Source organism: Lactuca serriola, chromosome 3, assembly GCF_051521515.1.
Source record: "Lactuca serriola cultivar US96UC23 chromosome 3, Lser_US96UC23_V15, whole genome shotgun sequence".
NCBI lineage: Eukaryota > Viridiplantae > Streptophyta > Magnoliopsida > Asterales > Asteraceae > Lactuca > Lactuca serriola.
The window spans coordinates 58,681,770-58,753,858 of NC_136410.1; the positions used below are offsets into that span (position 1 = coordinate 58,681,770).

General features: G+C 34.3%; 1 protein-coding gene and 2 long non-coding RNA genes across 3 annotated transcripts; 2 read left to right on the top strand and 1 right to left on the bottom strand.

The window, feature by feature from the left end:
• Positions 1-20,270: 20,270 nt before the first annotated feature.
• On the bottom strand, positions 20,271-21,435 carry LOC145092377 (uclacyanin 1-like). Its single transcript, XM_079030306.1, has 2 exons — positions 21,205-21,435; positions 20,271-20,952 (listed from the first exon to the last, which is right to left on the bottom strand). Exons 1-2 carry the CDS (start codon positions 21,377-21,379, stop codon positions 20,480-20,482), a joined length of 648 nt encoding a protein of 215 aa, XP_078886432.1. The 5' UTR covers positions 21,380-21,435; the 3' UTR covers positions 20,271-20,479.
• Positions 21,436-25,938: 4,503 nt separating this feature from the next.
• On the top strand, positions 25,939-27,355 carry LOC145094455 (uncharacterized). The gene is made up of 5 exons (XR_013703357.1): positions 25,939-26,214; positions 26,469-26,592; positions 26,682-26,737; positions 26,806-26,889; positions 26,994-27,355. It is a non-coding gene; the product is annotated as an uncharacterized LOC145094455 (long non-coding RNA).
• A 4,108-nt stretch (positions 27,356-31,463) lies between these two features.
• LOC145092378 (uncharacterized) lies at positions 31,464-33,205 on the top strand. Its single transcript, XR_013702506.1, has 3 exons — positions 31,464-32,016; positions 32,342-32,568; positions 32,988-33,205. It is a non-coding gene; the product is annotated as an uncharacterized LOC145092378 (long non-coding RNA).
• The last annotated feature ends 38,884 nt before the right edge of the window (positions 33,206-72,089 follow it).

Below are 72,089 nucleotides of genomic sequence, written 5' to 3' on the forward strand. Positions count from 1 at the left end.
TCAAAGTCGAATGCTAGAGAGGAGAGAAACCAAAACCAAAAAAGTAGTCAAAACCTAATTACTTAAAACAAGTAAAACAGAAATAACCCATGTCTCACCCACACTTGGGGGCCTTTCCTCGTCAAGTGGAAACCACATTCTTTGTTGCTTTGGAAATGCCCACGCCTTGAGCCAAATCTTGATGTGCCACATATTATTCTTCCCCATAAACATTATGTTCGCACTTTCAATGTTATTAAATAAAAAGACCGTTGCAACTTTTTTTTTTGTATCAAACATCTTAATATACACTCGTATGATCTACTATCTTTTTCTTCAACGCCCATTTCTTGATCAATCAAAATTTGTGAAAACCTTGATTGATCTAACACTTGATCACTTCTAGTTTGCCTTTTTGCTTAATCCAAGGAAATTGCCACCTCAAATTCACTCCTTAATCGATCACACTTAAATGTCAGTCAACTATTTGGTCGGGAACCTCAAGAATACCAGGTCGACCTCTTGGAAATTTTTTATCAAATGTGACACCCAAAAATTTGCCCCCGTACAAACAAAAATCAATGAAAGAATCCTAAACGAGTTGTTGCACCCAAAACTTCACCCCCTTTGAATTTATATTATTTTAACTCGTGAACTTACTAAACTTTAAGTTTACACTTTATCATACACATTCCAATAGGGTTAAATGAACTCCATAAAATGATATAAATGCAGATAGATGACATACCATTTGATTATACATAAGTTTAGTAAATTCGTCTACATGTTTATATATATATATATATATATATATATATATATATATATATATATATATATATATATATATATATATATATATATATATAATGATTTGATTTATGACATGACTATGAATTTATAGTGAGAGTCTTCATGCCAAAATCTTTTTCAAAATTTGATGTTACAATTATATAAATGTCGCAAATTATATGTACTTTTTGGAAAATTAGACTCCAACAATTTTGATTGTCACGGTGTCACGGGGGGCTAACCGATGCCTCCACCGAGAAAACCTAAATTGGCTTCACGTGCTAACACTAAAGCCAGCACACCACCCTTTTTAGCAATCATAATTTGTCTGTAACCAAATTTCCAAATCCAAACCACCATTCTTTCGAATCATGTACAATACGCATTAATAACTGTACTTTCTTCTGAACTTATCAATTTCAACCTTGGAATAAATCCCACCATTCAAGCCATGAGTGATAACAAGCCGAATTCCGCCATTTTTATTTCTTCCGAGTTTCTGCAAATTCAGTAGAGAGTGAAAAAAGTAATAATGTGTTATGTAGGTAAAGCAACGAAGATCTTCATCTTCTTCATTGCCGTAATAGTTGTCTCTGGTCTCGTCATCGGATTCGGCATCGTGGGCCACAATACCCATCCCAAATCTCATAAATGCTCCGGCGAGTCTTGCTCGCTGTCGGAGTACTCTCCACCGCCACCGTTACAACTTCCTTTCCCTTCCTTACCTAATCCTAGTACATCCAATCCATCCGATCCTACCGTTAATTCCAACGCATCACCTCCACCGCCACCACCGGAAACCTCTCTGCAACCACCATCGCCACCGGAAACCTCTCTGCAACCACCATCTCCACCGGAAACCTCTCTGCCACCACCATCGCCACCGGATACCTCTCTGTCACAACCGCCATCTGCAGCGGTTAGTAATCCATCGCCGCAGCTTCCTCCACCAGTTTCTGTAGTTACTCCTCCTGCTGCAGTTACGGCTGCGCCTCCGCAGGCATTTAGTCCACCGAGTCCAGTTCAGGTGTCTCCAGGTCCAATGAATTCGTCTTAATTGTCTCCATCTTCATATGAATTATTCGTTTATTTTTATTATTTATTTTTAGAAATCTTACATTGATATTGATCATGAAATTCAGAAATTCTAATTCTCTTGCTTATTTTAACGATTTGACTTTGAAATGTTGATGAATTTGTTCTTTGGTTAAGCGATTGGATAATCAGATTTTTTGTTTCGAATTTGTGTATAGAGAAATCAGAAATCGCATTACATTGGAATTATCACCGTTGTTGTTGATGAGAATTTACTCCATCCACTTCAATGCAAAATATGTTCGACTATAATGACTGATGCATCATTAAATTCTTACTGATGTGATTGATTAAATTCTTATTTCTAACATATAATTAAAAATAATCTGAAAATATAATAAGCGCCACTTTAATAAAATTTCCATTTCCATAAAATATTTATTTTGGTTTAGCATAGTATCTATTTTGAAAACACCGAATGATATTAGATTATTTTATTTGACTTGGTGTTTACCTCCGTAGAATTTTATTTATGAAAAAAGTGATTGAATTCATCATTTATGGTTGACAATATAAAAACAATCTTGTAAAGCAAAAGTAATTAATGATGGCGTGCATTTGAAATTTAATAACTCATTTCTTTTACCAATTTATATATGTAAGGTTAATAGAAAATAAAAAATAAAAAAATCTATCACATAATGAAATATCTCCCCCTCGAAATGCCTTTTGGAACAAATATCTTTCAAGGTCAAATGATTGAACGGATATGAATTATCTTCAAACAAATTTGTAAAAAAAATAATAGTAATAAAAAATTCATAGATCATCCTTTGAGTGATACCAAACTTGTGCATAGCAACCATAAGATATTACAAGATGTGTACATGTCTTTGTTGTGGAGGTGAGTGACAAACATTATCAATAATAAATTGCATTTGTCTAAGTGTAATCTAGAACGATCAAAGGCAAACAAATAACCCAACCTACTAAGAAGAATAAATCAAGCATAACAAATCCTCGTTGCTCCGAATCCATTAAAGAATTTTTATTTACCATCGACAAACAAACAACCAAGGAATGCAACCTCGGGTATCACCTAATGACAATCCTACAAAGGTTTAGCAAAAATTTAGAAGGCGAAAAAGAAAATATCTATCAGTTGGAAAGGCAAATTCAAGAGGACCCATCAAATCACAAAAAAAAAATCTAATAAACACCAAGATTCAACATATAAACTAGAGTTTCAATCCTAACAAATATACATGAACTTGATAGCGAGACCAACAACTTGTGTCAAAAATCAAAATTATGTTCAAAGCAACACCACAAAACATGCTAATATATGTGTTAAGTGTTAAAACTTTTACTCCAAAATTGTGGGCGTTAAAATTGAAGATAAAAAATATTTATTGCCAACAACATCATCTCAGACAAGTCGTGTACTTTATCGAACACTTGACATGTGTTAGACTGGAGCAAACCCTTGATGATCCCCAACTACACTCCAACAAAACCTTGATGATCAAATAGTCCTTATTAGTAAGGGTACTCAAAACCAAATATTCAAGTTATTGGATATCCAAAAGGGTTAGTAACATAAAAACCACTATATTTTGATATCTTTTCAATTTTAACCATCCGATTTTATTTAGTTCTAAAAAAATCACCCAATTATATATATATATATATATATATATATATATATATATATATATATATATATATATATATATATATATATATATATAATAACCACTATTACCTACTAATGTTGGCCATATAAGTAATGCCTAATTTCTTGTTATGCAAAAACCACTCTTATTTTCAAAAAATCTCATCGTAATCACTATCCGTTTTTTGTTAATATATTAAAATTTATAATCTGTTGTCCATCACATATATACTATATCGATATATGTTGACGCTAAATCGTAAAGTTCGTTTTTTCGTTTTTTGTTTAAAAACCAATTGATTTTGGTTTCTATGATTTAGTTTAGAAAAATTCAATCTAAAAAAAGTTCAACTAATTATAGTAACATACACCGAATGGTTTTTCAAAAAAAAAAAAAAAAAAAGACTTTAAGGTTTGACATCAACATATATCGATATAGTTGTTCTTTTATAGAGACAAAAGATTATAATTTTGATATAATAATTTTTTCGATAAAAATAAGCACAAAAAAACCATAATGGTTGCAGGTTGCGATAAAATTATTTGAAAGTATGGATGATTCTTATAGAACAAAAAAGGGACGACATTATCTGACCAACATTTAGATATCATAGTGATTTCAGATAGAGTTTTTATCTAAAAATGGATGAGTTTTTAATACAAATAAAATTTGGATGGTTAAACCGGAAAATGACAAAATATAGTGTTTTTATGTTATTAATCCTATTAAAAAAATTCAGATAATGGATATTGATGCATAGATTAGTATTTGAAATTTCAAACATCCTAAAATAACAAAAAAAATATTATTTAATCATTTTATAGCTATATAACAATATTATTCTCTTCATTTAAATAAACACTCTAAATCACAATATTTTTCCTTTATATTGACTAATAATTTACAATTGAAGTGAAATACATCACCTTTCTCCTAATGAAAAACATAAACCAAAATATAGAGAGTTTATTGATATATTTTTTTTCTTAAGTCGACCAATTTCTCTTTCTTTTTCCCTAAATTAACTACTAAGCAAATATACTTAATATGAAACGAAAAAAATCAATATCTTTAATACATAAAAGGTCGACACTAAATGAATGCCTTTAATACATGAAAAGGTTCACACCATATTCCTTTTTGAATGTGGTTATTTGTTTAAAATCTAAATCAACTCACACTACTACGTTGTTGTCTAAGGGCTTGTTTGATAGACTTTCTACTGGGTCTAGTAAGAGGTCATCTTTGATCCGGTCCAATAAGTGTGTTTGATATCATCCATTTTGCCTCTTACTCAGTCCACAATCAGTGCACAAGGCTCTTATTCGATCCACTAAAATAAAACGTTGATTGGGAAATCGTCCATATGTGTCCTTCTCCATTTTTGCGACTTCCTTCTCCTTACCCCCATAGACGATTTCTTCTAGAAGCTCCTCTCACCTCCGACATCTACACCGACTCTCCCATCTCCGACCTATGCATTATCCCCCTTTCTTGAGCTCTGGCCTCCATCCACTGGTAAGAAACACTCTCTCCATTTCCTTCATTTTCAGCTCGACTTTTCTGTATGTATTTTTTAGTTCGATTTTTCTGCCATGTATTTTAGATTCAAATCATTTTATTTCTCAAAATCTTGATTTTGGTATTCGATTTTAAATTTTTATTAAGTCCAAAAGATTATTTCTCAATAATGAAAGTCAAATATTTGATTGCTTTTATGATGTGATGAGCACTAATGAGGATCTTTTACATTCATTTGCTTACTTGAGTACATATAATTGTTGAATGTGATGTATTTCCAACAAGATGCAAAGCAAGAGAGGTTTTCTGCTCATAAATTCAGAAGTTATTTGGAATAAAGGAAACAAGCATAATCATCAATAAACGGGTAGACTTGGGGAAAACAAAACTTTACACAACATCAAAAATTAATGAAAATGTTATTTCTTTGAAATGATTCTTGAAACGGATGAAAAAACATTGAGAATAAAGGAAACAATATCCTTGATGATGTGGCTTAAGTAACATTGTGACAACATGAAACGAATTCGAAAAACTATGATATGTTTCTCCTAGATTTTCTAGAAAGTTTCAGACAAAGGATAATTTTGTAAAAGATTGTAAATATATGTATTTGTTTTATAAAGGATATTATTGTCATTGTTAATTATATATATTCTATTCCTTTGTATACCATTTTATAAATATATAATTTGTTATAAAAGGGTATTTTTGGCTATTTTATCAATTGAATGATACAAAAAATGAATAAAAGTATAAAATGGTCATATTGAACGTTTAACAGACTTGGTTAGAGGCGTAATCAAACAATATCGTTTCAATTTGAGACATAATCAGTCAGAGCTTCAGATTTAATTATATTTCTACTCAGTCAGATCTAACTCAGTCAGCAACTATCAAACACTATAACCAAGTTCCAACTCACCCATTTATTTCATATATATATATATATATATATATATATATATATATATATATATATATATATATATATATATATATATCTTTCAAATCTCATTAAAAAATTATGGTCCTTGGATACAAATAGTAACTTTTTGAATATTTCGGATTTACGATATCTAATATATATTACTTTCTAATATATATATATATATATATATATATATATATATATATATATATATATATGAAATAAATGGGTGAGTTGGAACTTGGTTATAGTGTTTGATAGTTGCTGACTGAGTTAGATCTGACTGAGTAGAAATATAATTAAATCTGAAGCTCTGACTGATTATGTCTCAAATTGAAATAATTTTTTGAATATTTCGGATTTACGATATCTAATATATATTACTTTCTAATATATATATATATATATATATATATATATATATATATATATATATATATATTAGAAAGTAATATATATTAGATATCGTAAATCCGAAATATTCAAAAAATTACTATTTGTATCCAAGGACCATAATTTTCTAATGAGATTTGAAAGATCTTGTATGCTTAATAATCATATTAGAATGATATTGTTAATTAACATATAATCATAAAGGGTTACACTTGTTGGATTAGTGTCTAAGTCCATAACTATTTTGGTATGTACTTGACCCGATGGTGCATGGTCCTTTTGGGTTGCCTTCACCAAAGCAACTTGATAGGATGAATTATGGAGAGAAAGGATTAAATATGATTTATTAATATATTATGAGAATAATATATTAAAGGAGAAATCATATTGTTTAATTAATATTAGTCAAGAATTAATTGGTAATTAGTTTTGTGACTAAAAGAGATTAATTAAACTTAAGGGACTGGAATTGTAATTATAAGATAATTGCAATTTGGGCTATGGATTGCCTTATATTAAGGAGTGGACGAATTCTATGGGGAAACCCATTAGAAATCGTCCAAGGCCTTTAAGGAAAGGAGTCCATGGGTTGCTTAGGGCTTAAGCATCCAAATTAGGGTTTCCTTGTTAGATAACCCTAATAGCCTCACTATATATAGAGCCCTTATGCCCCAAAAAACGTGGATAAGCTTTCTTCTAGGGTTTCCACACGTTTTGGGCAGCCTCCTTCTCTCCTCCTCTTCATCCTCTTGCTCTTGGTGTTTGTGAACCATTAGAGGAGTGCATTTGTGACTCTAAGCTTTCTAAAGTCAATACAAGGAGGATTTGAGCTTGTTATTGCTACATAACAATCAAGGTATGATCTAAACCCTAATTATATGTTATATTGATTATCATATGCTAGATTTAGGGTTTATAGTCTTGGATAAATTGCATGTACAATAGAGAAACCTAGATCCAAGCATTAGGGTTTGTATGAGCACATAGGATGTTCTTATAGCCAAAAAACCCATCAGTGGTATCAGAGCCTTGATTGGTTTCTATTGTATTGATGCCTTGTATGTTTGTTCAAGTTGAAAAAATTCGTTTTTTTGTGAAACTACCTGATGAACTCGGCGAGTCAGCCCTACTCGGCGAGTTCCAGAGTGTGACTCGGTGAGTCGGAGCGTCAGACAGAGGAAACTTTGGATTTTGTTGCTGTTTTGCTTAAGGATTATTACCATATTCGTTTTGAACCCATAAAATACGAATTTTATTATCCTTGCCAAAACACAAGATAATTACCAATTAATTAGATAATAACTTCCTTATATGATTAAAGTTGATTATTTGTATTAATTGGGTAACTTATTTTGCAAGAAATTGAAATTAGGTCAAATATAGATAATGACAAAATTAATTTGTTAATTTATATTATTTGTTATTTGATCATTGTGTTATGAAAAGTTTCAATTTTCCCCCTTTAGGTTTTATAGTTTAAATTTGAACTCAAAAGTTTAGTTTTGAAATTTAAATAGTTGAAACCCTAATGTTTTGAAAAAGTTTCAAAACTTGCCCTCAAGTTTTGGAATTTAAAAGTTGATTAAAAGGTTTAATTTAGGAATGTTAAATTCTAAAACCCTAGTATTGTTTTGAAAATTTCAAATCACACCCTTATGGTTTTATTAATTAATTAAGGTGTATAATTAAAAGAGGTTTAATAAATCCATAAAAGTTTAGGTTTACAATTTAATTGAATTAAATGTATAATTGTTAAATTTGACATCCTAGTATTTTAAAAGTGTAAAATACACCCTATACTATATATAACATTAAAAGTCTAATATTATATATATATATATATATATATATATATATATATATATATATATATATATGTGTGTGTGTGTGTGTATGTATGAGTAAAAGTCAGTCTTACCATTAGTAGGCCTCATTCACGAAGCTGGTCTATAAGGGGTGTTTAAGGAAATTGCCTATAAAATGGCGCTTGAATGGGTATCCACTCTTACCCACCGCACTCTTGACTAGTGGAGGGTCGTTAGCCGAACGGGTAGGATAGGACAAAACCTTCCATTATAAGTATAATGAAGTACAAAAGTAACTAAATGTTTTACAAATTCCCAATCTTAGTTACTTAGGCAAAAATGAATTGATGCAATTCCATGAAATTACACTTTGTGCCCTTGCGAAGACGTTAGTGGAGCGTGTGTGGTTAACTGGCACACTAAATGGTTCTAAGAAAAGGTAGCAAAGGGTGACTCAATGTTTGTCATAGTTCGGTGGAGCGTGTGTGGTTTACCGGCACATCGAATAGGTGACTGTAACATGTGAGGGCACCATGTAAGTTTGCATGGTTATTCACACCCGCTTTGTGATCCTCGGCATCCCAGTCACAAACTAGAGGGGCATATCGAGATTTAAACATGCCATTGAAAAGTTCAATGAATCTCAAAGGATCTAGGAGTTTTCATAGATTTAAAACTTAAATTTCTTTTTCGTTTTTAATGGTGGAAATTAGTGAATCGTCATTCACTTACCTTCAAATATTCTGCAACTAGATTACGGCATCCCTTTTCTAGGTTGTAGCATATTGTGTTGGGTCCTAGCCTTAGTATCTCATTTGGGTGATTTACTAAGGACTCAATCAATCAACTAACTTGAATTCGTTTTCTCCCGTTTTGTAGATGTCAAAGTACGACAACTATGGTCTTCCCACATCCCGTGGAACAAACATTCCACATGAAGATGATATTCCACGATTCGATCGAGGAACAAGAGATCATGCTTCACTTCCTCCACCTCCTCCAATTATTCTCCCTAACCCACAAGTTCGAAGGCTTGAAAGGTTCAAGCTCACTCAAGCCCTTTTGGCAAGTAAACATAAAGAAGGAAAGTCGGTGTGTGCACACGTCCTAGGGATGAAGTCACACATTGATAAGTTAAGGATGTTGGAATCCGTTGTCTGTAAGGAGATGGCTGTTGACTGGGTTCTTCAGTCACTTCCTAACTCGTATAGTGAGTTCGTAAGAGAGTACTATATGATGAACCACGACGTGACCCATATAGATCTCACCTATATGCTTATTATTGCTGAATCAACAATGGTTTGGCGCAATAGAAAAGCAAAGTCGATTGGTGAATCTGCCTTCAAGACCTCTATGGATATAGACAATTGCAACGAAAGACATGCTATGATCGAAAAGTTTGATCATAAGAGAAAGGCAATGTCTGAACTAGTTGCATGTCCTGTTCCAAAAGAGTCAATTTGCTTTTATTGCCAAGAGAAGGGGCATTGGAGACGAAGCTGTCCTATTTACCTAAGAGATCTAAGAGATGGGAGAGTCAAAACGTATGGCTTTTCTTTAGGTAAAATCCATTGACTAACTCTTTTAAGCTCCTATTCTAGATTCTTAATACATAATGTGATAAGATTACAATTGATGTTTTGTAGGATCGAAGAAAAGAGAGGAAGCTTAAGGGAAGAAGTGAGCAGAATCTAACCGTGAAGAAATGGATTTCGATCGCATTACTTGAAGATTAGATTCTTGAGCTACTACTTAGAGTTGGAATTAGATTGCTAAGAAATATGTATTAGCATAGTTTTTCAATGAATTGCGTTGTCAGGACAAATTTTTTTTTTCTGCAATAAAATAAATTTTGATTTTATATTATTTATTTATCCTTGCAATGGCATGTATGAAAAATTGATGTTTGAATGTTTCTAATATTAGCAATAATGGATTTGATTCTTAATTAGGTTGTTTGTGGAAATGTCGAGAATTTATCAAATAGGGAAAGTTTCTCATCGCTCAAGTTTCAATTGGACAGAAACTTGGAATCATGCAACTTGGTTGCACGATGAATGAGAAATTTCATATTTGGAAATTAGACTAATTCATTGACAAAGTGTCAAGTGAAGGACTAGGAGATCGAGTACACAAAGTTGCGTGTTGATCAAGTCCACCATAAGAGTAACAAAGATATTCGTCATGATTTACTAAAGGTTTAGTAAATATGATTATACTTATAAGATTAAGTGTAATTCTGAATTGATTGAAAGAGTTTAAATCAATAGCAGAGCGAATAAGAAGAATCAAGAAGGCAGAAAGATAAAGTTTCTCTATTCTAAGAAGAAGGGAGAGTACCTTTTATGCTTTATGATAAGTCTTAATGATTAAGAACCATATCTCAATTGACCCTCTAAGTGAGTCTTAGTACAATTGCATGTCTAAGAAGAGGAATCAAGAATTGAAGAAATGGTTAAATCAAGAAGTCAATCATACTTCGTTCCAAAACAAGTCTTAGAGTTAAGATTGTGACATTGAGTGATAAGTATTAAGAAGGTTTATAACATTCATCAAATGTGGAAAGTTGTGATGTCTTGGATAAGACAAAGACCAACTAGGACCAATTTATGAAGTGTTTTGATAAAAACTACACTAACTCTTGAATATTTGTTTGTCAAGAAATGTTTATTGACAAGAGAATCTTATATGTCAAGGAGTCAGTGGGAGTCTTAATGGTCTTGAAAGGTTTCAAGAACAATTCAAAATAAACCTTATCGATCATCACTAGCACACGAGTTGAGGTTTACAACCTATCGTGTTAACACTATTTTGTTTCTGTGCCGTTCCAATTGAGTTAATTATGCATGTGAGTTCTATGAGTTCTCACTTGAACGCATAAAAGGTAGGCACCTTGATCAATGAAAAGTACATTGATAGGAAAAGGTGAGCTGCTTAACTACTTGGAAGACATGGTGGGCAATTGTACTACCATAAGGCAAGAAATCAAGATTAAGAAAGTTCGGTCCATATGAGTTTGAATTTGTCGTAAACTTTGGTTTTGACAAATTCACATGGATAGGAACACATACACCATTAAAATATAAGTGTCATAAGATTCCATCCTTCATGAAAGTGACTGTGAAGAAATGCTTTCACTAAGAAAGATTTTAAAAAAGATAGTGATTGTGAAATTGTATTCTCGAATTCGATTATGGTTACGGTATCCCTTTCCATGATTCGAATTGTGAGATTTGGCAATTAGTCTAAATTGTTTAGACACACATATGAGCTATCTAAGGGAAAGGTGTATAAGCGTAGATAAAGGATTATCAAAGCATTAGGTATTAGAAACATGAACTTAAGAAATTCAATAAGTATTGTTTTTCTTCTGGAAGTTAAGCTGGTTTCTGAATACATGTCAAAGCTAGTGGGAGCATAAGTGTTATGTTTATAATAATCATCATGATAGTGGGAGTATAAATGTTATGATTGTATGATTATTATGGAAAGTATTGCAAATTAGCAATATTAATTATAGAAAAACAAGAGTTATACCTTGCAAAATCACAAGGGTTGTAAAGTTGTTTTGCTATAATTAAGGGAGAGAATATTATGCTTCATTTCAAATCTAAAGGCTTAGGTTGTGGAATGTTAATAATTTAGTCAAGGAAACATAGTGTGTTCTCAAATTTCGATTATGATTACGACATTCCTCTTCATAGTTCGAATTTTGAGAACGTAGCACATAAAATATTACGGTAGAAGATTGATAAAGTATCAAATCTTTATGTAAGACATTATGCGTCGTGTCCCATACGCTTCGGGTATAGGATCGATTGCAAATGCTATAATATTTGACCATTCTAAAATTTTCCAAATGTCTAGCGCATGTAGAGGGAAAAAGGACAAGAATCGGTTTTGACTAAGATAATTAAACAACTATCAAAGGACAATCCAAAGTTTGCCTAGGATTGGTCGCTTGTGAGTAGTTGGAAGTATAGTATTGAATGGACCATATCAACATTATTATGAATAGATAAGATTCTATTAAGAATGAGTTGTCGTATGGAAAATATGGAAACATGTCCATATTGGGAATTGAATATTGAAAATCTAAGTCTAGATTAGAAATTTTATGCAAAAGGATGTTCAAAGGAATGTACTTTGAGTGAGAGACATCATATCTAAGGAATTGTCTTGTAACAATCTCTGATAGAGGACTTTGTAATTTCATTGGCAATAGTCATTGTGACTTTTGTGCTATGACATTACAAAATGATCGTTGCATAAAATGTTAGAATCTAACATATTCTATAAGTGGCAAGAATTTGATATTCTTTCACTTATGAAAAAGGATTTGGAGTTGTGAAATGAGTATGATTGGAAATGTGTTCGTTTGATCTATTTCACAAAGTAAGAACCATAGGTAAACATTGTGTACATGCTAAGAGCATGGGACAAGTGTAGTATTAATTCAAGTAAGAAGTTGATTACCCGAAACAAAAAATAATGACTAATCAAAATGGTGATAAATAAAAGGTGTTTTATTTATACTCAAAGGTTTGAGGCCATATGGGATTAGTATTATCCTTGTGTTTCACTTTGCATGTTTTGACTTCCTGAATAATTTAATTGGTTTAGAACAGTCAAATTATTCGAACGGGCCACGGTTGTTTATATGTTGGAAGTAGGTATGAATAAAGACTGTCGTGAATTGGTGTGTGGATTGTCTAAAGAGTATTAGACATAAGCAAATGTTTGCTGCAACGTTCATGAGTGCTTATGAATATGATTTGAGCATTGGATTAAACCCACGCTCACTTGGATCACTCCATGAATTGTATCATAAGTGATTGGTGAGACGATAACATCTTATATTCTTGAAACCGAGATGTGTGAATTGTATCTTGCAAATCGGTTGCACATTGATAATATGTAAACGCACCAGCAACTTGGTGTTATAAAACATATTGTTGTGTGTGATTCGGTGAGTAAGTGCAAGCGAGCATTGAATCAAAGTTTATCCGTTCCTTTTATCCAAAGTAGGATAAAAGCGATATCTTTGGGCCCCTCGATGATTTAGTGATGACAAACGTAAATGCTCGGCCGGGCTAGGGCTAATTTGATTTGTTCAATTAGTCAGTCGTCATAAATCGGAAGTCGAGAAATAGTACAGAGAGAATTATTAGAAATCATGTCTTACGATATCTAGAATGGAGGAATATATGATCCCTGATCTAAAGGACACGCGTATCTGATAGGATCAGAGTTGATAGCGGCTTTGGAAAGCTACGATTGCAGATCAGGATCTGAAGTCATACGCAAAATAGTTATTAGACTTATCCAAGTGGGAGACTGTTGGATTAGTGTCTAAGTCCATAACTATTTTGGTATGTACTTGACCCGATGGTGCATGGTCCTTTTGGGTTGCCTTCACCAAAGCAACTTGATAGGATGAATTATGGAGAGAAAGGATTAAATATGATTTATTAATATATTATGAGAATAATATATTAAAGGAGAAATCATATTGTTTAATTAATATTAGTCAAGAATTAATTGGTAATTAGTTTTGTGACTAAAAGAGATTAATTAAACTTAAGGGACTGGAATTGTAATTATAAGATAATTGCAATTTGGGCTATGGATTGCCTTATATTAAGGAGTGGACGAATTCTATGGGGAAACCCATTAGAAATCGTCCAAGGCCTTTAAGGAAAGGAGTCCATGGGTTGCTTAGGGCTTAAGCATCCAAATTAGGGTTTCCTTGTTAGATAACCCTAATAGCCTCACTATATATAGAGCCCTTATGCCCCAAAAAACGTGGATAAGCTTTCTTCTAGGGTTTCCACACGTTTTGGGCAGCCTCCTTCTCTCCTCCTCTTCATCCTCTTGCTCTTGGTGTTTGTGAACCATTAGAGGAGTGCATTTGTGACTCTAAGCTTTCTAAAGTCAATACAAGGAGGATTTGAGCTTGTTATTGCTACATAACAATCAAGGTATGATCTAAACCCTAATTATATGTTATATTGATTATCATATGCTAGATTTAGGGTTTATAGTCTTGGATAAATTGCATGTACAATAGAGAAACCTAGATCCAAGCATTAGGGTTTGTATGAGCACATAGGATGTTCTTATAGCCAAAAAACCCATCAACACTAACAACAATTTGATACAACTGATTATTTATTAGAATTTGATTTTAAAAAATATTCATTAACTCGTATAATTAACTGGAAATTATTTATTTTGTGGAGATAATAATTTTCAATGGCAAATAACATAATATATCATATGATATGATTTGTTAAGTCATATACAACATTTTGGATTAGAAAAACTTTTTTGTCTTTTACTAAAATGTTAAGGTTTATATTTTATAAAAGGCTTTATAAAGTCTACAAAGAATGCTTTTTTTCCCTTGGTAAAACCATAGGTAGACAAGGATGAAGGAGGATGGACTTTTAAATTGTTTAATCAAAAGAATGTAACAGCCCGGAATTCCAAATATTGATATAATTATGATTTTGGGGGTGTTTTAAGAGGGGACTCGGCGAGTTGGAGCCTAGAATCGCCGAGTAGGATCGCAGACCGGGTCGCGGGTTCGCGACTGGACTCGACGAGTCCAGATATGGACTCGGCGAGTCTACGCTGTTTAGCGAAAACCCTAACCGTTCAGGTTTGGGACGTATAAAAAGGACTCATTGGCCGTCATTGTTCAGTTTAGCCTTCTGAGAAGAACCCTAAATCGATTGTGTGCATCTGGAGCAAGGATTATAGGCCATTGTTGATTATAGAAGAGTGGTTGTGCAAGGAAGAGAAGGGATTGGCTAAAGGAGCAGCAAGGGAGTCACATTCTGAGGATTGGGGACACAGAGAATACATCATCCAGGTAAGAATTCGAGTATACTCTGCTATGTTGATGTGTTTATGGAATTAGGGTTTGTGGAACCCTTTTGTGATTAGATTGAATGCTACCCTAGTCCCCCAAACGATTGTGACTCTGTATTGGGACCTTTGGAGGTCCAGAATGTCCCATGCCTGTACATTTCAGGAATTGATGAAGGTTTTGGATTGGAATCCTTATGCCTTAGGTCAATATGTATGTTATGAATCATGGGGTGTATCATGAGCACCAAAATGAGGACCTTACGTGGTGGATCAGTCTAGGAAGGCCAGACTTATGAATGGTCGGAGCAGTTCTGACCTTAGAAGGCGGTTTGAGCGGTTGCATGGCATGGACTCGCCGAGTCCGATGAACAGACTCGGCGAGTAGCTTGAAGAATAACTGGGACTCGTCGAGTTGTTCTTCAGACTCGGCGAGTTGAGTCGGGGTGGCCCCGCGATTCTTCCAGGAGAAACTCGTCAAGTAAAAAGGGGATACTCGACGTGTAGGAAGGGAATCTTAAGGGATCGGTGAGTTAAGGGCGAGTGGACTCAGGGTGGTCGAACTCGGCGAGTCTTGGGGTGACTCGGCGAGTTAGGTCGCGGGTTGAGTGAAGTTCTGAGTATGGGGACTCGGCGAGTCATAGGGTTGACTCGGCGAGTAGGGTCAGTCAGGGGTTGACTTTGACCTTGTCTTTGACCAAGGATTTACCAGTGGTTCCAGGGGTATTTTGGTAATTGTTGTTATTGTTTGAGTTCAGTGCATTGGTGACTGTCCAGAGGTGGAGATCGTATCAGTGATCGGAGCAGCTTGAGCTATCTGTTCAGTCGGCAGTTTCGAGGTGAGTTATCCTCACTATATCGCTAGGGTTTATGGCACCAATGCCAACCCTTTTATCGGATGGAAATCCGGGTAGTTGTCAGTTGTTATATGTTATGGGCCGGAAGGCAATACATGTTATGGGCCGGAAGGCATTACTATGTGGACCGGAAGGTCATGGCCTGGAAAGGCGTATGTATGCATTTAGTATGTTGACTGATTCATAGGGTAATGTTATGATAGTGACCGGCTAGACCGGTATCTTGTTAGAGTAATGCTATGATATGTAATCTGTTGATCGATTGTTGTCTATGAACTGCTATATGATTATTCGTTATGTTGTATATGCATTTTATGCTTATGGGCCGGAAGGCAATATATGTTATGGGCCGGAAGGCAATATGTCATGGGCCGGAAGGCAATATGTTATGGGCCGGAAGGCGATTATGTTGTGTGATGGACCGGAAGGTCGGCGTGGGTAGGACCGGAAGGTTTACCCAGCAGGGACGGAAGTCCCCTGAGACACATGGACCGGAAGGTCAGGGCCTGGAAAGGCGTATATGTGGTTGGTATTCTGGGGGTATCTCACTAAGCTTTCGGGCTTACAGTTGTGGTTTTATGTTTCAGGTTTTCAAGAGTCTGTGGCAAGGCAAAGGCGTGATCGTACCGTTCCACGCGTTGGTGTTTTATGATATGAACCTGGGAAATTACTCTGTTTAATAATGTATTGAAAACCTTTTGCAACAATGTTAATAAAATGGGTGATTTTGAAAAGTTTTAATTGTTGTGAAATTTTGGATGTTACAAAGAACATGGCTCTTGGAATCATGCTTAAACCACATGATGAAGCATAACACAATAGAGACATGGTTGTTCTTAAAGTGCTAAAGCCTTACTGTTAAATAGCTTGACTTTAAGACTATGCATGAGGCTTTCAATATTGCATTCTTTCCAAGAAAAAGTCATAACTCTCTTCTTTCATTCTCCCATCTTCATGCAAAAGTGTTAGAACCATACTTCTCTTGAAGATACAACTTGGGTTTTATCTTTAAGCTTAACAGCTTCACAAGGCTAACATCCTACATCAAGTTGGCTTTTTGTTGGTGTCCATCTAAGGAATGGATTTTATTCACATTCTTCTACAACTTCTAAGTCTCTCGGTGAAGAACCAAATGCTACAAAGGTTGTTATTTTTCTCTCCATTTCTTACAAGATGATACTTTTCAATTTTAACCATCCAATTTTATTCAGTTTTAAAAATATTACCCAATTTTTGATAAAAAAAATCTATGGTAACCACTATGACCTGCAAATGTCAGCCAAACAAGTAATTCTTTCTTGTTTTGCAAAAACCACCCATATTTTCAAAAAAATTCATCGTAATCATTATTCGTTTTTTTGTTAATATATTAAAAAAAATTATCTTTTTCATCTATAAACAGATAGCTATATTAATATATGATGATGCTAAATCATAAAGCTCGTTTGTTTTTTTTTTTTTTTTTTTTTTTTTTTTTTTTTTTGTTGAAAAATCATTTGATTTTAATTTATATGATTTAATTTAGAAAAATTCAGCCTAAAAAATTAAACTAATTATAACAACCGAAACTGAATGATTTAAAAAAAAGTGAAGTTTGCAGTTTGATATCGACATATATCAATATGGTTGTTATTTTTATAAAGAACAAAAGATTAATAGTTTTATATAGTAATTTTTTTCGATATAAATAATCATTACAAAACAAAAAACAATAATGATTGCTATTGAATAATTTGAAAATATTGATGATTTTTGTAGAACAAATAAGGGGGCATTATCTGTTTGATTTGCAGGGTGGTTGCGATAGAATTTTTATTCAAATATGGATGAGTGTTTTTAATTCAAATAAAAATATAATGGTTAAGTTGGAAAATGACAAAATATCATGGTTTTTATGCTATTAACCATATTAAAAAAATTCAGATAATAAATATTGATACATGAATTAGTATATAAAATTTCAGACATCCTAAAATTACAAAACAAAAGTTATTTAATTATTTTAAAGCTATATAACAAGTATTATTCTATTCATTTAATCAAAATAAACACCATAAATCAAAATATTTTTCCTTTATATCGACTAAATATCAAATGAAGTGAAATACATCAACTTACTAGTTATTCCTAATGAAAAACATAAACCAAAATATATCGAGTTTATTGATATTTTTTCTCTTAAGTCGACTAATTTCTAATTCTTTTTCCTTAAATTAACTATTAAACGAATATAGTTAAGATGAAAAAAAACAATATCTTTAATACATAAAAGGTTGACATTAAATGAATGCCTTTAATACATGAAAAGGTTCACACTATATTCCTTTTTGAACGTGTCACGCTTTATAACATATCACTACTTTAAATAACTAGATAAAACATAAAGTTAAATTAGTAGTATCGGACTTAAAAAATGAATAAAAAGGCCCAATTTTAGTTAATAAACTATACCCAACTCCCAACTCCCATTTATTCCATTTTGAAAAAAAAAAATATATTAGGAAGTAATATATATCATATATCGTATATCCGAAATACCTAAAAATTTAGAAAACTGCTATTCGTATCCAGGGACCATGATCTTCAGATGAGGCTTAGATTGTAATCATAGACATAACACAAACATTAGAACTACTGAACTAAGAGGGCGAAACTAAAACTTCAAAGCATTCCCAAAGAGATGATCGCTGTTTTATTTCTTATCGTGTTTTGGTAACATGAACACTACACGTAAGGGTATTTTTTTTATTGAAAACAATCTCACTGGGATCTTTGAAGAACTTCTATGTTTAGCAACCCAAAATAATGATTGACAAATAGGTTTTGTCAAACAACAAAATATTTGGACAAATTATAAGGTAAAAAAACAAAATAAATATAATAACATAAATTTATAATTTATAATTTTACAATCAAAAAGTGTTATAATAACACTTATTTTTATTTTACAAATGACAAATAATTATTGAGAAAACAATATAAAGAAACAAAACCAATAAGAGTAAAACCAAATAAAATAAAGACAATAAAAATGAACTTAGTACTAGTAGGTTAGCTTTTGTTTCCCAATTAAATTCACAAACAGTTTGTTAGACTTTCTTTTTCTTCCTAACCATATGCCAACAATATTAAAGGCCGAATCAATTAAGATGTACTGAAACAATTAAAATGTATTGACCTCTTCGATTGTCGCAAAAGGAGAAAATTTTATTTATTACCTTTCTCTCATACGCGAACACAAGCTAGGAAACATTTATAGCGGAGTAGGCCGTGGAGAGTGGACGAGAATTTCATAAGAACTGATTTACTAATACAATATGACAGTGAGCTGATGTTGTGGTATGACGTTAATTTTGTAGGGTTCTATTTTTTTACATGTTACCAAAATATAAATTAATATTTAGCTTTGGTTGTTTAGGTTTGTTTATTAAATTTATCGGTTTCCAAATGGAGTCTACAACGTTTCAAAAATTTAGGGAATATATTAACTTTTCAAAAGATGATTTATAGAGAAAGAATACTTCAACATATATATATGTATATATAAAGATATAAGAGAGCCGTTATAAAGAGGAAATGCTACTAGAGACTTAAGGAATAACCGAATATGAAAATATCGGATATCAGATAATTTCGTATCGGTTTTTCAAATACAATTGTTTTTGAACAACCCTAGTTGCTTGTTGTTTCGAGGTGGATCCAAATAACAACTTAAAGCTATCCAAATATATTCCAACCACTACAAAGTGTTCACGAAATCCAACACAAATATAACAATGTCTAACAACAAGAACAACAAACACATTGTGGTATACCAAACTTAAATGGCAAGCAAACCAATACAATAGTCACTAGCACATTGATGGTGAATTCTACAATGGGTGAGATTGGGTGCATCTAAGGGGATAAACAAAACTTATATATTGATAATCAAATGGGGGTTACAAACGTGTATAAAATAAGACAGCACAATATTTTCAATGAAATCGACACATAAATTAAAACGAAGGGGAAGAACTAGGACTTGGAATTTATCTTAAAAGGGTTCTTAGTTACGTTTGACCACATTACACTGATGACCACATAGGCAACATGGTATGTTCGGGCCTCTCGCAGCTTAAACACGACCAAATTAAACCTTCACCGTCCGATTTTTGTTAGGTAGTCATGACATGTCATTGCCATGTAGCCAAACCCTATAAACCATATATTCGACATGTGTATTGTATTTCCTATATTACATAAATATAAAAATTCTTGACATATAGATGGGATATTGAGATAAGTAATAAGTTGTCAAATAATCCTCGCAATTCAAAAGAAATCTAAATACAACGATTCTTGACACATATATTAACCAAAACCATTTTTGGATACCGTTCAGTACGTAACAGCAGCAAAAGCAATATAGGAAACCATCAATTATAATTGTATTACAAATTACACGTTATAATCATTAAATAAACAAGTCAATAACACAAACTTAACAACAAAATGGATTTATCAACAACTCTTGGTAATTAATTTGAAACTTTAACTAACAACAATACATAAAATTAATCCAACAAGATGCATCAACGAAATCATGGATAGAAGAAACACGAATTAACCATCATCTTATATCATCATGAGGAGTCCTAGACCCATCATTGAAACAACAGTCATCTTTACAGTTTCAGCTGATGAAGGTGGTGGTGATGGATTTGCAGGGACAGGTGTTCCAGGGGTGGTAGAAGCCGGTGGTGATGGTGGAGATGGGGTAGTAGATTCTGGTGGTGTCGGAGATGCAGGAGTGGTGGCTGTTGGTGGTGTCGGAGATGCAGGGGTGGTGGCTGTTGGTGGTGCCGGTGATGATGGAGTGGTGGCTGTTGGTGGTGCTGGCGATGCTGCAGCTACTGTTTTAATCTCAACCTTCATTCCTTGATCACAATGGCCAGGTGTGCCACAGATGAAATACCGGCTTCCCTCATCCGATAGTGCGATAGTAGTAGGCGCAAGAGAGTTACTTGAAATTGGACTACTTGTTGAGCAAGAATCATAGTCATCCTTGGACACTTCCAAAACATTGTGGTTTGGTGTATAACTAAAAACTGCAAGAACAATCGCTTTCATATTATTGGCTTAAATGTTATTTGAATAAATGATATTTAAAAAAAAATAATAATGAAATGATGGTTTGGAAAATCCAAAGTAAAAAATAAATAGGGAGAAATTAGTAAAGTTTAATGAGAAAAGAGTCGTATATCATATTTTTTTCTGTTAAATAGAAAAAAACCACTTATATACATATGACGGATTAAGTCATATCAAATTGAATGTAGAGTCAAAAAGACAATACATACCTAGGTTATCGCCTACTGTAAATGTTTCCAATGAAGCCCACGAACCGAGGTCAGTTGAGGTATCCCACCCTCCACTTGACGCTCCGACACTGTGATCCACAGCTAGCGCCAATTCAATGAGCATCGTTGTTGCAACGATGCTCATTAGAATCTTTGTTGTCATCGCAAGAGCCATTGATGTCTTCTTTTGGTCGAAAGTTTTTGTGAGAAGAATGATGTGGGTTTTTTGGTTGAAGGAGATCACATATTTATATACATGAAGATGATTTTCTATGTGATGAATTATTAGATGAACATGCATTGATTCCAGGTTGTATTGTGCATTTTGGTCGTCGAATTGATTTGGTAGAGGGAATGTGGATTAGTTGACTTTTGAACATCAGGAACAAGTGCTATCATATTTTTATATTTGTGTAAGGATGTTCGGGTTGTGTTATAATAAAATGATTATGTGATTTGAAATAATCAAATAAGATAATCAATTGTAAGAACATGGACGGTAACTAAAACATAGTATTGTATATGTTTTTTTTTTTTAAAAAAATAGTTAATTAGTTCCAAATGTATGATAAGTTGTGATTATATAAACAACGAAATGAATAGAATGGCAACAATGAACATTTTTATATGTTGTTGAATTATTTAAAAAAAAAAATTGTATAGTTATTATATATATAAATATATCATCTGATTTACCATAAATCCTTTAGAATATTATCATCTATTCTTAATAGAACAAATTACACGGATGGTCCGTTAGCTTTTCAGTTTTTCTCTGATATGGTCCTTACGAAACTTTTTTCCCTAAAATGGTTCCTACGGAGCAAACCTTGCACACAAAAGGCCCTTATGACTAACTTTGTTAACAGATTCTGTTAAATAATTATAAATGACGAAAATACCCTTTGTTCTTTGTCCACAAATGGTCCTTCTCTCTCTCTCTCTCTCTCTCTCTCTCTCTCCTTTGCTTGGGCATCGATGGTAGATCCACTAAAGATCCAGCAACCGGTGATCGGGAAGCTCTGGTGGTCAAGCAGATTGCGAGGAGGAGCAGCCGACCTCCGACGACCATCTGTGGTTCTTTTCTCGTCGTCGGCGACCACCAATCAAAGGGGAAAGGAAGCAACTGGATCGAAGGGTCAAGGAGCCGTCGAGAAAATGGAAGGAATGGTTACCGGTGGTTTTGTCGATCAGAGTAGGAAGAGGGAAAGGTGGAAGCCGGTGGTTTTCGTATCGACGACGGTGCTGACGAGGGGCTGCTCCGGTAGCTCCCTCATCGGTTCTTCTTTCTTTGTCCGACAATAAAATAGAAGGAGAAGGGGAGGCAAGGATCGAGCAGAACAAAACACATAGGATGTTTGGGGTGATGCTACTCGACTGGAGAAGGAAGTGGAGGGGGACCAAATCGGAGGCAACAACATCCTTTCTTCTGCAGAGATCGATGGGGACAACAACAGTTGTAGGGGTGTTTGTGGAGCTGGATTGCGACAGAAAGAGGAAAGAAGGGACGGTTCCGGTGGCTGGCAGCCTCTTCCTTGGCTGGTGGTGAAAAAAAAACGGAAAGGGGAGAGTGGTGAGGGTAGAGAGAGAAAGAGAGAGAGAGAGAGAGAGTCCCATTTTTTTATTTCAAGTTAATAACATATTAAAATAAATATAAAAAAAATAAAAAACAAAGGGTATGTTCGTCTTTTCACATATACTTAACAGAATATTTTAACAAAGTTAGTGATAAAGACGTTTTGTGTGCAATGTTTGCTCCGTAAGGACCATTTCAGGGAAAAAAGTTTCGTAGCGACCATATCAAGGAAAAACTGAAAAGCTCAAGGACCATCCGTGTAATTTGTTCTTCTTAATATAAATATGAATATATTAGTTTTTTAGATTTTAATTTAAGATTTAAATGAAGGATTTTTTAAGAACGAAAGCTATATATTAAAAAAGGTAGCAAGTAGCTAAGCAAATATATCTACACATGGCATTAATTGGGTTCTATAACCAAACAATCATACCTTTTTTTTTTTTTTGAAACCGCAAACAACCTATTGGTTTCAAGTTTAGAGCTTCTATGAAAATCTTAGAAAATAATTGCATGACAATGTAGTCGAAGATGACAATTTTTTTTGGGTTTGACATTACAAAAAATGACTTCGTTTCTATGTTTCAAAATGCATGCATTGTCATGATCAAACAGGCATGGAGGCATTTTCATTGGAGAGTCATGACCATACTTTGTGCTTCCCAAGCATTAACGCCCGATAAGTTGTAGAAGCGCAATCTATCGATATCTCATCTTGTCACAATTTGATTCCATATTGAATTGACCAACGGGCATAAGAATAAGATATGTTGAAGATTCTCATATGTAAATCACACATAACACACATTAACTTATCCATTTCAATTCCTCTCTTATTCAAATTATCTTCATCCGTATTTTATTAAGATGCATATGCCAAGGTTGCAAAATCACCTTAATGGGAATCAAATTATTCTATCTCTTAGAAGGTTGCTCTATAATCAATTAATGTGGTTTTATCAATGTAAGATATTGAGCCAAATCGATAACCGGAATCTATATTTGTTATAGCATAATTGATCTGGATCAAAGTGAAACACCCTAGGAAATCAAGTGTTTAATTTTTTTTTTCTCCGAGCCAAACTTTCTCTCAGAAATCATGTAAGGCTCACTTCACCCACCTTTTGTACACATAAATAATCAATACCTTTGTCTCTAAGGTTGTCGACTGCTCTAAGAATACTGCTGCAAAGTGTTGAAACATTTTTTTTATTAAACGCCTCAATTCAAATACTCATTATCCTCATGTATGACTTTAATAACACGAACTGATAAAGCTTGTTGATTTTTTAAGAAAACACTATTTCCATTTATGCAAAAGTGACATATTAAAAGCAAAGAGGCTACGAAGACAAAGTCCACCATCTTCTCTACTCTCTACTTGTTATGACCTTTTTTTTTTTTTTTTTTTTTTTTTTTTTTTTCATTTTAGCCAATTGAGTTTTCTTTCTCTAATTTGACCACCTGCATAGAATTAATTTCTAAGGGATTCCAACTAATGAGTTATCATTTTTCGGGGCACAAGAAATAAATAATAAGATGACATACTCCAGAACCACTATCTATATCTTCCAACCTTCCCCCCTCGACATTTTGCAACTTTTGCTTTCTCTTAAATGAGTCGACATGTTGCAACTTTTGCTTTCTCTTAAATGATTGTTTTTGTCACTGATGCTCCTAATTTGATTATCAAAAACTTATTACTTGATCCCAAATTAGAATAACTTTACACAAACACTTAACTTGATTATCTACAACTAGAGGTTACGATAATTAGATTGAAAAACACATCAAGACCTCTATAATTTGAATATGATCGGATTTGATCAAATGCATATACATACGTATCCTTTTTATCTTATATGAAGTTGGATCGTATTTCATTAACTATATACATTTAAGTGTTTAACAATTTATTATACAAAACTGTCTTCATGTAGTGATTCATACCTATTTTTGGGAGACATGGAAGTATGGGTGGACACAAAAATACATAGTAATTGTTGCCGAGATGGAATACGTGTTGCCGATGAAAACAGATAAAAAGAAAACCAAATTTTTTCCATTGTGGACAGAAGAAATAGGTGTTGTCGGTGTCACACCGGGACCCTACCAAAACGGCCTGTATTGAAGTTTCAAAAATGCTACTCTCTTTATAAGAGTTAAACCAAGAAAGAACACTATTTTTTATACTATCACCAAAATTAAATTGAATTGGATGGGTTGGCTACAAATCAAATCAAATCATTGTTATAAATTCATTGTTATAAATTCTATGTAAATATTCTTCTATTTGTCTAGCACCCTGTTAGGATTTTTTAATATATGTATGTTGTATGATATTTTAGTTATTTACAATAACTAAACATGTGATGTATCGATGTTAACGAAAAAAATAAATTTTGTATCGTTAGTCCATGTGAAGCGCGATTTTACATTGGAGTAATGGGTGTTCATAGAAACCTCTTGATTTAGAATTTTTTTTAATCTAACCTAATAAATGAAAATCAATTTTATCAAATGTCATGTTTTCATTGAATTTGATACATGTTATTTTTTAAAAGTTTTTGAATTATTTCTTTTCCATTTATCATTTTCTTAAATTTTTTATTTTTCTTAAATTTAAAATCCATATTTTAATGAGATTTATATATGTAAAGTAGATGATTCTATTACATTTCATAATAAATGATCTACAACCTTTATTACTTGCTTTATTTATTATATTCTTTGTAATTATGTAAAATTATTATTTTAAAAAATATGTAATGCTTATAATTTTATATTAAACTTTTTTTATAAACTCGTGTAATATACGGATCTCACACTACTAGAAACATAAGCTTCAGCGACGGAATTAGCTACGGATTCTATCCGTAGCTAATTAGCGACGGATTACCGAGGCATCAGCGACGAAACGCACAAATATTTTGAACAAAATACTTATAGACTTTTAGAGAGGTATTACCGAGGGATCAACAACTGAATTGCAAGAATTTATCAACAAAATCGCTCCTCGCTGATCCATCGCAAATTAAAACATCTTAGTGAGGGAACAACGACGGACTACTAAAAATCACAAGCCTTTTTTTTCCCATCCCTCGCCAATCGCTCACAGAAATGGACGCCTCCTTTTTTTTTTCATTCCCCGCATTTCTTTCTTTTTTCTTTCCCTCGTTTTATTTACATTCCCAAACTCTAAACAATTTTCTCCAAAAGCCCTAATCGACCTCTGTCGACTCAAATTCCTCCTCCGCCCGGAAAATCACCTCCACCACCGTCCACCTGCGTCGTCCCTCTTTGAAGTATACTTGAAAAGTATAGGAAAACCTCATAAATCACATCATCTCTTGCTTTCCTCTCGGTCCATATGCTTTCCTCGTTGACTCGCCGTTTCCTGCAACAACAATTGGTCTATTGGTTCATCATTTATCGTAAACTCTAGCTTTCATCACCTTCCTAGTCTGGTTTCTGGTTGTCTATAAGTTCTATTTTCATGTAGCTCTCTTTCTTCTCTTACATTTTAGATCAATTCAGAACTCGTTTTTCTAAGCTCTGCCTTCCATAACTCCTTAATTTTGGTTTTCCTAGGGTTTTCTTGTTACTGACGTACATTTTGTTTTTCCTATTACAATTTAATAATCTCACAGGATGAATTTGTATGATATGAATTTGGTACCCGGTGTAGGCATTTGACAAGGGGCTTGATATCAAAACGACAAGAATAAATGGAGTGGCCAGAAGATGTGTTGCCGGAGCAATTAACAACTACACCAATCAGCTACTCGACTATGGCAAACAAACATCTCAGTGTAATTAGTTTCACAAATTTCTTCATCTGATTCTTTGCTTCTAGATTTTATCAACTTTGAAGAGGAAAAACATTATTATATATTTGCAGATAATCTCACAGAAGCGTTGCTCTTTCTTTCTCATTTCATGGGAGATATTCATCAGGTATGTGATAGTAACCAATTTGACGTTATTATCTAACAAGTTAAAAGACTAAATTGCCCCTGTTACAGTGGCTACATGTAAGATTCACTTCGGATAGAAGTGGGAACACGATTAATGTTCATTGGTTCACAAGAAAATCAGAACTTCATCATGTAAAACACCTAAAATAGTTACCATTATGTAATCTAAATTAAGAGTCTGTTTTAACTTGAAAATAAGTTTCTCACCAATCACACCATCTTCATTTTGATTGTAGTAGCTTTCAAATCCAGGGAGGATCACAGAAAACAGATGGAACTTGAAGAAGCCCGAAAAGCTGGGCTTGCTCCTTGGGATGTTGATGAAGATGGAAAAGAAATTAATCCATATATTCCTCAGTATATGCCATCTGCTCCTTGGTATCTCAATGCAGAGAGACCTGTACGCCTTTTTCCATTTTCTTTTTCTTGCATTCTCATTAATCATGTCACCATATAACTAAAAGTAAAACCATCTTTTCTGTGTCCTGGAGCGTTTAAAACATCAAAGGAAATGGAAGTCAAATCCCAATTACACAAAGTCATGGTATGACAGAGGAGCAAAAATATACCAAGCTGATAAGTACAGAAAGGGTGCATGCGAAAAGTAAGCAAATTTTGTTTTACTTTTCTAGTTTTTATAACTTGATTGCTAAATTTGTTAATTGTTTTAAGTTGTGGAGCTATGACACACACAACCAAGACACGCATGGAGAGGCCACGTAAGCTAGGGGCAAAATGGACAAGTAAAAATATAGCACCTGATGAGAAAATAGAGACTTTTGAGCTTGATTATGATGGAAAAAGAGACAGGTGGAATGGGTATGATGCAACATCTTATGCTCATGTGATTGAACGATATGAAGCTTGTGATGAAGCTAGAAATAAATTCTTGAAAGATCAACAACTTAAGAAGTTAGAGGAAAAGGGTAACACTCAAAATATGGAAGAAGTTGTTATTGATGATGAAGATAATGAAGAAACTTTGGTCTTGGAGGCCCTCTCACAGATTCAAACACTGGCATTATTGCATTAAAGAACTACATGGATGCTCAGTATTATGGTGAGATTGGTATTGGAACTCCCTCTCAAAAGTTCATTGTGATCTTTGATACTGGAAGTTCTAATCTATGGGTGCCTTCTTCAAAGTGCTACTTTTCAGTGAGTTTTGACTTTTCTAATTCGAGATTTCTCTCAATCTATAGCTTCAATCATGTGCTTATAATTCTTGATATGGATATAGGTTGCTTGCCTTTTTCACTCAAAGTACAAGGCGATCCATTCAAGCACCTACAAGAAAAATGGTATAGTCTCTTTTGATTTATTCTCGATGGCATTTTCGTAATTAACTGTATTTTCTTCATATGTCAACTAGGGACATCTGCTGCTATTCAATATGGAACTGGAGCTATCTCTGGTATCTTTAGCCAAGACTTTGTCCAACTTGGTGATCTTGTTGTTAAAGAACACGTAAGAATTAAGAAATTTTGGTTTTTGATTCACTTAACTACTATTTTCTCATTATACTTTTTCTTTTAATCTTTTTTTCAGGATTTTATAGGCAACAAAAGAACCTAGCATCACTTTCTTAGCAGCCAAGTTTCATGGTATTCTTGGCCTTGGATTTCAAGAAATCTCTGTTGGAAATGTTGTTCCTATGTGGTGGTTTTCTTGCCCTGTTTCTTATTGACTTAATTGATACATAACTTAATCAGGACATATATAAAGTAGTGTTTCTTTGAGTTATTTCTAATAGAGGTGGCTTAATATGTTAGTGTCATTTCTAAATAAAGGGTAAATTGGTCATTTACTCAGATTCAGATTGTTAATTAAAATATTTGCATACCCTTTTAGGTACAACATGGTAAATCAAGGTCGATCCTAATCACTTTAAGGGCAAACACACATATGTACTTGTGGCTCAAAAGGGTTATTTGCAGGTAACTATCTTATTATAACATATATATATATATATATATATATATATATATATATATATATATATATATATATATTCTTTATCTAAATTTCATTTTTCTTTTTTGTTTTTAGTTTGATATGGGTGATGTCCTTATTGGAGATACAACTACTGGTAATCTCATGCTACTCTTGTTTTTCAATTTCAGGATTTTGCAGTGATGGTTGTGCAGCAATGCGGATTCTGGAACCTCTTTGTTAGCAAGTCCAACGGTATGTTTTAAAAATTAAGTTTTTATAAATGAGAATTATAAAAGAATGAGAAGTTCTATGCTATGAGTAATAACCTTTATTGATTTAATTTATCTTTATTTATTTATTTATATAAATTATTTCTCAAAAATTAATATTATTATATGTTGTTGAATTAGGGTTCAAGCAACTGAACATACATGCGTGGGAAGCATTTGAGAAGGGCAATGATGTCCATATGCAATCTGCTCCTTCACAAGCTGAATTGTTGTATAAGAATTATAAAGTGAACAAAGAGAAGCTAAAATCTCAAGTGAAGGAGAAGTTGAATATGATCGTGCTGGAAGAATCATCAAAGACCAGGTATTTTTATATTTTATATTTTCATTAAATTACAAATTTTGGTATGAATATAACTAAAAAACTGTTGTTTTTATTGTAAAGTTATTTGGACTTTAATACTATGCTCAATGAAATTCTTTTTCGGATTAATCCCATAAAAGGCCTTACATTTTGCGTTTTTTTTCCAGATCAAACCTCAAATTTATTATTTGCCTTATATTACCTTGTTCATTCCATTCGTTTGTCCATTCCATTCCATCTAAGCAATGACTCTTAGAACATACATCAGAGAAGGGCCCATGGCAAGACAAATTTGAGAAGGGCCCATGGCAAGACAAATTTGATGTCTATGTTTAAGAGATTACAAATTTGATGTTTATGTTTGTGTATTTGCTTTTTGGTTGGAATCGGAATTTAATTCCATTCCAGTCTTGCATTTGGTTTCAAATGAGTAGACACTAATCTCTTTTTCATCAACAGAAAAGCATTGCTTCCAAAAAAGACCCGGAATCTAGCAAAAAGCATGAAGACATCAAGCAACCAAGTCTCCTTCCATTGCAGGAAAAACTAAGTGGAATTTGGTTCTCCTAATTCCATGGGATTGAACGGGAATTGGAATCCAATTCCATTTTGATCCTTCTTTTGGACGCAAGATATCAAACAATGGAGAAGGTGTATGCGGAAATAAAAAAATATGAGAGGAAATTTAGAATTATGGTACATTATACTTTGAAATCAAATATCAATCGATGTTAAACTTTGATATTTGATGTTTATGGATGTTTTGGTAAACTTTGATGGTTAGATTCTTTTTGTATTTTAATGTTAAAGTTAAAGTTTGGTTTTGGATTGCATAATTATTGGATGTTTTTTGTATCTAAATGTTAATATTTGTTTTGTGATTATATAATTATTTGATTTTTTGGTATTATTTTGTTTTAGATTCAAAACAAACAAAACTATGATATTATGTATTTGCAAGGGAATAGCTACGGAAAGAAAAAAAAATGACATCTTAAATCTACAAGAGATCAGCGACGGAAAGAAAAAAAAATCACATCTAAAGTTTGAGAGGAATTAGCGACGGATTAAAAAAAACAGATATAGAGGTTTGCAAGGGATTAGCGACGAAATGTTGTTATTAGGTTTTGTCGCCGATGTCCTAAATAACAGTATTAAGTGCCATTTTGCTATGGATATTCTGCCGCTAAGGTCGTCGCAAGAGAAAACTAATCTGTCGCTAAATCCCTCGCTAAGTTATTAGCCACCCTCTAATTCGCTATGGAGTATGTTTGTGGTTGATCCGTCGCAAATGATATTTAGCGACGGATTCGTCCGTCTCTAAAACTCATGTTTCTAGTAGTGTGATCACACCTAATAATATTATATTTTTTACCATGGACACCATTGAAAATATTAATAGACACTATATAAATTTTAGATGAAACACAATCCAGTAAAGAAAATGTATCATAAGACATTAACAACTTTTTACAATTTCGATTAATCTTTGGTAAAGTTAATATTATACTTGCCTTATAAGGTATTAATTATTATTGACAATTCGATCGGATAACAAAATATATTTCACGATAATGTTTTCAGATCGATTAATTTGAACGTCCGTAAGTTTGAATCATGTATTTGCCATTGGTTTGTGTTGTTTGCCATTTTAAAGACTCAAAAGATCAATATTAAAGATACGAGTACGTATTGTTTTAGATTTAAATTCCAAAGATTTGTGGTCAAATAAATGTATGATCGTGGGTTGTTTTAAGGCATATTGACATGTTTAGCTGTTTTACGTGCCTCCATTTATGTTGGCGGACCTATGAGGGTTGACTACAGGACATCTAAAATTGAGAATGTCATATTGTTAATATTATTTATATATTATAATTTACACTTATTAGTTAATATGTTTTTTATACATTAGTTTATTATAAATATTCTCCAAGCTTTATTTTATATAAGAGTAGATCCAATGAGAACACCAAAAAAAGTTGAGAACGCAAGAAAAGTTCTGAACCCTTTAAATTTCAAAATTTGAGGCAAAAATTAATTTGACATTTGTTAAATTTCCAACTAATTTAAATATTTTTTAAAATTCAAAAAATAGGAAAAGGGTATGAAGGTAATTGTCTTTTTGATTCTTTCCACAAAATTAGGACCTATTATATGGAAATTAAACTTAGTCAACCTTATTAAAATGAAATCAACCAAATTATCACAAACCCTATCACTCTGTCTCTCATACTTGCCGTCTTCATCATTCTTCCATCACCACCATCTTTGTTTCATCAGTTCCGGCCAAATCACGACCATAAAATCACGCCAACAAAGAAACGGTCACCATACAAGACCGTCGGACCACCACTGGTTCAACACGGGCTCACCGGGACCCTCCTTCAACATCTTCCAACCACCGTCTACCCTTTCAATCCTTTGTTCTTCATCTCTCCTATCATGAAAACAGAATAGGGTTTGAGTATGGAATGGATTCGAAACAGAGAAATCCACCGCCAAAACCCCGATCCCCAAATCACAGATAGCTGTTGTGGCGGCTGACACGAAGCAGTCTTCACCTCCGGTTGCATCAGGGTTTCATCATGTTGTTTACAGATGGATTGCCATTGACTAATGGCGGTGCTAATGTGATGAGGAAGCCGATGCCTAGGGCTCAATGGGACTCGGGGCTATTCGCGTGTCTCGGTCGTAACGATGAGTTTTGTACCAGCGATCTTGAAGTCTGTGAGTTCCTCTTTCCCTTTCTTATCATTTCTTTGAAAACGAATCGATTTCTTCTCTTGATCTAGATTAGGAATTCCTAATTATTGAGAATTTGGGTTTCTATTATTCGATCGTCTGCTTTTCGAAATAGCTTGAAATAATTGTATGAATCTAACTATGCATCAAAGAACATGAAACCTATATCATTTTTGAGCATATGCTTTTTAGTTTTGGTAGAGACACTCTGGTCTTCAATTTTCATTTTAGTTTTTTGAATCATGGTTATAATATATGTGAATCTAGTTTTATTCATTTATTAATGTAACTATGTAAATCTATCAAGCAGCCACGACAATGCAGGTGAAGGGAAAAAGCCAAGGGGTTGCTGCCTCTTTTGATTTCATCGGAAACACAACCCATCCTAGTGGTTATTCTTGGCAGGGAACCAAGAAGAAGAAAGGGAAAGAAGGAGCATAAATTAGTTCATCAATTTCAACAACAAAAAGTGGGTTCAATGGAGGTTTCATGGGTCTTGATTTACTCGAAATTCAACAACTAACGATGACTAGAAAGGTAATTTTTTATAGTTGTTCTTGGTCTTTGATTTCAACAGCAAATTAAGCATTAAAAGGGTACTTTTGGTGTGGTAATACTTGACAAAAAGAAATGAGAAAAGAGATGAATTGAAGGCTGAAACGAAAGGGCAACAACTATTTTTTTATATTCATTTGTGAATATTAATATATTTATGTGTAAATTTATGTTTGAATGACTGTATTTATTTATGAATAACAGGGTATTCATGAGTGATCAATAAGTGTATTTATTTATTTATGATTAGGGGTATTCATTTTATGAAAAAATGATAATTTGTATATTTTTTATTTTGTATTTATTTATGAATAACAGTGTATTCATTTGTGAATATCAGTGTATTTATGTGTGAATGACTATATAAATTATACATAATTGTTTCTTTATCATTTTTGCAGATACAATGAATAAACATGCATATAGTGGGAGGTGGGAGATTTACCAAATGAAACATCGACACCAATACTCTTTCGGAAGAAGCGCAAATGTGTTTTATTCATTTATGGTTGTAATTGTAGTACTAGTTTCCGTTTTAAAAAAATATATATTGTAACTTATTCATTTACTATTATAATTATATTCTTATATGAATAGAGATGTGTTTTATTGATTTATATATGAGTACGATTTTAGTTGATTTTATAATCTTTTTTTCGGGTTTTATTCATTTATGATTTTACAAGTGTATTCATGGATAAAACTGAGTTAATTCATTTATAATTTACAATTTTATTCATTTTAAAATGAAATGTATAAAACATTATTTATGAAGATATTTTTTGAAAAAAATAAATGAGGTAAATCGATAAATTATTCATTCTCTTGATATTTGATTACTAAAAATGAAAACTGAAATGAAAAAAAAAAACGCTTTTTTAGATAGACATTAAATCATGATTTTATTAATTATTGGTTCATTAAAAGAATATGATCTAAAAAATGAGATGTTTTAGGTAATTGTCATCATAATCACTAAAATTTAGGAAATCATAATTTCATTAGATGCTAAAATTCCATTTATGCCCTCAAAGAATGATTGGTCTACAACTGTTCTCGCGTTCTCAACCTTTTAGGTGTTCTCATTTGATCCTCTCCCATTATATATATATATATATATATATATATATATATATATATATATATATATATATATATATATATATATATATATATATAAACGCACCAGTAACTTGGTATTATAAAACGCATTATTGTGTATGATTTGATGAGTAAATAGAGCAAACATATGAGTCGAAGTTTATCCGTTCCATTTACTCTAAGAGGGATAAAAGCGATATTTATGGGCCCGTCTATGATTTAGTGATGGCACCCTAAGCGCTTGACTAAGCCTGAACTAATTTGATTTGTTCAATTAGTCTGTCATCATAAATCGGAAATTGGGAAACAACACATGAATAGAGAGAATGATTATAATCCATGTCTCAGTTTATACGATGTCTTGTAGAATGGAGGAATATATGATCCCTTATCTAATGGACGCATCGTTGACTAGGTCAGAGTTCGATATCGGCTTTTTGAGAGCTACGATTGCTAGTGGGTTTTTAAGTCGTACTTGCAGTTATAGTTATTAGACTTATCCAAGTGGGAGACTGTTGGATTAGGTGTCTAAGCCCATAACTATAATTGGTATGTACTTGACCCTAGAGTAGCATGGTCCATTTCGGATTGCCTTCACCAGAACAATTTGATAGGATGGATATTTGAGAAAAAGGTTATTTGTGATTTATTAATATATTATAAGTATAATATATTAATTGAGAAATCGTATTTTTTAATTAGCATTGATCAAGTATTAATTTGTAATTAATTTAGTGATCAAAAAAGACTAATTAAATTAACGGGGACTGATTAAGTAAATCAGTGATACTTATAGTTTGGGCTAATGATACATGTTGATTATGTGGACTAGATCTTTGTGGAGTCCATGAAGATTTAGTCCAAAGGGCTTATCATATGGATTATTGGGTTAAAGGCCCAAGGGAGTGGATTAGGGTTTACAAGTTGAAACTCTAGGAATTCCACACTATAAGTGTAACCCCTTAGCTCCAAAATCAGCACCCAAGAGTTTTATCAAGAACCCTAGCCGATTTATGCTTCATAACTTCTCTCTCATTATCCTCCACTTATTCATGGTGTTTGTGACTTGTTTGAGGCATCACACTTGGGGTGCTAAGCTCTTGAAAGGCCAAATTCTACATGCTACTACTAAGAGGTATTCTTCTAACTAGTTTTTTATGTTTCAAGTATCCAAGTTGTATGCTAGTTATAGGTTTCATGTTTTGGATAGTTTTTGTTGCATGTATAACTAGAGAAAACTTAGATCCAAAGCATTAGGGTTGTATGTGCACCATCGGAGTGTTATAGTACATAAAACCCAACAGATAATGCTTCCTTCAGCTCCTGAATCTACATACAGTAACAGTCAATTGCTAACGCATAACCACAAACACCTATGACTGGCCTGATTAGCCTCGGGTTGGAATATTAATATGTCAAATCTAATCAACCACCGGATTGAAATTCTCAGGATTTTTTGGTCTACCGCCTCAACCCCACCGCTCCTCATCGCCTCCATGCCTACGACTTACAGTCGACCTGCATCGGGTATCTTGGCCTAATGCCTTAAGCTTATTGCTCCTCTTAGGTTTCCGTGCCTACGACTTACAGTCTGCCCGCACCTGGTATCTTGGCCTACTGCCTCAACCCTCTTGCTCCTCCTGAGTCTCTATGCCTACGACGTACAATCGGCCCGTGATGTGTGTGAAACCAACTAGTTTTAATCCTACTTTTCCATTGTAAATTTAACACACAAAGGTAGTGGACCTATCAATTGTGGTAGAGTTAAATAAGTAGGGTATTAAACTCAAGGAACGGAAATTAAACTAATTACTAATATTATCTAAAAGAAATACTAAAATAGAAGGGGTTTCTCTAGTTTTACAAGACTAGAAACTTAACTAAAACTTAACTACCACTTAATGAAGCAACTAATAGCTAAACAATTAAATTGCAACTAAATTCAATGATAATAAGGACTTCTGTTTAGGTTCGAATCAATTGATCATATGGTTGATTTTATGGTAAATATATCAGATTAACTTTTCATTGGCTACCGACTGAGATGATTAGGTTCACGTTCGTTATTGCTAATCCTTAGAAAACAGATTAATTCAAGCAGTGGTCAGTTGTCTAAATTAGTAAGTTCCCTAGTTAATTAATTCGGGTTCAGTAAGACTTGTAATGGTTAATTAAATTGGTGATTCAACTAACCTCTTGTTGATGGTGTATCACACAAGCTCACGTATTAAGTTACCTATCTTCTAGTTAATTCTAGTTTCACATTCGTTATTCCTAGACATATTACTATGTGGTCACATAAATCATATGAAATTAATAACTAAGAGATATTCATACAACTTAATTACTGATTTATTAACAGAAAATAGTTGTTATTAATATATGAGATTCTTTAACAAGCTTAACAAAAACAATATCACCAATTAAAATTAATCCTAACCATAAAATCAATCCATATTCACAAAATCATCTACCTTAAACAGAAGATAAAGGTTTTAGTTCATAATTGCAGTAAAAACAAACTCAAAAATGAATTCAACTAGTTCAAACATGATTCAATCAAAAGATTAACTAAGAATGAATAGAATTTTCCTTAATCCTCTTCACAATCAAACTTAGGGTTGATTCCTCTGCTTCTCTCGGTCTAGCAGTGCCTTAAATCGCAATCTGATTCCTCTAATTCCTCTTCATAATCAAACTCGTCGAGTCCCTCATTAAAACTCCGTGTACGACAAGGACTTCTACAGCTTCGCGAATGTTCGATCCAACTCGTCGAGTCAGGCTTTGACTCGTCGAGTCCTTCTTGTTTTTGGCATTTTTCTTCTTTGTTTCAACTCCCGAGCTTCCAACTGCTTCTCCTGCTTTTGTTGGCTTTCGAGCTTCTCTTTTGGACTGAAAATACAATTTGAACACTATTAAGTACTTTTTGTCCATAATTTGCAAATAATTAGCTAACAACTAATGAAAATCTATACTAAATACATAGTCAAATATGCACATATCAAAATACCCCGCACCGGGTATCTTGGCCTACAACATAGAGCAGAACCGCCTCAACCCTCCTAACATGATGTGTTGCCATAGATAATCAGGAGAAAGATCTAACCCGATTCTCAGAACCTGAAAGACAGGGACGCTATAACCCAACAACCCTCGATTTCCCGTAGATGATATCATACCTTTCTCTTGCAACTCACGGTTCACCCCATAAACCAAAAAGTTTTCCCCCATTTACCTCATTGACCTCCAGAGTGCATGCCTTACACGGATACACTTGCGATCCCCAACGCAAGTTTCCACTATATGCCATCTTGAAATGGCCGTCCATGAATCCATCCCAAGTTTCTGACCGAAACTACCACAAATCATGTAGAAAAACCCTCAAACAGGTCAATACCGAACCTTTTAACAATTCAAATCCATATGATACACCAAAACCTTAGTATAACCTTTGACTCTTTATCGTGCCATTACCAATCTCCAAAGCGACGAAAGAATATGATCAACCAAGAACTTCGACATTACATCTGATTCTTAACAACAACGTGCGAACATGCAGGAATACGGGGAAAACATTCCCCAGTTTCACTCTGATACTTGACTGATACTCCCCTCAGTCCTTGCTGCTTCCTTTATCCAACCAACAGACTTACGACTCGCCAGGGCCCCATCAATGCGTCAATCCCGAGAACACCACAAGCAGATCATGGAATGAATCTTTATGATCATTAAGCTCACTACCTATGACTGGAATGCTTCCGATAACACACAGACCTCGACGACATTCCCTATTACCACTGAGCCCCGCATGGTTGCTACCCAAGCAATTCTTTCATAAACAACGTCGCATACAATCCTCAGAGGGAAAACACTCAAACTCTTGATCTAAGTCGGACTTTGAAACCCTACCGTGCATGATTCCCTTATAGAACAAGTTGCAGCACAAGAGTTTTCAGGTTCTCCCTCATGACCACCGACAGTCCCTAAGCGCATTCCATAGGTGATAACCAGCAAGCAAAGACAACATACGGTTCCACTGGTTATCATCACAAAGCAGCATGCTCAATACCAAAACGTAGACCTAACAAAATACATATAGAGTCTTCAGCATGAATGGACTGCCTCACCGGGCGTTCAGCCTATCTGGACCACTCTCAGAACCTACAGCATGTCTGGACCGCCTCTTTGGGCATTCAGCCCGTCTGGACCGTTATTCGGGCCTTCGGCCTGACTGGTACGCCCCGTTGGTCTTCCGTCTATCCGGGCCGCCCTAGGTTTGTTGAGCAAAACTTTAAACCCATCCTGGTGCCCTGTTCATGAATGAATGACTCTCCTCTACTCGGGGTTCGAACTATTGATCCAATCTGCAGACTATAATCCCGACCTAACTCTAGACCTCATGTTAATCGCTCACCCTCTCGGGAAACTGTTACCCGGACAACAACAGACAAAACCCTCAATGGGTGATGCTCCATCTGAGAATTCCCAATTCTCACCCACTTGGGACACTAAACAATACCTACTTGTGGTGAAACCAAAAGACAAATTAACCGCCCCTACTAGGTATTACCATACTTAACCATGGAATGATTAACCTACGCAGAACAACCCTCCCGATACAGAGCAACTGAACTTCAAGAGTAACCTGAATCCCAACTAAATACTTCTGAATCTCCAAATTTTAACTACTGACCCTGGAATGGTGATTCTCCTGTTGGATTAATGTCTATGTCCATAACTATAATTGGTAAGACTTGACCTGACCCGACATGGTCCATTTGGGTTGCATGGCATCATGCATTTGGATAGACTATAATGAGAGAAATAAGACACTTATGGTTATTAATATATTATAAGTTCTAGTATATTAATAATAAGAATAATAAGATTATTTAATTAGTACTGATCAAGAATTAATCTAGGATTAATTAAGTGATCAAAAGAAGACTAATTAAATATATGGGTTGATTGTGCAAATCATCCATACTTATATAGTGGGCTAATTCTCCATGGATTATCTAGTTGGGATAAAAACCATATGATGCTCCATGGATGCTCCATGGTGTATTTGTACCCATGGATCATGGAAATGAAAGGCCATGACAATTAGGGTTTACATGGTGTAACCCTAACTATATATGCATCTTATTCTTGACCAAAATCGACCACTAGTGTGTGTAAAAGAAGGGCTAGCCGATTTCATGAAGTGTAGATTTCTCTCAAGTTATTCCAAGTGTATTTGATGTTGTGTGAACCATTTGAGGTGTCACACTTGGGGCACTAGGCACTCAAGCTTCATGAAGACATTCTACATCAAAAAGGTATGTATTATATCTTGTTATATTCATTGTTTTATAGCTTAGATTAGGATAATACCTTGGATGTTCATATTTGCATGTATAATAGAGAAAACATAGATCCAAGGTATTTAGGGTTGCATGTACACTTAGGAGTGTTAGAATGCTCAAAACCCAACAGTGGTATCAGAGCCCAGGTTTGTTTTCAATTATACTTGATGCAAATTGCTGAAAAAATGTTGAAAAACTCGATTTTCTGGCATTCTGGGCACTGGACTCGCCGAGTCCACTGATGAACTCGCCGAGTCCATGAGTAAAATCATCCTACTCGTCAAGTAGGTTCATGCAATCGACGAGTAGGAGTCCCAGACAACATATTTTCAAGGTTTTTGGCTAGAAATGGACTAGGAACATTACCCTAAGCTGTTTTTGAACTTATAAACTTGTTTTTGATGTGGTAATGTTCATGCTAATCCAATTTCAAAGATAATTGTCAATAGATTCATGTTTTGAATTAGTTTAGTGATTAGGCTAATTACATGAAAAAGTTTGATTTGAATTATCTTGCTCTTATGAGTTGCTTAGATTAATAGAAAGTTATGTGAAATTATTGTTTTGAATCCAAATTAATCTAAGAGTTGATTCTAAAATGCGTTTTTGTAACTTGTCCTCAAGTTATATGAAAAGTCACATTTAAGTTTCATAAAACTCATTGAAGTTGGCAATGGTTACAAAAATGAAGAGTCTTGTCCTTAAGTTATGGAGGTTCAAGAGTCACTTCATTAAGTAATAAAATGTGTAACCTTAATTAATTTCATAAGTTATAAATTAAAGGAAAAGTTACATTCTTTAATAATTTAAAGTCTTCCATAACTTGTCCTCAAGTTATGGAACTTGAAGAGTTTTTTAATTAAAACTACTTTAAACACATAAGTTATGAAATTAATTAGTTTTGAATAGTTTCAAAACTTGCCCTCAAGTTTTGGAATTTGTAAAGTTTTCTCTTATGAATACTTTAATTCCAAGTTAGCCCTTAGAATTTTAAAAGTTAAAATTCAACCCTTATACTTTATAATATTATAAGTTAATAATATATATATATATATATATATATATATATATATATATATATATATATGTATGTATAAGAGTAAAGTCAGTCTTACCGTTAGTAGGCCTCATTCACGAAGTCGGTCTATAAGGGGGGTATAAGGTTACTGCCTATAAAATGGCAGTTTAATGGGTGTCCACTCTCACCCACCGCTTCCTTGACCGGTGGGAGGTCGTTAGCCGAACGGGTTTGACAGGACTATAATTCTCCCTTCATTACAAGTATTAATGATAAATACTAAGTAACTAAACTCTTAATAATACCCAATCTTAGTTACTTAGGAAAATGTGAATAAGGTGCTAATCCATTAAATTACACTTTGCACTTTGTTTAAGTCGGTTAGTGGAGCATGTGTGATTAACCGGCACATCGATTGAGAGGTAAACACTTAAGGGTACCAAGTAATTTGCATGGTTACTTCACACCTTGTTTTGTGATCCTCGGCATCCCAGTCACAAAATTTGAAGGGCACACTCGAGATTGAAACATGCCATTGAACAGTTCAATGAATCTCAAAGATCTAGGAGTTTCAAAACCAATTAAAACCTAATAATATATTTCGTTTATCTTGGTGGAAATTGGTGAATCGTCATTCACCTACCTTCAAATATTTTATAGCTTGGATTACGGCATCCCTTTTCCGAGTTATATAAGTATTGTGTTGGGTCCTAGCCTTAATATTTCATATTGGGTGTTATATTAAGGACTTTAAATCAACTATCTTGAATATCTCCCAAAAGATGTCCGGTTTAGACATTTATGATCTTCCCAAATCTCTTGAAGCAAGCTTTCGTAAATGAAGATGATGTCCCATGGAAATCATACTTCTTTCACCTCCTCTGATTATTCTCCCTAACCCACAAGTTCTTGAAAACTTTAAGGTCACTCAAGCCCTATTGGCAAGTTCAAGGTCTAGGTGTGATCACATCTTGGAGATGTAGTCACATATTGACAAGCCGAGAGAGTTGGGTGTCAAAGTCTTGAGAAAGTTGGTGGTTCAATCACTTTCTAAGTCACATAGTGAGCTCCTTTGGGACTCCTATGAACCAGACTATGACAAGACCCTTAATGATCTTATCTATTTGCTAAGATCAACTTCCTAAAACTTTATGGACATTGACAATGATGACATTGGATATCCAGTAAAGCATTCTCTTCCCAATGGAAAGGGGTCGGCCATAGTCAACTTGGTTGACCAAATGGTAATGAGAAAAGCTAAGTCTGTGATAGTCCCGTGTACCATTACCAAATGGTCCATATGTTTATATTGCTAGAGGAAGGGGCATTGGTTGCGAAGCTGAAAATTTACGTAAGGATGTTAAAGTCAATAAGTTTGACTCTACTTCAGGTAAATTCCACTATCTAACTCTGCTAAGTTTCTATTATGAGATTCTTGATACATGATGTGACTGGGTCACATGGTGATGTTTTAAGAATCAAAGAAAAGTGAAGAAACTTAAAGAAAGAATATGTTGAATCTGATCGCGTAGATGGATTTCTATCGCGTAGTTTGAAGATCGGATTCTTGAGCTACTTCTTAGGAGTTATGAGATATTGCTTAGGAATAGATAACAACAAGTTTTCATATGGATTGTAAGGATAATTTTTTCCGCAAAGTTTTAAAATAAAAGAAAATTTTTGATTTTATTTATTTTAAAATATCCTTACAATGGCATTTGAGGAAAAAAAATTTGCTTATATGATTTCATTAAGAGCAAGAGTGGAAATATGAATTTGATTCTTTCATTTGTGGTAGAGTCTAAATTTACCAAATAAGGAAAGATTCTCATCACCCAAGTTTCAATTGGACCGGAACTTGGAATCATTCAAGTTGTATAGCATGATGAATGAGAAATTTCAAGCGTTGGAAAAATTAAGACTAACTACATGTTCACATGGATGTGTGAGTCAAGTGAAGGACTAAGGGATCAAGTACACATTCTGGTACACTAGTCAAGTCCACCACAAAAGGTCGATAAGATTATTCGTCATAATTTACTAAAGCTCAGTAAATATGGTTATACTTACAAGCTTAAGTGTAATTCCGAGACATTGGAAAAGGTTCCAATGTAAGGCAGAGCGAATAAGAAGAATCAAATTAGGCAGAAAGATAAAAGTTTCTCAAATCTGAAAAGATGGGAGAGTACTTTAGTATCAGTTTTTATGATCATCTTAATGATTTAGAGACCTTATCACAATTCATCCTCTAAGTGCTTTCTTATAGCTAAGAAGAGGAACTATGAATCGTTGAAGTGGTTAAATCAAGAAGATGATTCATACTTCGTTCCAAAAACAATGCTTAGAGTCATACTCCAAGATTGTAACTTGAGTGACATGTCTTAAAGAAGGTTTAAAACACTTGTCAAATGTAAGAGTAAAAGTTTTCTACTCTTGTACGTTTGAAATGGTAAGTTGTGATGTTTTGGATAAAACAAAGACCAACTAAGGCCAATTGTGTGAAGTGTTTGTCTTGATTAGAATCCGCACTATCTCTTGAATAACTGACAAGAAAGTCTTATATGTCAAGAGGACAGTGGGAGTCTTAAAAGTCTTGAAAGTCTCAAGAACTAATCAAGAATAAAACCTAAAGTTCTTCACTAGAACACAACTTGAGGTTTATAACCTATCGTGTTGACATATTCTATGCCCATTCCAATTAAAGTTGGCTTTGCATATGAGTTCTTAGAGTTCTCAATTGGGTGCACAACAACTTGGAAGCAATGGCAGGCCCTTGAGCTGCCAGGTGGCCAGAAATTAAGATTAAGTCCAGTCCATATGAGTTTGGATTTGTCATCATCCTTGTCTTATGACTATGGTTTTGACAATTCACATGGATAAGAACACATACACCATTAAATCTAAGTGTCATAAGGTTTCTCTCCGATTCATGAAAATGATGGTGAGGAAACACTTTCACTAAGTAGATTTTAGTTAGATAGCAATTGTGATATTTGCATTCTCAAAGTCGTTAGTGGAGCGTGTGTGGTTTACCGGCACACTAACATGGACTTGTGAGAAGTGGCAAAAAGGTCTAAACAATTGAGACTATGATTACGGCATCCCTTTTCATAGTTCTAAACTTGTTTAGACACACCTGTGAGCTATCTAAAAGAGGTGTATGATATTGATAAAGTTTTATCAAAACAATCTAGTATCAGAAATCTGAACTTTGGTAAGAAAGTCAGCTATTTTTTTAGTACATGTCAAAGCTAGTGGGAGCATAAGTGTTATGATAATAATCATCATGTTAGTGGGAGCATGATAATTATGATAAAGGTTGCAAGTTAGCAATGTTAATTATAGAAAACAAAAGGTTTCAATTGGGAAAAGTTGTTTTGCTATAATTAAGGGAGAGGAAATTATACTTCATCTCAAATCTATAAGCTTAAATCATGAGGTTTTAATCATTTAGTCAAGGATATATATATATATATATATATATATATATATATATATATATATATATATATATATATATATATATATATGATTTTCATGTTGGAATGGCTCAACATAAGGAAATTCTGTATATGGGTCCATTATTTGCGTTCTAAAATTCAATTATGATTACGACATCCCTTTTCATAATCTGAATTATGAGAACTTGGCAAATAGAAATGGAAATGTTATAGCAAAAGACTGGTTTAGTCTTTATGTGAGACATCATGAATCGTGTCTAATATGCTTCGGATATAGGATCGATTATATGTGCTATATTCATCCTTTCTAAAATTTTCCAAATGCGTGGGGCATTAAGAAGGGAAAAGGTATAGAATTGGATATGACTAAAAGGATTAAACAATTGTCGAGGACAACCTAAGGTTTACCAAAGATTGGTTGCTCAAGGACAGCTGGAAGTATAGTGATAATTCTGGAAGGACCATATTGAAATAATCTGTAAGGAGGCAACTCGTGTTCAGAAGTGGTAGTCAAAATGGAATATGGATGTGTTTCAAATTATTCAATTTGTGTAAGATTAGGAAACTTAATGCAAGAAGGATGTTTCTAAGGAGCTGGTCTCCTTTGGAATGCTCTGTAATGGTTGTTGTCAAGTCTTTCTGACTTCGTGCATAATCATTACAAGTGGATCAATGCATATAAGTTTAGAATCTAACAGATTTCAGTAAATGGCATGAATATGAATTCTTGCATTTGTAGTAAAGATTTGGGAATGTGAAATGAGAATCATTGGAGTTATGTTCAATTGATCTATTTCACAAAGTAAAGATCATAGACAAACATAGTATGCATACTTGGTGTGTGGCATGACTAGTGTTTAGAAAAACATAGTGTACATGCTTGGAGCATGGGACAACAATTGTTTTAATTCAAGAATAAAGTTGATAGCTGAAACAGTATACAATGAATAATGTGTAATCATATGGTGATAAATAAAAGGTGTTTTATTTATATTCATAAGCTCTGAGACCATATTAGATTCAATTATTCTTGTGTTTCATTTGGCATGTTTTGACTTCCGGAATGACTAAGTTATTCAAACCATCCACAGTCGGCCATATGTTGGAAGTAGATATGAATCAAGACTGTCATGGGTTGGCTTGTAGAGGTCTAAGATGTTGGACAAAGGGCTACAACACTCATGAGTGCTCATAAGTTCTGAGTATTGGATTCAACCCGTGCTCATTGGAATCACTTCATGGATTTTATCACGAGTGATCATGAGATGATAATATCTTATATTCTTCAAACCTAGAGATATGAGTTGTTACTATGAGTTGGTTGTACATTGATTGCACGAAAACACATTTGGTAACTCGGTGCTATAAAACGTGCCTTTTTGTATGATTCAACAAGTAGTAGAATAAGCCATATGAGTCGAAGTTTATCCATTCCTTTTACCTTCGGGATACAAGCGATATCTGCGGGCCCCTCGATGATTTGATGATGACAAATGGAAGTGCTCGGCCGGGCCAGGGCTGATTTGATTTGTTCAATTAGTCAGTCGTCATAAATCGCAAAATCGGGAAACAACAAATGGACAGAGAGAATGATTATAATCCACGTCTCAGTCCATATGATATCTAGAATGGAGGAATATATGATCCCTTATCTAATGGACAAGTCACTGACAAAGGTCAGAGTTTATCTACAAGGTCAGAGTTTGACAAAAGCTTTTGAGAGCTACGATTGACAGTCGGTTCTTGAAGTTATACGCAATAATAGTTTTAGACTTATCCAAGTGGGAGACTGTTGGATTAATGTCTAAGTCCATAACTATAATTGGTAAGACTTGACCCGACCCGGCATGGTCCATTTGGGTTGCATGGCATCATGCATTTGGATAGACTATAATGAGAGAAATAAGACACTTATGGTTATTAATATATTATAAGTTCTAGTATATTAATAATAAGAATAATAAGATTATTTAATTAGTATTGATCAAGAATTAATCTAGGATTAATTAAGTGATCAAAAGAAGACTAATTAAATATATGGGTTGATTGTGCAAATCATCCATACTTATATAGTGGGCTAATTCTCCATGGATTATCTAGTTGGGATAAAAACCATATGATGCTCCATGGATGCTCCATGGTGTATTTGTACCCATGGATCATGGAAATGAAAGGCCATGACAATTAGGGTTTACATGGTGTAACCCTAACTATATATGCATCTTATTCTTGACCAAAATCGACCACTAGTGTGTGTAAAAGAAGGGCTAGCCGATTTCATGAAGTGTAGATTTCTCTCAAGTTATTCCAAGTGTATTTGATGTTGTGTGAACCATTTGAGGTGTCACACTTGGGGCACTAGGCACTCAAGCTTCATGAAGACATTCTACATCAAAAAGGTATGTATTATATCTTGTTATATTCATTGTTTTATAGCTTAGATTAGGATAATACCTTGGATGTTCATATTTGCATGTATAATAGAGAAAACATAGATCCAAGGTATTTAGGGTTGCATGTACACTTAGGAGTGTTAGAATGCTCAAAACCCAACAGTGGTATCAGAGCCCAGGTTTGTTTTCAATTATACTTGATGCAAATTGCTGAAAAAATGCTGAAAAACTCGATTTTCTGGCTTTCTGGGCACTGGACTCGCCGAGTCCACTGATGAACTCGCCGAGTCCACTGATGAACTCGCCGAGTCCATGAGTAAAATCATCCTACTCGTCAAGTAGGTTCATGCAATCGACGAGTAGGAGTCCCAGACAACATATTTTCAAGGTTTTTGGCTAGAAATGGACTAGGAACATTACCCTAAGCTGTTTTTGAACTTATAAACTTGTTTTTGATGTGGTAATGTTCATTCTAATCCAATTTCAAAGATAATTGTCAATAGATTCATGTTTTGAATTAGTTTAGTGATTAGGCTAATTACATGAAAAAGTTTGATTTGAATTATCTTGCTCTTATGAGTTGCTTAGATTAATAGAAAGTTATGTGAAATTATTGTTTTGAATCCAAATTAATCTAAGAGTTGATTCTAAAATGCGTTTTTGTAACTTGTCCTCAACTTATATGAAAAGTCACATTTAAGTTACATAAAACTCATTAAAGTTGGCAATGGTTACAAAAATGAAGAGTCTTGTCCTTAAGTTATGGAGGTTCAAGAGTCACTTCATTAAGTAATAAAGTGTGTAACCTTAATTAATTCCATAAGTTATAAATTAAAGGAAAAGTTACATTCTTTAATAATTTAAAGTCTTCCATAACTTGTCCTCAAGTTATGGAACTTGAAGAGTTTTTTAATTAAAACTACTTTAAACACATAAGTTATGAAATTAATTAGTTTTGAATAGTTTCAAAACTTGCCCTCAAGTTTTGGAATTTGTAAAGTTTTCTCTTATGAATACTTTAATTCCAAGTTAGCCCTTAGAATTTTAAAAGTTAAAATTCAACCCTTATACTTTATAATATTATAAGTTAATAATATATATATATATATATATATATATATATATATATATATATATATATATATGTATGTATAAGAGTAAAGTCAGTCTTACCGTTAGTAGGCCTCATTCACGAAGTCGGTCTATAAGGGGGGTATAAGGTTACTGCCTATAAAATGGCAGTTTAATGGGTGTCCACTCTCACCCACCGCTTCCTTGACCGGTGGGAGGTCGTTAGCCGAACGGGTTTGACAGGACTATAATTCTCCCTTCATTACAAGTATGAATGATAAATACTAAGTAACTAAACTCTTAATAATACCCAATCTTAGTTACTTAGGAAAATGTGAATAAGGTGCTAATCCATTAAATTACACTTTGCACTTTGTTTAAGTCGGTTAGTGGAGCGTGTGTGGTTAACCGGGACATCGATTGAGAGGTAAACACTTAAGGGTACTAAGTAATTTGCATGGTTACTTCACACCTTGTTTTGTGATCCTCGGCATCCCAGTCACAAAATTTGAAGGGCACACTCGATATTGAAACATGCCATTGAACAGTTCAATGAATCTCAAAGATCTAGGAGTTTCAAAACCAATTAAAACCTAATAATATATTTCGTTTATCTTGGTGGAAATTGGTGAATCGTCATTCACCTACCTTCAAATATTTTATAGCTTGGATTACGGCATCCCTCTTCCGAGTTATATAAGTATTGTGTTGGGTCCTAGCCTTAATATTTCATATTGGGTGTTATATTAAGGACTTTAAATCAACTATCTTGAATATCTCCCAAAAGATGTCCGGTTTAGACATTTATGATCTTCCCAAATCTCTTGAAGCAAGCTTTCGTAAATGAAGATGATGTCCCATGGAAATCATACTTCTTTCACCTCCTCTAATTATTCTCCCTAACCCACAAGTTCTTGAAAACTTTAAGGTCACTCAAGCCCTATTGGCAAGTTCAAGCTCTGGGTGTGATCACATCTTGGAGATGTAGTCACATATTGACAAGCCGGGAGAGTTGGGTGACAAAGTCTTGAGAAAGTTGGTGGTTCAATCACTTTCTAAGTCACATAGTGAGCTCCTTTGGGACTCCTATGAACCAGACTATGACAAGACCCTTAATGATCTTATCTATTTGCTAAGATCAACTTCCTAAAACTTTATGGACATTGACAATGATGACATTGGATATCCAGTAAAGCATTCTCTTCCCAATGGAAAGGGGTCGGCCATAGTCAACTTGGTTGACCAAATGGTAATGAGAAAAGCTAAGTCTGTGATAGTCCCGTGTACCATTACCAAATGGTCCATATGTTTATATTGCTAGAGGAAGGGGCATTGGTTGCGAAGCTGAAAATTTACCTAAGGATGTTAAAGTCAATAAGTTTGACTCTACTTCAGGTAAAGTCCACTATCTAACTCTGCTAAGTTTCTATTATGAGATTCTTGATACATGATGTGACTGGGTCACATGGTGATGTTTTAAGAATCAAAGAAAAGTGAAGAAACTTAAAGAAAGAATTTGTTAAATCTGATCGCGTAGATGGATTTCTATCGCGTAGTTTGAAGATCGGATTCTTGAGCTACTTCTTAGGAGTTATGAGATATTGCTTAGGAATAGATAACAACAAGTTTTCATATGGATTGTAAGGATAATTTTTTCCGCAAAGTTTTAAAATAAAAGAAAATTTTTGATTTTATTTATTTTAAAATATCCTTACAATGGCATTTGAGGAAAAAAAATTTGCTTATATGATTTCATTAAGAGCAAGAGTGGAAATATGAATTTGATTCTTTCATTTGTGGTAGAGTCTAAATTTACCAAATAAGGAAAGATTCTCATCACCCAAGTTTCAATTGGACCGGAACTTGGAATCATTCAAGTTGTATAGCATGATGAATGAGAAATTTCAAGCGTTGGAAAAATTAAGACTAACTACATGTTCACATGGATGTGTGAGTCAAGTGAAGGACTAAGGGATCAAGTACACATTCTTGTACACTAGTCAAGTCCACCACAAAAGGTCGATAAGATTATTCGTCATAATTTACTAAAGCTCAGTAAATATGGTTATACTTACAAGCTTAAGTGTAATTCCGAGACATTGGAAAAGGTTCCAATGTAAGGCAGAGCGAATAAGAAGAATCAAATTAGGCAGAAAGATAAAAGTTTCTCAAATCTGAAAAGATGGGAGAGTACTTTAGTATCAGTTTTTATGATCATCTTAATGATTTAGAGACCTTATCACAATTCATCCTCTAAGTGCTTTCTTATAGCTAAGAAGAGGAACTATGAATTGTTGAAGTGGTTAAATCAAGAAGATGATTCATACTTCGTTCCAAAAACAATGCTTAGAGTCATACTCCAAGATTGTAACTTGAGTGACATGTCTTAAAGAAGGTTTAAAACACTTGTCAAATGTAAGAGTAAAAGTTTTCTACTCTTGTACGTTTGAAATTGGTAAGTTGTGATGTTTTGGATAAAACAAAGACCAACTAAAGCGAATTGTGTGAAGTGTTTGTCTTGATTAGAATCCGCACTATCTCTTGAATAACTAACAAGAAAGTCTTATATGTCAAGAGGACAGTGGGAGTCTTAAAAGTCTTGAAAGTCTCAAGAACTAATCAAGAATAAAACCTAAAGTTCTTCACTAGAATACAACTTGAGGTTTATAACCTATCGTGTTGACATATTCTGTGCCCATTCCAGTTAAAGTTGGCTTTGCATATGAGTTCTTAGAGTTCTCAATTGGGTGCACAACAACTTGGAAGCAATGGCAGGCCCTTGAGCTGCCAGGTGGCCAGAAATTAAGATTAAGTCCAGTCCATATGAGTTTGGATTTGTCATCATCCTTGTCTTGTGACTATGGTTTTGACAATTCACATGGATAAGAACACATACACCATTAAATCTAAGTGTCATAAGGTTTCTCTCCGATTCATGAAAATGATGGTGAGGAAACACTTTCACTAAGTAGATTTTAGTTAGATAGCAATTGTGATATTTGCATTCTCAAAGTCGTTAGTGGAGCGTGTGTGGTTTACCGGCACACTAACATGGACTTGTGAGAAGTGGCAAAAAGGTCTAAACAATTGAGACTATGATTACGGCATCCCTTTTCATAGTTCTAAACTTGTTTAGACACACCTGTGAGCTATCTAAAAGAGGTGTATGATATTGATAAAGTTTTATCAAAACAATCTAGTATCAGAAATCTGAACTTTGGTAAGAAAGTCAGCTATTTTTTTTAGTACATGTCAAAGCTAGTGGGAGCATAAGTGTTATGATAATAATCATCATGTTAGTGGGAGCATGATAATTATGATAAAGGTTGCAAGTTAGCAATGTTAATTATAGAAAACAAAAGGTTTCAATTGGGAAAAGTTGTTTTGCTATAATTAAGGGAGAGGAAATTATACTTCATCTCAAATCTATAAGCTTAAATCGTGAGGTTTTAATCATTTAGTCAAGGATATATATATATATATATATATATATATATATATATATATATATATATATGATTTTCATGTTGGAATGACTCAACATAAGGAAATTCTGTATATGGGTCCATTATTTGCGTTCTAAAATTCAATTATGATTACGGCATCCCTTTTCATAATCTGAATTATGAGAACTTGGCAAATAGAAATGGAAATGTTATAGCAAAAGACTGGTTTAGTCTTTATGTGAGACATCATGAATCGTGTCTAATATGCTTCGGATATAGGATCGATTATATGTGCTATATTCATCCTTTCTAAAATTTTCCAAATGCGTGGGGCATTAAAAAGGGAAAAGGTATAGAATTGGATATGACTAAAAGGATTAAACAATTGTCGAGGACAATCTAAGGTTTACCAAAGATTGGTTGCTCAAGGACAGTTGGAAGTATAGTGATAATTCTGGAAGGACCATATTGAAATAATCTGTAAGGAGGCAACTCGTGTTCAGAAGTGGTAGTCAAAATGGAATATGGATGTGTTTCAAATTATTCAATTTGTGTAAGATTAGGAAACTTAATGCAAGAAGGATGTTTCTAAGGAGCTGGTCTCCTTTGGAATGCTCTGTAATGGTTGTTGTCAAGTCTTTCTGACTTCGTGCATAATCATTACAAGTGGATCAATGCATATAAGTTTAGAATCTAACAGATTTCAGTAAATGGCATGAATATGAATTCTTGCATTTGTAGTAAAGATTTGGGAATGTGAAATGAGAATCATTGGAGTTATTTTCAATTGACCTATTTCAAATAGTAAAGATCATAGACAAACATAGTATGCATACTTGGTGTGTGGCATGACTAGTGTTTAGAAAAACATAGTGTACATGCTTGGAGCATGGGACAACTATTGTTTTAATTCAAGAATAAAGTTGATAGCTGAAACAGTATACAATGAATAATGTGTAATCATATGGTGATAAATAAAAGGTGTTTTATTTATATTCATAAGCTCTGAGACCATATTAGATTCAATTATTCTTGTGTTTCATTTGGCATGTTTTGACTTCCAGAATGACTATGTTATTCAAACCATCCACAGTCGGCCATATGTTGGAAGTAGATATGAATCAAGACTGTCATGGGTTGGCTTGTAGAGGTCTAAGATGTTGGACAAAGGGCTACAACACTCATGAGTGCTCATAAGTTTTGAGTATTGGATTCAACCCGCGCTCATTGGAATCACTTCATGGATTTTATCACGAGTGATCATGAGATGATAATATCTTATATTCTTCAAACCTAGAGATATGAGTTGTTACTATGAGTTGGTTGTACATTGATTGCACGAAAACACATTCGGTAACTCGGTGCTATAAAACGTGCCTTTTTGTATGATTCAACAAGTAGTAGAACAAGCCATATGAGTCGAAGTTTATCCATTCCTTTTACCTTCGGGATAAAAGCGATATCTGCGGGCCCCTCGATGATTTGATGATGACAAATGGAAGTGCTCGGCCGGGCCAGGGCTGATTTGATTTGTTCAATTAGTCAGTCGTCATAAATCGGAAATCGGGAAACAAAAAATGGACAGAGAGAATGATTATAATCCACGTCTCAGTCCATATGATATCTAGAATGGAGGAATATATGATACCTTATCTAATGGACAAGTCACTGACAAAGGTCAGAGTTTATCTACAAGGTCAGAGTTCGACAAAAGCTTTTGAGAGCTACGATTGACAGTCGGTTCTTGAAGTCATACGCAATAATAGTTTTAGACTTATCCAAGTGGGAGACTGTTGGATTAATGTCTAAGTCCATAACTATAATTGGTAAGACTTGACCCGACCCGGCATGGTCCATTTGGGTTGCATGGCATCATGCATTTGGATAGACTATAATGAGAGAAATAAGACACTTATGGTTATTAATATATTATAAGTTCTAGTATATTAATAATAAGAATAATAAGATTATTTAATTAGTATTGATCAAGAATTAATCTAGGATTAATTAAGTGATCAAAAGAAGACTAATTAAATATATGGGTTGATTGTGCAAATCATCCATACTTATATAGTGGGCTAATTCTCCATGGATTATCTAGTTGGGATAAAAACCATATGATGCTCCATGGTGTATTTGTACCCATGGATCATGGAAATGAAAGGCCATGACAATTAGGGTTTACATGGTGTAACCCTAACTATATATGCATCTTATTCTTGACCAAAATCGACCACTAGTGTGTGTAAAAGAAGGGCTAGCCGATTTCATGAAGTGTAGATTTCTCTCAAGTTATTCCAAGTGTATTTGATGTTGTGTGAACCATTTGAGGTGTCACACTTGGGGCACTAGGCACTCAAGCTTCATGAAGACATTCTACATCAAAAAGGTATGTATTATATCTTGTTATATTCATTGTTTTATAGCTTAGATTAGGATAATACCTTGGATGTTCATATTTGCATGTATAATAGAGAAAACATAGATCCAAGGTATTTAGGGTTGCATGTACACTTAGGAGTGTTAGAATGCTCAAAACCCAACAGTGGTATCAGAGCCCAGGTTTGTTTTCAATTATACTTGATGCAAATTGCTGAAAAAATGCTGAAAAACTCGATTTTCTGGCTTTCTGGGCACTGGACTCGCCGAGTCCACTGATGAACTCGCCGAGTCCATGAGTAAAATCATCCTACTCGTCAAGTAGGTTCATGCAATCGACGAGTAGGAGTCCCAGACAACATATTTTCAAGGTTTTTGGCTAGAAATGGACTAGGAACATTACCCTAAGCTGTTTTTGAACTTATAAACTTGTTTTTGATGTGGTAATGTTCATTCTAATCCAATTTCAAAGATAATTGTCAATAGATTCATGTTTTGAATTAGTTTAGTGATTAGGCTAATTACATGAAAAAGTTTGATTTGAATTATCTTGCTCTTATGAGTTGCTTAGATTAATAGAAAGTTATGTGAAATTATTGTTTTGAATCCAAATTAATCTAAGAGTTGATTCTAAAATGCGTTTTTGTAACTTGTCCTCAAGTTATATGAAAAGTCACATTTAAGTTTCATAAAACTCATTAAAGTTGGCAATGGTTACAAAAATGAAGAGTCTTGTCCTTAAGTTATGGAGGTTCAAGAGTCACTTCATTAAGTAATAAAGTGTGTAACCTTAATTAATTCCATAAGTTATAAATTAAAGGAAAAGTTACATTCTTTAATAATTTAAAGTCTTCCATAACTTGTCCTCAAGTTATGGAACTTGAAGAGTTTTTTAATTAAAACTACTTTAAACACATAAGTTATGGAATTAATTAGTTTTGAATAGTTTCAAAACTTGCCCTCAAGTTTTGGAATTTGTAAAGTTTTCTCTTATGAATACTTTAATTCCAAGTTAGCCCTTAGAATTTTAAAAGTTAAAATTCAACCCTTATACTTTATAATATTATAAGTTAATAATATATATATATATATATATATATATATATATATATATATATATATATATATGTATAAGAGAAAAGTCTGTCTTACCGTTAGTAGGCCTCATTCACGAAGCCGGTCTATAAGGGGGGTATAAGGTTACTGCCTATAAAATGGCAGTTTAATGGGTGTCCACTCTCACCCACCGCTTCCTTGACCGGTGGGAGCTCGTTAGCCGAACGGGTTTGACAGGACTATAATTCTCCCTTCATTACAAGTATTAATGATAAATACTAAGTAACTAAACTCTTAATAATACCCAATCTTAGTTACTTAGGAAAATGTGAATAAGGTGCTAATCCATTAAATTACACTTTGCACTTTGTTTAAGTCGGTTAGTGGAGCGTGTGTGGTTAACCGGGACATCGATTGAGAGGCAAACACTTAAGGGTACTAAGTAATTTGCATGGTTACTTCACACCTTGTTTTGTGATCCTCGGCATTCCAGTCACAAAATTTGAAGGGCACACTCGAGATTGAAACATGCCATTGAACAGTTCAATGAATCTCAAAGATCTAGGAGTTTCAAAACCAATTAAAACCTAATAATATATTTCGTTTATCTTGGTGGAAATTGGTGAATCGTCATTCACCTACCTTCAAATATTTTATAGCTTGGATTACGGCATCCCTCTTCATAATCTGAATTATGAGAACTTGGGAAATAGAAATGGAAATGTTATAGCAAAAGACTGGTTTAGTCTTTATGTGAGACATCATGAATCGTGTCTAATATGCTTCAGATATAGGATCGATTATATGTGCTATATTCATCCTTTCTAAAATTTTCAAAATGCGTGGGGAATTATGAAGGGAAAAGGTATAGAATTGGATATGACTAAAAGGATTAAACAATTGTCAAGGACAATCTAAGGTTTACCAAAGATTGGTTGCTCAAGGATAGCTGGAAGTATAGTGATAATTCTGGAAGGACCATATTGAAATAATCTGTAAGGAGGCAACTCGTGTTCAGAAGTGGTAGTCAAAATGGAATATGGATGTGTTTCAAATTATTCAATTTGTGTAAGATTAGGAAACTTAATGCAAGAAGGATGTTTCTAAGGAGCTGGTCTCCTTTGGAATGCTCTGTAATGGTTGTTGTCAAGTCTTTCTGACTTCGTGCATAATCATTACAAGTGGATCAATGCATATAAGTTTAGAATCTAACAGATTTCAGTAAATGGCATGAATATGAATTCTTGCATTTGTAGTAAAGATTTGGGAATGTGAAATGAGAATCATTGGAGTTATGTTCAATTGATCTATTTCACAAAGTAAAGATCATAGACAAACATAGTATGCATACTTGGTGTGTGGCATGACTAGTGTTTAGAAAAACATAGTGTACATGCTTGGAGCATGGGACAACTATTGTTTTAATTCAAGAATAAAGCTGATAGCTGAAACAGTATACAATGAATAATGTGTAATCATATGGTGATAAATAAAAGGTGTTTTATTTATATTCATAAGCTCTGAGACCATATTAGATTCAATTATTCTTGTGTTTCATTTGGCATGTTTTGACTTCCGGAATGATTAAGTTATTCAAACCATCCACAGTCGGCCATATGTTGGAAGTAGATATGAATCAAGACTGTCATGGGTTGGCTTGTAGAGGTCTAAGATGTTGGACAAAGGGCTACAACACTCATGAGTGCTCATAAGTTCTGAGTATTGGATTCAACCCGCGCTCATTGGAATCACTTCATGGATTTTATCACGAGTGATCATGAGATGATAATATCTTATATTCTTCAAACCTAGAGATATGACAAATGGAAGTGCTCGGCCGGGCCAGGGCTGATTTGATTTGTTCAATTAGTCAGTCGTCATAAATCGGAAATCGGGAAACAAAAAATGGACAGAGAGAATGATTATAATCCACGTCTCAGTCCATATGATATCTAGAATGGAGGAATATATGATCCCTTATCTAATGGACAAGTCACTGACAAAGGTCAGAGTTTATCTACAAGGTCAGAGTTTGACAAAAGCTTTTGAGAGCTACGATTGCCAGTCGGTTCTTGAAGTCATACGCAATAATAGTTTTAGACTTATCCAAGTGGGAGACTGTTGGATTAATGTCTAAGTCCATAACTATAATTGGTAAGACTTGACCCGACCCGGCATGGTCCATTTGGGTTGCATGGCATCATGCATTTGGATAGACTATAATGAGAGAAATAAGACACTTATGGTTATTAATATATTATAAGTTCTAGTATATTAATAATAAGAATAATAAGATTATTTAATTAGTACTGATCAAGAATTAATCTAGGATTAATTAAGTGATCAAAAGAAGACTAATTAAATATATGGGTTGATTGTGCAAATCATCCATACTTATATAGTGGGCTAATTCTCCATGGATTATCTAGTTGGGATAAAAACCATATGATGCTCCATGGATGCTCCATGGTGTATTTGTACCCATGGATCATGGAAATGAAAGGCCATGACAATTAGGGTTTACATGGTGTAACCCTAACTATATATGCATCTTATTCTTGACCAAAATCGACCACTAGTGTGTGTAAAAGAAGGGCTAGCCGATTTCATGAAGTGTAGATTTCTCTCAAGTTATTCCAAGTGTATTTGATGTTGTGTGAACCATTTGAGGTGTCACACTTGGGGCACTAGGCACTCAAGCTTCATGAAGACATTCTACATCAAAAAGGTATGTATTATATCTTGTTATATTCATTGTTTTATAGCTTAGATTAGGATAATACCTTGGATGTTCATATTTGCATGTATAATAGAGAAAACATAGATCCAAGGTATTTAGGGTTGCATGTACACTTAGGAGTGTTAGAATGCTCAAAACCCAACAGTGGTATCAGAGCCCAGGTTTGTTTTCAATTATACTTGATGCAAATTGCTGAAAAAATGCTGAAAAACTCGATCTTCTGGCTTTCTGGGCACTGGACTCGCCGAGTCCACTGATGAACTTGCCGAGTCCATGAGTAAAATCATCCTACTCGTCAAGTAGGTTCATGCACTCGACGAGTAGGAGTCCCAGACAAACATATTTTCAAGGTTTTTTGCTAGAAATGGACTAGGAACATTACCCTAAGCTGTTTTTGAACTTATAAACTTGTTTTTGATGTGGTAATGTTCATTCTAATCCAATTTCAAAGATAATTGTCAATAGATTCATGTTTTGAATTAGTTTAGTGATTAGGCTAATTACATGAAAAAGTTTGATTTGAATTATCTTGCTCTTATGAGTTGCTTAGATTAATAGAAAGTTATGTGAAATTATTGTTTTGAATCCAAATTAATCTAAGAGTTGATTCTAAAATGCGTTTTTGTAACTTGTCCTCAAGTTATATGAAAAGTCACATTTAAGTTTCATAAAACTCATTAAAGTTGGCAATGGTTACAAAAATGAAGAGTCTTGTCCTTAAGTTATGGAGGTTCAAGAGTCACTTCATTAAGTAATAAAGTGTGTAACCTTAATTAATTCCATAAGTTATAAATTAAAGGAAAAGTTACATTCTTTAATAATTTAAAGTCTTCCATAACTTGTCCTCAAGTTATGGAACTTGAAGAGTTTTTTAATTAAAACTACTTTAAACACATAAGTTATGGAATTAATTAGTTTTGAATAGTTTCAAAACTTGCCCTCAAGTTTTGGAATTTGTAAAGTTTTCTCTTATGAATACTTTAATTCCAAGTTAGCCCTTAGAATTTTAAAAGTTAAAATTCAACCCTTATACTTTATAATATTATAAGTTAATAATATATATATATATATATATATATATATATATATATGTATGTATAAGAGTAAAGTCAGTCTTACCGTTAGTAGGCCTCATTCACGAAGTCGGTCTATAAGGGGGGTATAAGGTTACTGCCTATAAAATGGCAGTTTAATGGGTGTCCACTCTCACCCACCGCTTCCTTGACCGGTGGGAGGTCGTTAGCCGAACGGGTTTGACAGGACTATAATTCTCCCTTCATTACAAGTATGAATGATAAATACTAAGTAACTAAACTCTTAATAATACCCAATCTTAGTTACTTAGGAAAATGTGAATAAGGTGCTAATCCATTAAATTACACTTTGCACTTTGTTTAAGTCGGTTAGTGGAGCGTGTGTGGTTAACCGGGACATCGATTGAGAGGTAAACACTTAAGGGTACTAAGTAATTTGCATGGTTACTTCACACCTTGTTTTGTGATCCTCGGCATCCCAGTCACAAAATTTGAAGGGCACACTCGATATTGAAACATGCCATTGAACAGTTCAATGAATCTCAAAGATCTAGGAGTTTCAAAACCAATTAAAACCTAATAATATATTTCGTTTATCTTGGTGGAAATTGGTGAATCGTCATTCACCTACCTTCAAATATTTTATAGCTTGGATTACGGCATCCCTCTTCCGAGTTATATAAGTATTGTGTTGGGTCCTAGCCTTAATATTTCATATTGGGTGTTATATTAAGGACTTTAAATCAACTATCTTGAATATCTCCCAAAAGATGTCCGGTTTAGACATTTATGATCTTCCCAAATCTCTTGAAGCAAGCTTTCGTAAATGAAGATGATGTCCCATGGAAATCATACTTCTTTCACCTCCTCTAATTATTCTCCCTAACCCACAAGTTCTTGAAAACTTTAAGGTCACTCAAGCCCTATTGGCAAGTTCAAGTTCTGGGTGTGATCATATCTTGGAGATGTAGTCACATTTTGACAAGCCGGGAGAGTTGGGTGACAAAGTCTTGAGAAAGTTGGTGGTTCAATCACTTTCTAAGTCACATAGTGAGCTCCTTTGGGACTCCTATGAACCAGACTATGACAAGACCCTTAATGATCTTATCTATTTGCTAAGAGCAACTTCCTAAAACTTTATGGACATTGACAATGATGACATTGGATATCCAGTAAAGCATTCTCTTCCCAATGGAAAGGGGTCGGCCATAGTCAACTTGGTTGACCAAATGGTAATGAGAAAAGCTAAGTCTGTGATAGTCCCGTGTACCATTACCAAATGGTCCATATGTTTATATTGCTAGAGGAAGGGGCATTGGTTGCGAAGCTGCAAATTTACCTAAGGATGTTAAAGTCAATAAGTTTGACTCTACTTCAGGTAAAGTCCACTATCTAACTCTGCTAAGTTTCTATTATGAGATTCTTGATACATGATGTGACTGGGTCACATGGTGATGTTTTAAGAATCAAAGAAAAGTGAAGAAACTTAAAGAAAGAATATGTTGAATCTGATCGCGTAGATGGATTTCTATCGCGTAGTTTGAAGATCGGATTCTTGAGTTACTTTTTAGGAGTTATGAGATATTGCTTAGGAATAGATAACCAAGTTTTCATATGGATTGTAAGGATAATTTTTTCTGCAAAGTTTTAAAATAAAAGAAAATTTTTGATTTTATTTATTTTAAAATATCCTTACAATGGCATTTGAGGAAAAAAAATTTGCTTATATGATTTCATTAAGAGCAAGAGTGGAAATATGAATTTGATTCTTTCATTTGTGGTAAAGTCTAAATTTACCAAATAAGGAAAGATTCTCATCATCCAAATTTCAATTGGACCGGAACTTGGAATCGTTCAAGTTGTATAGCATGATGAATGAGAAATTTCAAGCGTTGGAAAAATTAAATTACACTTTGCACTTTGTTTAAGTCGGTTAGTGGAGCGTGTGTGGTTAACCGGGACATCGATTGAGAGGCAAACACTTAAGGGTACTAAGTAATTTGCATGGTTACTTCACACCTTGTTTTGTGATCCTCGGCATTCCAGTCACAAAATTTGAAGGGCACACTCGAGATTGAAACATGCCATTGAACAGTTCAATGAATCTCAAAGATCTAGGAGTTTCAAAACCAATTAAAACCTAATAATATATTTCATTTATCTTGGTGGAAATTGGTGAATCGTCATTCACCTACCTTCAAATATTTTATAGCTTGGATTATGGCATCCCTTTTCATAATCTGAATTATGAGAACTTGGGAAATAGAAATGGAAATGTTATAGCAAAAGACTGGTTTAGTCTTTATGTGAGACATCATGAATCGTGTCTAATATGCTTCAAATATAGGATCGATTATATGTGCTATATTCATCCTTTCTAAAATTTTCAAAATGCGTGGGGCATTATGAAGGGAAAAGGTATAGAATTGGATATGACTAAAAGGATTAAACAATTGTCAAGGACAATCTAAGGTTTACCAAAGATTGGTTGCTCAAGGATAGCTGGAAGTATAGTGATAATTCTGGAAGGACCATATTGAAATAATCTGTAAGGAGGCAACTCGTGTTCAGAAGTGGTAGTCAAAATGGAATATGGATGTGTTTCAAATTATTCAATTTGTGTAAGATTAGGAAACTTAATGCAAGAAGGATGTTTCTAAGGAGCTGGTCTCCTTTGGAATGCTCTGTAATGGTTGTTGTCAAGTCTTTCTGACTTCGTGCATAATCATTACAAGTGGATCAATGCATATAAGTTTAGAATCTAACAGATTTCAGTAAATGGCATGAATATGAATTCTTGCATTTGTAGTAAAGATTTGGGAATGTGAAATGAGAATCATTGGAGTTATGTTCAATTGATCTATTTCACAAAGTAAAGATCATAGACAAACATAGTATGCATACTTGGTGTGTGGCATGACTAGTGTTTAGAAAAACATAGTGTACATGCTTGGAGCATGGGACAACTATTGTTTTAATTCAAGAATAAAGTTGATAGCTGAAACAGTATACAATGAATAATGTGTAATCATATGGTGATAAATAAAAGGTGTTTTATTTATATTCATAAGCTCTGAGACCATATTAGATTCAATTATTCTTGTGTTTCATTTGGCATGTTTTGACTTCCGGAATGATTAAGTTATTCAAACCATCCACAGTCGGCCATATGTTGGAAGTAGATATGAATCAAGACTGTCATGGGTTGGCTTGTAGAGGTCTAAGATGTTGGACAAAGGGCTACAACACTCATGAGTGCTCATAAGTTCTGAGTATTGGATTCAACCCGCGCTCATTGGAATCACTTCATGGATTTTATCACGAGTGATCATGAGATGATAATATCTTATATTCTTCAAACCTAGAGATATGACAAATGGAAATGCTCGGCCGGGCCAGGGCTGATTTGATTTGTTCAATTAGTCAGTCGTCATAAATCGGAAATCGGGAAACAAAAAATGGACAGAGAGAATGATTATAATCCACGTCTCAGTCCATATGATATCTAGAATGGAGGAATATATGATCCCTTATCTAATGGACAAGTCACTGACAAAGGTCAGAGTTTATCTACAAGGTCAGAGTTTGACAAAAGCTTTTGAGAGCTACGATTGCCAGTCGGTTCTTGAAGTCATACGCAATAATAGTTTTAGACTTATCCAAGTGGGAGACTGTTGGATTAATGTCTAAGTCCATAACTATAATTGGTAAGACTTGACCCGACCCGGCATGGTCCATTTGGGTTGCATGGCATCATGCATTTGGATAGACTATAATGAGAGAAATAAGACACTTATGGTTATTAATATATTATAAGTTCTAGTATATTAATAATAAGAATAATAAGATTATTTAATTAGTATTGATCAAGAATTAATCTAGGATTAATTAAGTGATCAAAAGAAGACTAATTAAATATATGGGTTGATTGTGCAAATCATCCATACTTATATAGTGGGCTAATTCTCCATGGATTATCTAGTTGGGATAAAAACCATATGATGCTCCATGGATGCTCCATGGTGTATTTGTACCCATGGATCATGGAAATGAAAGGCCATGACAATTAGGGTTTACATGGTGTAACCCTAACTATATATGCATCTTATTCTTGACCAAAATCGGCCACTAGTGTGTGTAAAAGAAGGGCTAGCCGATTTCATGAAGTGTAGATTTCTCTCAAGTTATTCCAAGTGTATTTGATGTTGTGTGAACCATTTGAGGTGTCACACTTGGGGCACTAGGCACTCAAGCTTCATGAAGACATTCTACATCAAAAAGGTATGTATTATATCTTGTTAAATTCATTGTTTTATAGCTTAGATTAGGATAATACCTTTGATGTTCATATTTGCATGTATAATAGAGAAAACATAGATCCAAGGTATTTAGGGTTGCATGTACACTTAGGAGTGTTAGAATGCTCAAAACCCAACAGTGGTATCAGAGCCCAGGTTTGTTTTCAATTATACTTGATGCAAATTGCTGAAAAAATGCTGAAAAACTCGATCTTCTGGCTTTCTGGGCACTGGACTCGCCGAGTCCACTGATGAACTCGCCGAGTCCACTGATGAACTCGCCGAGTCCATGAGTAAAATCATCCTACTCGTCAAGTAGGTTCATGCACTCGACGAGTAGGAGTCCCAGACAAACATATTTTCAAGGTTTTTTGCTAGAAATGGACTAGGAACATTACCCTAAGCTGTTTTTGAACTTATAAACTTGTTTTTGATGTGGTAATGTTCATTCTAATCCAATTTCAAAGATAATTGTCAATAGATTCATGTTTTGAATTAGTTTAGTGATTAGGCTAATTACATGAAAAAGTTTGATTTGAATTATCTTGCTCTTATGAGTTGCTTAGATTAATAGAAAGTTATGTGAAATTATTGTTTTGAATCCAAATTAATCTAAGAGTTGATTCTAAAATGCGTTTTTGTAACTTGTCCTCAAGTTATATGAAAAGTCACATTTAAGTTTCATAAAACTCATTAAAGTTGGCAATGGTTACAAAAATGAAGAGTCTTGTCCTTAAGTTATGGAGGTTCAAGAGTCACTTCATTAAGTAATAAAGTGTGTAACCTTAATTAATTCCATAAGTTATAAATTAAAGGAAAAGTTACATTCTTTAATAATTTAAAGTCTTCCATAACTTGTCCTCAAGTTATGGAACTTGAAGAGTTTTTTAATTAAAACTACTTTAAACACATAAGTTATGGAATTAATTAGTTTTGAATAGTTTCAAAACTTGCCCTCAAGTTTTGGAATTTGTAAAGTTTTCTCTTATGAATACTTTAATTCCAAGTTAGCCCTTAGAATTTTAAAAGTTAAAATTCAACCCTTATACTTTATAATATTATAAGTTAATAATATATATATATATATATATATATATATATATATATATATATGTATGTATAAGAGTAAAGTCAGTCTTACCGTTAGTAGGCCTCATTCACGAAGTCGGTCTATAAGGGGGGTATAAGGTTACTGCCTATAAAATGGCAGTTTAATGGGTGTCCACTCTCACCCACCGCTTCCTTGACCGGTGGGAGGTCGTTAGCCGAACGGGTTTGACAGGACTATAATTCTCCCTTCATTACAAGTATGAATGATAAATACTAAGTAACTAAACTCTTAATAATACCCAATCTTAGTTACTTAGGAAAATGTGAATAAGGTGCTAATCCATTAAATTACACTTTGCACTTTGTTTAAGTCGGTTAGTGGAGCGTGTGTGGTTAACCGGGACATCGATTGAGAGGTAAACACTTAAGGGTACTAAGTAATTTGCATGGTTACTTCACACCTTGTTTTGTGATCCTCGGCATCCCAGTCACAAAATTTGAAGGGCACACTCGATATTGAAACATGCCATTGAACAGTTCAATGAATCTCAAAGATCTAGGAGTTTCAAAACCAATTAAAACCTAATAATATATTTCGTTTATCTTGGTGGAAATTGGTGAATCGTCATTCACCTACCTTCAAATATTTTATAGCTTGGATTACGGCATCCCTCTTCCGAGTTATATAAGTATTGTGTTGGGTCCTAGCCTTAATATTTCATATTGGGTGTTATATTAAGGACTTTAAATCAACTATCTTGAATATCTCCCAAAAGATGTCCGGTTTAGACATTTATGATCTTCCCAAATCTCTTGAAGCAAGCTTTCGTAAATGAAGATGATGTCCCATGGAAATCATACTTCTTTCACCTCCTCTAATTATTCTCCCTAACCCACAAGTTCTTGAAAACTTTAAGGTCACTCAAGCCCTATTGGCAAGTTCAAGTTCTGGGTGTGATCATATCTTGGAGATGTAGTCACATATTGACAAGCCGGGAGAGTTGGGTGACAAAGTCTTGAGAAAGTTGGTGGTTCAATCACTTTCTAAGTCACATAGTGAGCTCCTTTGGGACTCCTATGAACCAGACTATGACAAGACCCTTAATGATCTTATCTATTTGCTAAGAGCAACTTCCTAAAACTTTATGGACATTGACAATGATGACATTGGATATCCAGTAAAGCATTCTCTTCCCAATGGAAAGGGGTCGGCCATAGTCAACTTGGTTGACCAAATGGTAAAGAGAAAAGCTAAATCTGTGATAGTCCCGTGTACCATTACCAAATGGTCCATATGTTTATATTGCTAGAGGAAGGGGCATTGGTTGCGAAGCTGCAAATTTACCTAAGGATGTTAAAGTCAATAAGTTTGACTCTACTTCAGGTAAAGTCCACTATCTAACTCTGCTAAGTTTCTATTATGAGATTCTTGATACATGATGTGACTGGGTCACATGGTGATGTTTTAAGAATCAAAGAAAAGTGAAGAAACTTAAAGAAAGAATATGTTGAATCTGATCGCGTAGATGGATTTCTATCGCGTAGTTTGAAGATCGGATTCTTGAGTTACTTTTTAGGAGTTATGAGATATTGCTTAGGAATAGATAACCAAGTTTTCATATGGATTGTAAGGATAATTTTTTCCGCAAAGTTTTAAAATAAAAGAAAATTTTTGATTTTATTTATTTTAAAATATCCTTACAATGGCATTTGAGGAAAAAAAATTTGCTTATATGATTTCATTAAGAGCAAGAGTGGAAATATGAATTTGATTCTTTCATTTGTGGTAAAGTCTAAATTTACCAAATAAGGAAAGATTCTCATCATCCAAATTTCAATTGGACCGGAACTTGGAATCGTTCAAGTTGTATAGCATGATGAATGAGAAATTTCAAGCGTTGGAAAAATTAAGACTAACTACTTGTTCACATGGATGTGTGAGTCAAGTGAAGGATTAAGGGATCGAGTACACATTCTTGTACACTAGTCAAGTCCACCACAAAAGGTCGATAAGATTATTCGTCATAATTTACTAAAGCTCAGTAAATATGGTTATACTTACAAGCTTAAGTGTAATTCCGAGACATTGGAAAAGGTTCCAATGTAAGGTAGAGCGAATAAGAAGAATCAAATTAGGCAGAAAGATAAAAGTTTCTCAAATCTGAAAAGATGGGAGAGTACTTTAGTATCAGTTTTTATGATCATCTTAATGATTTAGAGACTGTAAGGTCGAACCTTTAAATATGATTATGTTTGAAATAAATCTCAGCATCATCGTATATCTCAGTATCAGCATCTGTGTTTGAGCAGCTCGGCGTGTTTAATTTATTCAGTGCATTGTAACATATTTTGTATTTATCTTGTTTCCATAGTTAGCGTAAATTAGTTAGCTGGCATATCCCTGATTTGTAGGGATTGTCTAGAATAGCAATATATAATCTCTTGTATAGGTTTGTGAATGGTTACGCCTTTCACAAACCCTAATCGCTGCTTTGTGAACACGATAATCTCTTTGTGAGATTATCTTTCTTAGTGAAAGTTTTTCTTCGTGAATTCTTCTTATTCTCATTTACTGTCATTGTTTGATAAATTGATTGATCTAAAGGCCTTTTCAATTGGTATCAGAGCGGGTTTCTCTTATCAAACAAATGGCTTCATCTTCTTCTTCGTCGAACTCATCAAATCATCCCTTCGCTAAAATTCCTCCTTTTGATGAAACAAATTTTGCCATGTGGAAAATAAAGGCTCTATATGCTTTAGAGTCAGTAGATGAAGACATGTTGGACATTGTCGAAAAGGGTCCATATGTCCCAATGTATCAGCCTCTGAAAAACAACGTTCCTGATGGTGCTATGAAGAAAACACCTAGAGAAAACTGGACGGCAGATGACAAAAGAAAAAATGGTCTAGATGTTCGTGCTCGTGCCGCAATCAGCTACGCTCTGCCATACAATATTTTTGGGCTAGTTCAAAATTGCATCTCAGCAAAAGAGATGATGGATACTCTGACTGTATCTTTTGAAGGCACTGAAGAAGTCAAGGCTACTCAAATAAATGATCTTAAATGAAGGTATGAACATTTTTTTGCTAAGAAAGGTGGAACCTTGACTCAAACCTTTAACAGATTCAATACTCTTGTTAATGATCTACGGAGATTAGTTCAGTTGAAGCATAGAACTGTTCTAGTGCAGAAGTTTTTGGATTCTCTTGGTGCAGGTTGGGAGAACCATGTTGATGTGCTGAAAAATAGTGAGAAGATAAACACTATGGACTTACAAAGTCTGTATGGAAATCTTCGATACTATGAGGAATCCAAGCTTCAAAGAAAGGAGCTAATGAAAGATTCTCAGCGTGAATCATCTGTAGCCTTGTTCTCAAACAAAAAGCTAGTGTCAGATTCAGACACTGAAAGCCATTCAGACACTGATTCCTCTAAAACTGACACTGATGATCTTGAAAAGGTTGTGGCTAGTGCAACTTTGATTGTAAAGACCTTTGAGAAATCAGGCCGAAACTTCTCCAAGTTTCAGAAAAAGATGGGTGGAAAGTTCTCAAAAAGATCAGAAGCTGATAAAAAGCATGGTGCTGATAAGAAAGAGAAGGCTCAGTGCTTTAACTGTGGGAGCACTGATCATTTTGCAAAGGAATGTAAACAAAAAAACAAGGCTCGGATGAATACTGGAAGCAGAAGTACAACAAGCTGATTGAGAAGCTGAAAGCAGAGAACTTGGAAGATAAAGTTCTTGTTGCTGAAGAAGAAAAATGGAAGACTAATGAGGAGTCATCAGATGATGAAGTCAAGTGTCTAATGGTAAAGATAGAAGACACGGATGTTCCTGAAAAAGGCACAAGTACATTTGATGCTGATATGTCCGATGTTGTTGAAAATTCCAGGAAGCACAACACTGACTCTTCTTCAATGTATCAGGTTAAAAACTTTGTTTCCTATTCAATGAATGAAAAAATCAAAATGTTTGAGTATTTGGGTGTTATTAATTCTAAGAAGAATCAAACAATAAGAGATTTGCAAAATCAAATTGATCTTCTTGAAACTGATATATCCATGAAAAATAACATTATTGAGTCCACTCAGGAAAATCTTAGAATCACTAGTTTGTCAAACTCATTTTTGTCTACTGAAATTGACAATGTTAAAGATCTTTTGATCAAAGAACAAACTGTGCTTCATACTTGGGCAAAATCTCACAAAAATGCTAATTATATCATTTCTGCTCAAATTCCACATTCATGTGAGAAAATTCTTGGGGGTAATTTTGCAGAAGCTAAAAAGGTTTTTAAATCACAAGAAAAAGAATCTGAATTTTATTCCATGAATGAGATGAAAAACAATTTCAAAAATAAGTTTGTCAGTAACTCTTTTATTAATCAGAGTCTAATTGATGAATACTGTGTTACTAACTCTAATGGTGTTACTGAGTGTAATGTTGAAATTACCGGAATTGATCCAACCTCTTACCCTGCACATCTTGTAAGACCAACTCCCCTCACTGAGAATATTATTGCCTTCCCTATCTCAAACAGAGTGTTTCATGTTGTTCATGAACAACTTAAGCATTTTCCTGATTGCAATGCATCTGTGAATAAGTCCAAATCAGACACTGATTGCTCATCATCTATCACTGATCAAATTCTTTCTGACACTGAATTCAGTTGTGACTCAATGATAAACAAAAGGATTCAAAGCTCTCTTGGTGAATCTTACATGTCAAAATGTGTCAAGTCCAAAAATTTGCTCACCAAGAGGAACTTTGGTACTAGAGTTTGTTACAGATGTGGTGATACCTCTCACAAGATCAGTGAATGTTCATTTGATAAATCATCCTTAAGAGCTGATAATATTAAAGTTAGAAATGAAAAATGGACTCTTAAGTCAAATTCTTTAAACTGTCTTCCTAAGGAGTGTTATAATCTATTATCAAATAACTTTGTGAATGACCCATCCTCGAATGGGTCAGTGTGTTCTAACTAGTTTCTCAACACTGCAGGGTTAGGAGCATCTTTGGTACTTAGATAGTGGTTGCTCAAGGCATATGACAGGATCCAAGTCTCTCCTGGAAGACTATGTCAAGAAAACTGGTCCTGCAGTAACTTATGGAGACAATGGAAAAGGGTTCACTAAAGGATATGTAAATATCAAATGCAATAATGTGGTTTTTCAAAACGTTTCATATGTAAAGGGTCTCAAACACAACCTTATCTCCATCAGCCAACTGTGTGATGCTGACTATGAAGTTCACTTTACAAAGAAGGAAGGTAGAGTTGTCAACACTAACAAGAACATCGTACTTTCAGCAAGTAGAAAGGATGATATATATGTTCTTGATATGTTCTCATGTGACAAGGCGCTGATGCAATGCTTCTTTACAAAGTCTCAGACCAATCTCAGCTGGATTTGGCACAAAAGGTTCTCTCATCTGAACTTCAAGAACCTATCCAAAATATCCAATCAAAATCTAGTTAGAGGGCTCCCAAAATTCAGCGTTGTTAAAGACAAGATGTGCTCAGCTTGTGAACAAGGAAAACAAACCAAGTCATCTTTCAAACCAAAGTCATGTTCCAGTATATCTGTCCCTCTACATTTGCTCCACATGGACTTGTTTGGACCTATTCCCGTCCGCTCTCTAGGTGTAAATAAGTATACTCTAGTGATTGTGGATGAGTTCACTCGATTTACATGGGTGGTTTTCCTGAAGAAGAAAAGTCATGCTGCACAGGAAATTATCTCACTGATTCGTAAGAATGAGACACTAACAGGTCTCAAAGTTAAGCAACTAAGGAGTGATCATGGTACTGAATTCTAAAATTCAACTCTTGAAGAATTTTGTGATCACAAAGGGATTGGGCAAAACTTCTCAGCTCCTCGTACTCCTCAACAAAATGGAGTTGCTGAACGAAGAAATAGAACACTGATTGAGGCATGAAGGACCTTAATGATTCACGCTGGTCTTCCTATGTCGTTTTGGGCTGAAGCTGTCAATACAGCGTGCTTTACTCAGAATCGATCTCTAATTCACAGGATTCACAAGAAGACACCTTATGAAATGCTGAAAAGTCGAAAGCCAGACGTATCCTTCTTTCACGTGTTCGGATGTATTTGTTATATTCTAAATCAGCGTGACCCAATATCTAAATTTGAACCTAAGGCTGACAAAGGTATTTTTGTTGGGTACTCATCTATTTCAAAAGCTTTTCGTGTTTTTCATGTGAACAGGCAATGCATTGAAGAATCCATTCATGTGAAGTTTGATGAGGAATCATACACTGATGAAAAAGTTACTCATTCCTCTTCAATTTTTCAAGAGCTTCTCTCTTGTCCATTTGACGAAGTTCCTCCTGCTGGAGATGAAGCTGCTACTTCTGATTCTATCATTCCAGTTCCATGTTCCTTGAATCAAGATACTGCAGCCAGATCATCAAATAATTCATCAGGTGCTGATGAAATCCTTGAAGTTGAAGACTCTCCTGCAACTGATAACTTGTCAGTGTCAAACTCTTCGGAATCAGCATCAGTTTTTGAACATCGATATCATCCTGTTGATCAAATTATTGGGTATATTCATGATGGTGTCCGAACCAGATCTCGTGTATCTAATAACTTTTGCATGTATGTTAATTTCGTTTCAATGATTCTACCTGACAAGATATACACAGCTCTTCAAGATGTTGAGTGGATTAAAGCCATGCAAGAAGAACTGAATGAGTTTGAAAGGCACAAAGTTTGGACTCTTGTCCCAAGACCATCAGGAAAGACTATCACAGGAACTCGCTGGGTCTATCGTAACAAGGTTGATAAAGATGGAATCATTACTCGCAACAAGGCAAGGCTTGTCGCTCAAGGGTTTACTCAAATTGAATCCATCGACTACGGAGAAACCTTTGCTCCAGTTGCTCGCATTGAAGCAATCAGACTGTTTCTCGCATACGCATCCTACATGAATTTTATTGTCTATCAGATGGATGTGAAAACAGCATTTCTTCATGGTGTGTTAGAAGAAGAAGTATTCCTCAATCAGCCCCCAGGCTTTGTTGACAAAGATCACCCTGATTATGTGTACCGATTAGACAAAGTTGTTTATGGACTGAAGCAAGCACCCAGGGCTTGGTATGAAACGCTGACATCGTATCTTCTTGAAAATGGATACAGACGAGGAGCAATCGACAATACTCTCTTCATCAAAAACAAAGGCTCAGACATGGTTCTTGTTCAAATCTATGTCGATGACATCATTTTTGGCCCTCCAAACGAGAAACTGAGCAAGGAATTTGCAGAGATCATGTCTCAAAGGTTCGAAATGAGCATGATGGGGAAGATGACCTTGTTCTTAGGTCTTGAAGTTCAGCAACAAAAATCAGGTATTTCTATTTGCCAAAGTAAATATATTTCTGACTTGCTTGTCAAGTATTCTCTCAGTGACTGCAAACCAGCCTCTACTCCAGTGTCCAAGACTGATAAGATGCACGCTGATCCAACTGGAACTGATGTCAATCACTCTTTGTATCGAGGAATGATTGGATCTCTTTTATATCTCACGGCAAGTCGTCCCGATATCCTGTTTGGAACCATTCTCTGTGCTCGATTCCAAGCTAATCCCAAGGAATCCCATCTCATGGCCGTCAAACGTATCTTTCGATACTTGAAAGGGACTCAAAACTTAGCACTGTGGTATCCTCGCGACTCAGCATTTGAACTTTTTGGATACACTGATTCAGACTATGCCGGATGCAACTTAGACAAAAAGAGTACGTCTGGTGGATGTCATTTCCTTGGAAATCGTCTCATCATCTGGTCTAGCAAGAAGCAAACATCAGTAGCCATCTCGACTGCAGAAGCTGAGTATGTTGCAGCTGGGAGATGTTGTGCTCAGCTCTTATGGATTCAAAATCAGCTTCTAGATTATGGGATTAAGTTCTCAAAGACTCCCATATATTGTGATAACACCAGTGCCATTCAAATCACACAAAACCCTGTTCAGCACTCAAAGACGAAGCATATCGAAATCAGACATCATTTCATCAGAGACAATGTTGAGAAGGGAAAATTTGTTCTCGAACATGTCAAGACTTCAGAGCAACTTGCTGACATCTTCACCAAGGCACTGGATTCTCAAACAACTGCTTACATTATTGGAGAACTTGGAATGATTACTTTGTAATTAATTTTGCTGATTAATTTTGCTAATGTTTGGTATTGTCTTATAAGCTGATGTACATTGTGCTGATGATGACATGCTGGTGATATTTGCATACTGAGTACTTGGTTTGATCTCCTATCGTTCTCTCTTCTTCAAGTCTTCTCAAACTAAAGTTGAATGATTCACTGTACTAAAAACCATACACTGATAACAACTTGAAACTCTTTGCCGATGGTTAGATCAAAATACCAAGATCTATCACACGCAACTATCTCTTCTTACCAATCCTACACTGATTCCGTGATTCAGTGTGACAAAACACACGCTGATGAGAATCTAAAAATCTTTGCCGATGGTTAGATCAAAACACCAAGATCTATCACACGCAACTATCTCTTCTTACCAATCCTACACTGATTCCGCGATTCAGTGTGACAAAACACACGCTGATGAGAATCTAAAAATCTTTGCCGATGGTTAGACCAAAACACCAAGGTTTATCACACGCAACAATCCTTTCTTTATCTTCTTATCATTCAGTGTCTAATGATTTAGTAAGATAAACCACTCACTGATAAAGTCACAACACTCTGTGCCGATGGTTAGATAATACAACTAGTATCTATCACACGCACCAATCTCCTTGCTAGCCCCAATTGAGCAAGTTGTACCTTGAATTGACGGAGAAATATTTTCAGCATATAACTTTTGTGACACTGATCTCAGCGCTTCCGCAAACATTTATTGACGCTTCATCTTCAGTCAACGGATCTTTTACCCAACGACTATTTTTATCTGACAGGTTGTTACGATACGCCGTTATTTTTGAAGAAGATAATCATTACCTTTTTAAAGGCCCGTTTAATTCCATATTTAAACCTCTTCTTACCCTTATTTCAAACTTTCCTTCCACAATCCAAACTTCTTTCACTTATACTCAAAACCCTAGAACCCT

What these genes read in the sequence shown, in the direction of transcription:
- LOC145092377 (XM_079030306.1), bottom strand. Translation starts at nt 21,379, where the DNA reads ATGGCTCTTGCGATGACAACAAAGATTCTAATGAGCATCGTTGCAACA. An exon ending in TACAGTAGGCGATAACCTAG is followed by an intron (nt 20,953 to 21,204) that starts GTATGTATTGTC and finishes TTGTTCTTGCAG; the next exon opens with TTTTTAGTTATACACCAAAC.